This window comes from Lampetra fluviatilis, chromosome 54, assembly GCF_964198595.1.
Source record: "Lampetra fluviatilis chromosome 54, kcLamFluv1.1, whole genome shotgun sequence".
NCBI classification, from domain to species: Eukaryota; Metazoa; Chordata; class Hyperoartia; order Petromyzontiformes; family Petromyzontidae; genus Lampetra; species Lampetra fluviatilis.
The window spans coordinates 7,998,433-8,063,615 of NC_136328.1; the positions used below are offsets into that span (position 1 = coordinate 7,998,433).

At 48.1% G+C, this 65,183-nt stretch overlaps 3 protein-coding genes across 7 annotated transcripts; 1 reads left to right on the plus strand and 2 right to left on the minus strand.

Moving 5' to 3' along the window:
- Nucleotides 1-5,622: 5,622 nt before the first annotated feature.
- On the minus strand, nucleotides 5,623-16,573 carry LOC144949683 (uncharacterized). Its single transcript, XM_078879692.1, has 3 exons — nucleotides 16,179-16,573; nucleotides 10,550-11,317; nucleotides 5,623-9,295 (listed from the first exon to the last, which is right to left on the minus strand). The coding sequence occupies exons 2-3, from the start codon at nucleotides 11,243-11,245 to the stop codon at nucleotides 6,605-6,607; spliced, it is 3,387 nt and encodes a 1,128-aa protein (XP_078735818.1). The 5' UTR covers nucleotides 11,246-11,317; nucleotides 16,179-16,573; the 3' UTR covers nucleotides 5,623-6,604.
- On the plus strand, nucleotides 15,656-51,413 carry PCIF1 (phosphorylated CTD interacting factor 1). Of its 4 annotated transcripts, none has more exons than XM_078879693.1 (16): nucleotides 15,656-15,771; nucleotides 23,702-23,904; nucleotides 26,067-26,191; nucleotides 28,294-28,464; nucleotides 30,068-30,180; nucleotides 32,029-32,183; nucleotides 32,994-33,141; nucleotides 33,650-33,733; nucleotides 34,218-34,317; nucleotides 35,511-35,679; nucleotides 38,311-38,498; nucleotides 39,596-39,682; nucleotides 41,534-41,721; nucleotides 42,043-42,136; nucleotides 43,107-43,282; nucleotides 43,888-51,413. In XM_078879693.1, exons 1-16 carry the CDS (start codon nucleotides 15,764-15,766, stop codon nucleotides 44,321-44,323), a joined length of 2,445 nt encoding a protein of 814 aa, XP_078735819.1. In that variant the 5' UTR covers nucleotides 15,656-15,763; the 3' UTR covers nucleotides 44,324-51,413. The 4 variants fall into 4 exon arrangements, with proteins under 4 accessions (XP_078735819.1, XP_078735820.1, XP_078735821.1 ...); XM_078879694.1 differs by having other exon boundaries at nucleotides 41,537-41,721; XM_078879695.1 differs by having other exon boundaries at nucleotides 38,314-38,498.
- A 3,258-nt stretch (nucleotides 51,414-54,671) lies between these two features.
- On the minus strand, nucleotides 54,672-63,028 carry RMP24 (ribonuclease MRP subunit p24). Of its 2 annotated transcripts, none has more exons than XM_078879425.1 (6): nucleotides 62,953-63,028; nucleotides 60,605-60,715; nucleotides 59,118-59,170; nucleotides 58,484-58,701; nucleotides 57,117-57,451; nucleotides 54,672-55,502 (listed from the first exon to the last, which is right to left on the minus strand). In XM_078879425.1, the coding sequence occupies exons 2-6, from the start codon at nucleotides 60,712-60,714 to the stop codon at nucleotides 55,364-55,366; spliced, it is 855 nt and encodes a 284-aa protein (XP_078735551.1). In that variant the 5' UTR covers nucleotide 60,715; nucleotides 62,953-63,028; the 3' UTR covers nucleotides 54,672-55,363. The 2 variants fall into 2 exon arrangements, with proteins under 2 accessions (XP_078735551.1, XP_078735550.1); XM_078879424.1 differs by having other exon boundaries at nucleotides 54,672-55,505.
- Between the last annotated feature and the right edge of the window lie 2,155 nt (nucleotides 63,029-65,183).

Genomic DNA, 65,183 nt, shown 5'->3' on the forward strand with positions numbered 1-65,183 from the left:
GTGCGGCCCTGAAGAAAGATCTGGAGCGCTTTGGGACAGTGGTGTCCAACGTTACGATGGTGCCACTGCGGACGAAGAACCCGCGGCTGGCGCACGTCAAATCCCTGCAGCGCCAGGTGTACGTAATTCCAAAAGATGGCAAGTCAGAAATAGAACTAACGATGAAGTACGCTATCGACGGGCACACCTATATAGTTTTTGCCTCGTCGGTAGCCCTGAGATGTTTCGGGTGCGGTGGAGCGGGGCACACCCGCGAAAACTGCCCGAAGGAAAAAAAGCAGCAGCAAACGCAACAACAACAGCAACAACGGCCACCACAGCAACAGCAGCAGCAGCAGCAGCAGCCGCCACAGCAGCAGCCAAAGCAACAGGAGCAGCAGACACCGCGGCAACAGCAGCACCAACAACAACAACAGGACAAACGAGAACAGCAGCAACAGCAGGTACAGCGAGAGCAGATGCCGCCGCCGCCGCCGCTGCCATCGCCGACGCAGCGGCAGCGACAACGGCAGCAACAGCAGCAACAGCAACAACCGCAACAGTAGCAGCAGCAACAACAGCAACAGCAGCGGATCCACCTGCCTGGAGACGCCACGAGCAGCACGCATGGAATAGATGGTGAGGACGACGGTGAAATGGATTTCACCGTCGTGGTAAGCAGGAAAAGGAGGAGGGCCATGCGGAATGCTGCGGCCCAAGAAGGAGGTGGTGGCACCCGCCCGAAGCGGGCAGCAGCAGCAGCAGGGGCAACACTCACGACCACGGAAGAGGAAAGTGGCAGTGCCACCGTCAACGCCAGCAGTTGTGACGAAAGTGACAGCTGCGATGAGGTAGTAACGCAAGGCGGTCGTGAGCCTGATGCGCAGACATCGAAGGAGGAGAGCAGAGGGAGCGCTGTCTCGCACGGGGAAGACGCGACTCCCCCCCCCCCCCCACCTAGTGGAGTACAGGTGGAAGACGGGGAGGACACTCTACCTACACCTGAGAGTGTCGCGGGGCAACCCACCACGGCCGGACCCCACACGGTCGCGGAGGGGGCCGTGATCGGTGAGGGAAAGGACCGCGATGATGATGACACGGCGAGTGAAAGAAGTTATTCCGAAGTGGTGGCGGAGCGGGTGTATGCCCCCCAGGACATCCTCCTCTACCTCAGGGAAAACTTCAGGCAATGGAACCAGTGCCCTGAACTGGCCTTCCCCGACCTGGAGGGTTTTAGGAAGGCTACCCGCCAGATACTGAAGAAACCGTCGCTTCACGGCTTTAACTCCGGTGAGGTACATCGGCTGCGGGCACTGCGGACGAAACTGGGGAAGCAGCGCTCCCTCTCCCAGGAGCGGACTCCCGTGACGCCGCAAGAAGAAGGGAATGAAGAAAACCAATGATGGCCTCCAGCATTAAAATTAACGGCAACGGAGTGAGGGACAGAGAAAGATGGCATCGCGTTTGTCTACTGCTAGAGGAAAACAAAGCAGACATCGCGATGATACAAGAAACGCATCTTGACGCCACCCTATGTGCCCGACGGCAGCCCCTGATAAGTGCCCCTTCCTTCTTCAGCAATGGGGACGGGAATCGGGCAGGGGTAGCCTTCTTGTTCGGAAGAAGATTCACTCCGGAGAAGGTAGTCTTCAGGGAGATTCTTAAGGCGCACCTGATCTCGGTGGACTTTGTAGTAAATGACACCAGATTCAGATGCTTCAATGTCTACGCCCCATGTAAGAGCAAAGAGAGGAAGGTTTTCTTCACTGACACGCTGCACACCGCGTTGGAGGCGAGCAGGGCTGACGGGGTCGTTGCGGTCGCGGGCGGAGATTGGAACTGCACCCTGGATCCGGCGCTCGACCGCAGCGGCCCCGAGCCGCACCCCGAATCGGCGAGACCACTCGCGAGGACGCTACAACAATTCCGCCTCGCCGACGCGTGGAGGCTGCAACATCCGACGAAACGGCAATATACGTGGTGCCGCGGCTCTCCTCAAGGCAGGGTGAGCCTCGCTAGGCTGGATCGCATCTACATGAATAAGGAAAACACGACTCTCCTCGGTGAATGCCGGATAAGACCGACAGGCATATCGGATCACCACCTGATTACAGCTTTATTACGGGTGCCCGGGGAGCGCCGTCGCTGCCCTTATTGGCGGATGGATGTGACCCAGCTGGACGAGCAAGAGTTCAAGACGGCGATCAGGGCGTGTTGGTCGCATTTGAAAAAGGATGAGGACCCCTCCATCCCCGCCCCACAGCGGTGGGAAGCCGTCAAGGCGCAGGTGAGGGCTCTCTCTGTACAGCTTGCGGGCCATCGCGCTTTTGCAAGGCACGATGCACTGCGACGCCTGGAAGAGGAACTGCTCCAGCTGGAAACGGATACAGGGTCCAGCGGGGTAGCGCAGAGAGACGAGGATCCGGCGCCGCTGCTGCTCGAAAGACAGAAACTTTTTAGGGCTGTGACCGACCAGCGGATGCACGCATCCTATGTGGAAAAGAGGATGCGGCATCTAGAACAGATGGACTCGCCCTCCAAATATTTCTTTCGCCTTCAGAACAACAACAGCAACAAGAACAGCAGCAACAATACAATCACAAGTCTGCTGACTGAAGAGGGCAAAACAACAACCTCCGAGGAGGAAATCAGGCTGACGGCCACAGGGTTCTTCTCACGCTTGCTGAAAAGCGGAACCACACAACCAGGAGCAGCCGATCTCCTCCTAGAAGGAAGTCCCACCCTGGAGGAGGAGAGAGAAAAACTGGAAGGCCCCATAACCATGGAGGAGCTGCGGGCTGCGATGGCAGGGCTCCCCAGGGGGAAATCTCCAGGCATCGATGGTCTTCCAGTAGAGTTCTACGAGGCCTTTTGGGATCTAATCGGCCCCTGCCTGCTGGAGGTGCTGGCGGCGAGCCTGCGGGAAGGACGGCTGCCAGTCAGCTGCAGGCGGGCAGTGGTAGTACTGCTACCAAAGAAAGGAGACCCGCGCAAGATAGAGAACTGGCGGCCGGTGTCCCTCCTGTGCACGGACTATAAAATAATCGCTAAGGCGATAGCCAACCGTCTAAAGACCGTGGCAGGCCGCGTCATCGGCAAGGACCAGACTTACTGCATTCCCGGCTGCACCATTCATGACAGCATTGGTGCGGTCCGTGATGCCATATCCTTGGCCGAAATACACCGTATGAACGCCGGAATGGTCTTCATGGATCAAGAAAAGGCCTTCGATAGGGTGGAACACGGCTACCTCAAAAAACTCTTATCCGCCTTCGGCTTCGGACCTCTGTTTACGGCACAAGTCCAATTACTGTACGCCGACATACAAAGCACAATTAAAATCAATCAACGCTTGGGTCCCCCCTTCCCGGTAACGAGGGAGGTGCGGCAGGGATGCCCCCTCTCAGGGTTGCTATATGCGCTGTCACTGGAGCCGTTCCTGAGGAGGTTGAGAACCACCCTGCCTGGACTATCCTTCCCGGGTCCTGACGGAGCGAACCTGAAGCTCTCGGCATACGCCGACGATGTCTGCGTGGTGGTGAACGACAGTGAAGACGTCGTCGCGCTGCGCAGTGCGGTCAAGGATTATGAGAACGCCGCCGGCGCCAAGGTCAATTGGAAGAAAAGCACGGCACTGTGGATGGGGCTACACAGCGCCACGCAACCCGTATCCCTCCCGGGCGGAGTGCAGTGGCGGGATGACGGGATCTTGTACCTCGGAGTGCACCTGGGGAGCGACTCGACGACCCGAAAAAACTGGGAGGAGTTGCGTGCAAAACTTGAGGACAAGTTGGAATCGTGGAAACACCTCCGTGCACACCTCTCCTTTAAGGGCAGGACACTGATCGCCAACAACCTGGCTGCTGCTGTACTCTGGCATAGAATGAAGGCCCTCTCCCCTCCAGAATGGTTGGTGGCCAGAGTCAACAAAGCGCTTGTCGCCTTCGTTTGGGCCGGGAAACACTGGCTCAGGCCCGGCGTACTCCACCTGCCGAGGCACGAAGGCGGACAGGGCTTGGTGGACGTGGCAGCCAGAATAATGTGCTTTCGCATCCAGACAGCGAAGGCCATATTATACGATCAGGAGGAAGCGCCGTGGAAGACGCTGGCCCTCGCCGTGCTGAGGTGCGCCGAGGGACAGATGGGCTACGGGAGAGAGCTGTTCCTTATGGACCTAAGCCTAGTGGACTGCAATGGACTGCCCGCGTATTATCAAAATCTGAGCGAGGCGTGGCGAAGCCTGGAGTGGGCGAGGAAGAGCCCCTACTGCGGCATGGCCGCCTTCCTGACGGAGCCCCTGTTCTTCAATGACCTCTTTGGAGGGGTGAAGGGTGAAAAAGCGATGGCTTTCCGCTTTATTCGAGCCGGCGTTAAAACGGTGGGAGACATAACACAGAGCCGCGACGGCTGTCAAAGGTGGAAGAGCGCGGCTGAAATAAGTCTCGACGCAGGTCTCCGTACGATGATAGCCGGAGGGAAAGTGCTACGAGCGGTGCTGGCGACGGCGAAAGATTTCCACCTGCAGCTGCGCACGCCGGACGGCACCGACTCGGCCCAATCCCCCCCCCTCACCTGCCCGGAACTACAGGCAGCCTGCATCCAACCCCCCGGGCGGAACGACGCAGGGCTGCTGTTGAAGCTGGACGAGTGCGGGGATTTTGCCCTACGGACTGCCTCCAAAGCAGCTATTTATAACTGCTGCGTAAAAACGCTGCATCGTCGAGCCCTCGAAAGTACGCCATCCACGAAATGGAAAGACTGCTTCTCCCCACTGTTAGATGTCACTCCGCAGTGGAGAGAGTTTTACAAAGCCCCGGTGGCGAAAAGAGCTGGAGACCTGCAGTGGAGGCTGGCCCACTGGGCACTGCCCTCAGCAGTGTGGGTCCGCAAGATCCAGCCAGGAGCGTCCGCGTCGTGCGCCTTCTGTGACGAAGAAGAAGATCTCGCACATATATACCTGGACTGTCGGAGGCTGGCGCCGCTCTTCACGACGCTGGGAGCCATCCTTACCAAAATCAACGTGCCTGTCTTTCGCAGCACCTTGGTGTGCGGAGTACCCCGCAGGCTGGACAAGCGCCACGTCCTGGCCAACTTTGTGTTGGCGCAGGCAAAAATGGCCATATACAAAACACGTAAAAAGAAGCTGGAAGACGCAGGAGCCACAAACGAAAGCTGCTCAGCAGTAGCGATGATGCGCGGGCTGATAGCAGCGAGGTTAAACATGGAATATGAGTATTACACGCGAATGGGAGGGGAGCACGAGTCCTTCCAGAACAAATGGGGGGCCGGCCATGCTCTCTGGTCAAGTGAGGGCGGAACCCTAAGAATACGCCTATGACAACGGCCGCGACAAGCCGCGTGTATAGCGCGGACACGGGAAGTGCATGGGTCTCTGCCCGTGCAAGCGACCGGCGACGGCACGTGCGGGGCAGCTGCGCGCGCTGGTGGTGGCGCTCCAAGCCGCGCGATGCGTGGAGCAGCGCGACGCGTGGAGCAGCGGCCCCCCCCACCACCCCCCCCTCCCCCCCCCCCCGTCCCTTCCCCCCCCCCCTGCCCCCCCCCCCTCCCCTGTCCCCTCCCCCCACCCCCCCCCTCCCCTGTCCCCTCCCCCCACCCCCCCCCCACCCCCCCCCCCCCCCAGGGGAGAGCCGGCGTGCACGCGCGTCCATGGCAGTCTGGTGCGCCCGATGGAGAGCCGTTCCTGGGAGGACCCCTACGGACGGCGAGCACGGGCGGGGCAAGAAGTGGACGAACTGAAACACGGCGCGAACGGCGCTCCAGCAGCCCGGATGGGCAATTTGTGCGCGCCGTTGCGTGGCACCGGCGACTGATTTACGGCGCGATGCTGGGAGAGTCGGCGTGCACGCGCGTCCGTGGCGGTCTGGCGCGGCCGTTGGTGAGCCTTTCCTGAGAGGACCCCCTATGGACGGCGAGCACGGGCGGAGCAAGAAGTGGACGAACTGAGACACGGCGCGAACGGCGCTCCAGCGGCCCGGAAGGGCAACTTGTGCGCGCCGTCGCGAAGCACGGGCGATTTGATTTACGGCGCGATGCGCTGTACGCGACACCACGCATGACACTGACGAATGAAAAACAGTAGACTTGGCGGCATGACGCGCGTGAGGGACGAGAATGGCGCGCGCGCGGGACGGGGGTTCTTCCCGATCGTTGTCTCTCTTCCGAAGCCGGACTCAGAATCCAAACCGGCGCGCGGTGGTACATTCAAAATAAGACCGCCAGTCATGGCAAAATCAGCGACGCGAGATGCGCGGATGACGTAATGCGCGCGCGAGACGAGGTTTTTACCCCGGGATGCTCCAGTTTTCCTCGAAGTGTTGTTTGTTTGTTTTGTTTGTTTGTTGTTTGTTAGCTCGGGCCGAATGTGGCAGAGCGACACCTGACACGCAACAGCTGTGGCAGCTTTTTGCTGTCACGGTAATAAAGACGCTTTAAAAGTCAAAAAGTCTGTCTTTGTCTCTCTCTCTCTCTGTCTCTCTCTCTCTCTCTCTCGTTGTCTCTCTCTCTCTCTCTCTTGCTCTCTGTCTCTCTCTCTCTGTCTCTCTCGCTGTCTCTCTCTGTCTCTCTCTCTCTGTCTCTCTCGCTGTCGCCCGCCCACTTCCTCCCGCTAGGACAGCAGCGTCCAGAGCTGGCGCGGCTCCAGCCAGGGCCCGCCGCTCTCCACTGGCCGGTCCCTGCGCGCTTCCGCGTTCTGCTGCTTCAGCAGCCACGAGCGCACCAGCGGCCTGGCGTCGAACCACTCCAGCGGGGGGCCATTGCACTTGATCCAGAGCAGGTTGGCCAGGTGCTCGTCGCCATCCTCATCCAGGTCATCCTCGTCCTCGTCGACGTCATCGTCGTCGTCGACCTTTTCTTCTTTGATGCCATAAATCCGGTGGTTCTGCTTGCGGTTCCAGCGGCGCTGCTGCTGCTGCTGGTGACGGTCGAGGAGAGAGTCCGCGCGCTGGCGCGACGCGGCCACGTCGGCGAGCGCGGCGGTGACGCGTGCGCACTCGGCACTGCACGTGGGCAGCGTGGCGATCGCCACCTCCAGCCTGCTCAGTGCGCCGCCCTCCGGCACGGCCGCGCCGCGCTGCCGGCTCCGGAACTGCGAGGCGCAGTCGAGCGGCGGCAGGCGCAGCCGCCGGGCGAGGCGCGCCACCTCGTCCTCCTCGAAGGAGGGCGGCCGCTTCCCATCCCCCGCGTTGTCCTCCCCCTGCCGCCGCTTCCACAGCTTGGGGTCGAGCACGGAGACGAGCTCGAACGCGTCGACGGGGAAGCGCGCCATGAGGACGTTGGCGAGAGTCTGGTAGAACCGCGCCGTGTCCAGCCCGCCGCCGCCGTCGTCGTCGTCGTCCACCACCACACCCTTGAAGAGGCCGTCGGCCAGCCGCTGCTCGGCCCTGTTCAAAGACTTGCCGCCACCATCCCGCAGGGACGCGACGGCGGCGATGGCGCGACGCACGGCCCAGAGCGCGTCGCACGCGGTGGCGCGCGCGTCCTGCAGCGTGCCGGCCAGCGTGCGCAGCTCGCGCAGCGCGTCCTTCGCGGCCGCCAGGTGCCGCACGAACGCGGCGCTCTCGAGGCGGGCGCGCAGACGCCGGTACGCCTCCCGCTCGTCGGGCGCGCGCGACGGGTCGGCGGAGGCGCGGGCGAAGTGCGTGTGCAGCGCCGTGTAGCCGCGCCACGCGGCGCGGGCGCACGCGAACGTCGACGCCGCGTGGCGCCCGTCGGCCGGCGTCACGGCGGCGACGCGCGCCACTTCCGCGCCGAAGTCCGGCGCCGCCGCCGCCAGCTCGCCGGCATTCCTCGGCGAGCGCGCGCACAGCTCGGCGGACGCCGTCACCAGCGAGCCGAGCCGGTCGGCGGCGCCGCTCGCCAGCAGGCAGCGCGACGCGTCCCGCTCCAGCCTGTGCGCCACGCAGCCCAGCCACAGCAGGAGGCGCGGGAACGCCTTCTGGAAGTGCGCGCCGATGCCGCGCAGGGCGGGGATGTCGGCCGACGGGCCCTCGCTGGCGCCGGCCAGCAGCCTGTCGTCGAGCGCGGCGCGGCCCAGCTTGTCCTCGAGGCGGCGCACCACGGCGCGCGCCGCCTCCTCGGCGCTCGTGCCGTCGGGGAGGCGCACGAGGTCGAGCAGCGCGTTGTCCACGGACGCCGCGGCGCCGACGCGCGCCCGCACCAGCACGGCGGCGAAGCGGCGGCGCGCGAACGAGCAGCCGTCGACGAGCACCGAGAAGCAGTCGGCGCCGCCCACCAGGTGCGCCGTCAGCTTGGCCTCCATCTCCGCGCGGACGTGCGCGATGATGCGCAGGCAGCCGTGCGCGCCGCCCGCCCGCCCGAGCCGCGCGCCGCCGAGCTCCTGCAGCGCGCACAGGGAATCGTGCCGGCAGGCGCGCAGGTCTTCCTTGGCCACGAGGTACGCCGTGCGGAAGGCGCGCTCCGTCTCCGAGAACAGCCTGCTTTTGGAGTCCACCACGTGCCTAGGCGGTGGCGGTGTCGGTGCGCGAGGGGCCGGTCGCGTCGTCTCGTGGACGGCGCTGATATAACTCGCCTGGCGGTGCGCCTTGGTGTCGCGGTGCTCGTACACTTTCTTGCGCAGCTTCTTCTTGTCCTTGGCCCACACCATGCCGGCGCGCCACTCCTTAGCGAGGAAGACCCCCTGCCGCTTGTAGACCACCACGCTCGCCTCCCTGCAGATGGCGCAGCCGATGCCCTCCTGGCTGCGGAACAGCCACTTGGCGCGGCCCTGCCACGCGCGGAACTCGTCGTCCGACCACGGGAAGCACCGCTTCACTGTTGCGCCAGCCTGCTGCTGCTGTGGCTGTTGCTGCTGGTGTTTCTGCTGCTGGTAGTGTTGTTGCTGGTGCTGCTGTAGCCGCCGCTGTTGCGATAACGACGCCGATTTTGCCACTGCTGTCGCTGCGGCCGTCCTGCTGCTCCTCCGCATGGGCTCACGGCCGACCGCTCCCGGTTTGACATCAGACGCCGACCACGAACTCTGGGTGCCTTCGTTCGCCATCAGCTCCGCGCCGCCGATGCCGCCACCGACGCCGCCGCTATCCGGCACGAGTTCGAGTTTGACGTCGGCAGGCTCCGGCACGAACTCGAGCTTGACGACCGGCGACAGGGGGCTCGGTGAGAGGCCGTATGGTGGCGCGGCGAGGTCGGGCGTCCGTTCGGCTTCGCGACATCTCCCCGAGGACGGGTTCCTGCCGCTGAAGGCGCCTTGAACGTCGCAGATGGACATGTCCAGAGAGGCCGGGCCTGCGGCAGCGTTCAAAGGGCGGCGGACGACTCTGTCCAGTGGCCCCCGGCTGGCCTGTGTGTGTGGAATAAATGTGGGAACACGAGGAGGCGATGGGATGGGAAGGAAAGGGAAGAATGCAACATGGCCTGGCGGTAGCAAGTTCGCTGCTTAGTGCAGCGGTTGGAATCCCGCAGGACGCCCTGGTTATTACTGTGGATGTATTAACCATAAAAATCGCGTGGATTTTTCTCTGGGTCTTTCCGTTTCCCCCCCCCCCACATTTATAATCAACGTGCGTTTAAAGTATTTGGCTGCTGCTATAAAATTTCACGTAACGATAAGCCACTTCGTTGAGCTATCATTTGTGGCCAGGTCGCATCTGAAAAAGAGCTATACAGCTCAGTAAGCCTTACCTGGCAAAATAAAAACTAAAATTTGTTTAGTTTAGTTTTTGGTCTGATTTCTATTTACTTTACTGCTGTTTGATTATGTTTAGATTTTTTTCCTTTTGGTGACCCAGGTCACTCTTGCAAATGAAACTCCTTGGTCTCTTGAGTTCTTCCCCTGGTTAAACATAATAAACTCATTGACCAGTGTTCCTTGGGTCATTCGGTAAAGTCACGTAGATAGGTTCAAGGAAAATAACAAAAAACGTTTCGATCGCAACACAAGCGGTCGTCATCATCCCTTTTCCTGATGATGACCGCTTGTGTTGCGATCGAATTTTTTGTAATTTTGTTATTTTCTTTGAACCTATCTACGTGACTTTAACGAAAGACCCAAAGAATATTAATTCCTGCAGTGTAGAGTGTTTTGATTTTATTAGTCAAATACTGCCATCTGTGCCTCGAAACGACGATGGCTGTCTCAGAAATTTGGGAGTTAGCGATGTATTTTATCCTGCTGTTATACACAAATTTGGCTGTCCGCCTGATGATGCGAGTTGTAATTACTGGCTAAATGTCGTACTCAGATTGTAAATGTTGTGGATTTGCTCTCCATCACACCGGTGTGCTGTACCCGTAACGAATTGGCACGTTTAGTTTACGTGAGAAACCTTACTCATTGGCTGTGTCGGGTGGTGGCGGGTTTAACGACACATTTATATTTACGCGCTCTAACCCAAAAAAAACTATATTATGGATTCATACTCTTAGGCTTTTTCGGTAAAGTCACGTAGGTAAAAAAAAATTTTAATAGAAGTAATAATAGAAATAAAATAATAAATCACGACGTTTCGGAGGCAACACAAGCTTCCGTCTTCAGGTGGAACCGTCAGCACAATTGCTGTATCAAGGTCTCGTGGACGGCGCTGATATAACTCGCCTGGCGGTGCGCCTTGGTGTCGCGGTGCTCGTACACTTTCTTGCGCAGCTTCTTCTTGTCCTTGGCCCACACCATGCCGGCGCGCCACTCCTTAGCGAGGAAGACCCCCTGCCGCTTGTAGACCACCACGCTCGCCTCCCTGCAGATGGCGCAGCCGATGCCCTCCTGGCTGCGGAACAGCCACTTGGCGCGGCCCTGCCACGCGCGGAACTCGTCGTCCGACCACGGGAAGCACCGCTTCACTGTTGCGCCAGCCTGCTGCTGCTGTGGCTGTTGCTGCTGGTGTTTCTGCTGCTGGTAGTGTTGTTGCTGGTGCTGCTGTAGCCGCCGCTGTTGCGATAACGACGCCGATTTTGCCACTGCTGTCGCTGCGGCCGTCCTGCTGCTCCTCCGCATGGGCTCACGGCCGACCGCTCCCGGTTTGACATCAGACGCCGACCACGAACTCTGGGTGCCTTCGTTCGCCATCAGCTCCGCGCCGCCGATGCCGCCACCGACGCCGCCGCTATCCGGCACGAGTTCGAGTTTGACGTCGGCAGGCTCCGGCACGAACTCGAGCTTGACGACCGGCGACAGGGGGCTCGGTGAGAGGCCGTATGGTGGCGCGGCGAGGTCGGGCGTCCGTTCGGCTTCGCGACATCTCCCCGAGGACGGGTTCCTGCCGCTGAAGGCGCCTTGAACGTCGCAGATGGACATGTCCAGAGAGGCCGGGCCTGCGGCAGCGTTCAAAGGGCGGCGGACGACTCTGTCCAGTGGCCCCCGGCTGGCCTGTGTGTGTGGAATAAATGTGGGAACACGAGGAGGCGATGGGATGGGAAGGAAAGGGAAGAATGCAACATGGCCTGGCGGTAGCAAGTTCGCTGCTTAGTGCAGCGGTTGGAATCCCGCAGGACGCCCTGGTTATTACTGTGGATGTATTAACCATAAAAATCGCGTGGATTTTTCTCTGGGTCTTTCCGTTTCCCCCCCCCCACATTTATAATCAACGTGCGTTTAAAGTATTTGGCTGCTGCTATAAAATTTCACGTAACGATAAGCCACTTCGTTGAGCTATCATTTGTGGCCAGGTCGCATCTGAAAAAGAGCTATACAGCTCAGTAAGCCTTACCTGGCAAAATAAAAACTAAAATTTGTTTAGTTTAGTTTTTGGTCTGATTTCTATTTACTTTACTGCTGTTTGATTATGTTTAGATTTTTTTCCTTTTGGTGACCCAGGTCACTCTTGCAAATGAAACTCCTTGGTCTCTTGAGTTCTTCCCCTGGTTAAACATAATAAACTCATTGACCAGTGTTCCTTGGGTCATTCGGTAAAGTCACGTAGATAGGTTCAAGGAAAATAACAAAAAACGTTTCGATCGCAACACAAGCGGTCGTCATCATCCCTTTTCCTGATGATGACCGCTTGTGTTGCGATCGAATTTTTTGTAATTTTGTTATTTTCTTTGAACCTATCTACGTGACTTTAACGAAAGACCCAAAGAATATTAATTCCTGCAGTGTAGAGTGTTTTGATTTTATTAGTCAAATACTGCCATCTGTGCCTCGAAACGACGATGGCTGTCTCAGAAATTTGGGAGTTAGCGATGTATTTTATCCTGCTGTTATACACAAATTTGGCTGTCCGCCTGATGATGCGAGTTGTAATTACTGGCTAAATGTCGTACTCAGATTGTAAATGTTGTGGATTTGCTCTCCATCACACCGGTGTGCTGTACTCGTAACGAATTGGCACGTTTAGTTTACGTGAGAAACCTTACTCATTGGCTGTGTCGGGTGGTGGCGGGTTTAACGACACATTTATATTTACGCGCTCTAACCCAAAAAAAACTATATTATGGATTCATACTCTTAGGCTTTTTCGGTAAAGTCACGTAGGTAAAAAAAAATTTTAATAGAAGTAATAATAGAAATAAAATAATAAATCACGACGTTTCGGAGGCAACACAAGCTTCCGTCTTCAGGTGGAACCGTCAGCACAATTGCTGTATCAAGGTCTCTTGGGACTTCTCTCTTTACTTGATACAGCAATTGTGCTGTGACGGTTCCACCTGAAGAAGGAAGCTTGTGTTGCCTCCGGAATGTCGTGATTTAGTATTTTATTTATATTATTACTTCTATTAATTTTATTTTTATTTTTTACCTACGTGACTTTACCGAAAAAGCCTAAGAGTATGAATCCTTGCAGTCACGAAAGCTTCAAATCTAGAATATATTATGGATGTTGTACCAGTTAAAAGGGTAAAAACCTACTACTATATTTTGCCACTGGTAAAAGAGATCTCATAGTGTAAATGCTTACCCCGAGCTCTCAAGACTCTGATATTGCACTGTGTTTGAGTTGTACGCCTTCTGGTGTCATCTGGTCCAACACCAATGGGGACTAGGCTCTAAAGAAAGCCATCTCGGGTGTGGACCAATCAACTTCAAGGACAGTGCATATTATTATCATTATCAGAGTTGCTTCTTTTTGTTTGCTTTTTTGACTACTTGTGTTGTGGTTATTGCAAACATGATGCCTTGAATAAAGGTGTCAGTTTTGTACCAGTTTAAAAGGGTAAAAACCTACTACTATATTTTGCCACTGGTAAAAGAGATCTCATAGTGGATGTTATCCTGTTTATTGTTTTTAAACATACGGTCTTTTTTCGTATGCAGGAGGTTTCATGGCTAAAAGGACCAATCTGGCTGTGACACGGATCCTTGCTCAGTGATTGTAGGGATGTGTGGACACGTTGTTCTGTGTCCCAGTTTGACAGCAGAGGTCTCACTCCGAATCAGTCGAGTGGAATTATCTTTTCATCGGCTGCTTAACGCTGTGTGGAAGCTACCTGGTCCGTCGCTTCACACAAAGCTTCGGGGCTTCTCATTCCCTCCCTTCTCTACGCTTGCGAAACGTGGATCTCCCTAATGGAGCATCTTCACCAGTTAGAAATATTTAGCTTGTCCTGCCTACGATCCCTCCTGGGTTTAACCAGGCTGAATTGTGTAAGGAGCTCAGAAATCCTTGAAAGAAATGGACAATCGGTGAGCTTCTCTGGCAGGCAAGGCTGCAGTTGGCTGGGTCATGTAGCCCGCATGCCCAGCCACCGCATGGCCAAGCAGCTTTTGTTCGGCCGGAGAGAGGAGGATAAATGGTACGAGAGGATATGGAGCTGAGTGGATTTGCCAATGACTGGTACCAGTGGTGGCAAGATCGGCCTCTGTGGAGGAGGCTCGTGAAAAGACGCCACTGGGCAGGTGGAGTCAGTCGCCCTCTAATAACAACAGAGAGGAGAGGAGCGATGCTCACAACAATGAACGGAATGCCAGGCGGCTAAAACACATCAAGTTGGCACAGTAGGAGCACAAGTGGTGCATCGGCCAGTCATCTCAGTCAGTCAACTCATGGCACCTGGTTCAGTCCAGTGACCCCCTGTCAGCGAGTCTTCGACACTTCACGTGGCCTTAAAGTGCATATAGCCTGGGATAAGTGCTGTGGAGATGTCACTGCCACTTAGTGGCGAATGGCAGTTGTTGTTGTATCCCTAGCAGCAGAGCTTTCTCGTCTCTGTAGGGCGCTATGCAGGCACAGATCCCCATTATCCAGCTGTCCAAGCCCCTTGTGCAACGCTTCTCTCCAGTTGGCCCTCTCCTGGGCCATTTCCCGCCAACCAGGGATAGGAAGGCCACAGTACATTAGCGTAAGGCGCCCACGGTGGCGAGATGTTAACTACCTCACCTGGTATACAGGTGGTTGTGGGTTACACCCCGACGCTTGCTACACATTTGGAGTTTGCATGTCTCGCTCTCTAACCCCGTGGTCGCGTGGTTTTTCTCTAGGTCCTATATACATTTCCACTTGATAAGCCGTTTCGTTGACCTATCATATGTGGCCAGGTCACTTCTGAAAAAAGAGCTATATAGCTCAGTGGGGACTTAACCAGTTAAATAAATAAAATAGTTTAGTATATATTTTTTAGGGTATCTCATACCTGTCAACCCATAAGGTTTACCTGTATTCTTGTACAGGGAAATTGAGTTTTCACGTCCACACGGCGTACAGCCGTTTCAATATGGGCAACATTTTTTTTGTCTATTTGTTTGTGTTTTTCCCTTGTGATGGGACTTTGTAGGATGAATGTTGAGATTGATAAGGGCACGACGTGACCAATGAGGTCTGAATTGGTCTGTAATAAGATAGGCACTGATAAGGGGTTGACAGGTATAGACTATCTTTTGAACTCAGGAGGGGGTGGTATTTTGACCGGCTGCCCTGGTCGAGTTCGACAGTCCCAAGCTGCTTTGCAATGATGCGGTAAGTCTCTGAAATCCTCATTGCAAGTCCGGCCCATCACAACTGAATTTCAATGTCCAGTGACCTCATCGTTGTCGTCACCTAAATTAGCATACAACCGCGTGACACGAAGTCACACCCCCCCCGCCCAGACATAAATTAACATAAATTATGTGACGGGGAGAAACAAATTCGGGCTAAACGATTAATTGATTTTAAATCAAAATTTGAAACAATGCGATTAGCAAATCACAAAGGCTGCGATTTTTTGCGATATGAAAAGTCCTCTTACTTTATTACTGGAATTGCTTTATTTTATTATAACTTTTTTATTTAACTTAACAATTGTTCTATGTTCGATTGTTCTATTTCAATTATTTTTTTTAAAGAAATACATGTTGGAAGCAATTCACATCTTTTAAGTTCTCATCCTTGCATTCGAATATCTAGAGCAGTTCATATTTTGATGGTATCATGTGGTAATGCTCCATCACGTGTTTTAAATCTATTACGCAGTGAATATTGAACTGAAGTTTGATCGCAAATCAATTCGCAATATCTGTCAGTAAAATCGCAGATATTTTCCCCAAATCGTTCAGCCCGAGAAAAAAAACCCCACCTCCAATATAATTAGCATAATAGCAGTCACGCGACACCCAGCGACGTCATCCGAGCCCCGCCCCCCCCGCATATGATTAGCATAATCCAAACCACGCGACCCTCACCACTAATAAACATGACGTCACCCCCAAAAGAAACGGGGAGGGCGGCGACGTTTACGGGGAGCAGCCAATGGGAGCTCGACCCGGGGGCGGGGCCCGCGCGTGCGCACTCGCGCGCCCCCCTCAAAATGGTGACGAGACGGCGCAGCGCGGAGCGGGGAGGACGCGGCGCGGACGAGCGCTAGGAGCGGCGCGCAGCGGGCAGCTGCCTCCCCCCTAATGCTGAGGTAAAAATGAGCGAAAACGAAAAGGAAAGAAGAGAGAAAACCCGTGGGGAGACCGTCCGTTGCGTTAAAGCGTGCTTATGTTAATTGTTTATTTTACATTTTTTCGCGCGCGTGGGGGGGTGGTTCTGGCGCCAAAAAAACCGCCGTCTCCGAGCGGCGCGCGCACGGCCGCCATTTTTCTCCTCCCCGTTGCGTTTTCGCGCCTTTTTTGCGTCGCCTCAGCCACGACCAAAATGCAACGAGGGCTAAGATAAAACATCGACGACGATAATAAAGAATAACACGGAAACGGGAACCCCCCCCTCCCCCCAGACGAACGATCACGAAGCCTCCCCTCAAAATAAAAACAATGTCGCCAAACGTCACGCGTCGTGTTGTGCGCGATGTGGGGCCGTGACGCTCCTCACCCTCCTCCTCGGCGCGGCCGCGTCTGCGTCATGGCCGCCTCCCTCCTCCTCACAACGCCTCCCCCCACCACCACCACTTCCTCCGTCTTCTCCTCTTCCTCCCGCACGCGATTAATCTCCTCCGCTTCTCGTGGCGATGGCTGCTGCGTCCGTTCGCTTAGCGTCGGGCGGCCGAGAGAGCGCGGGGAGGAGCCGGCGCCGCCGCTGTCGCCTTCGGTTGTTGACGACGCGAATGGGCGCCGTGTCGTCGTCGTCAACGCAGCGGCGCCAGGGGGAACTAACCCTCGTGCCGCTCGACAAAGCCTCCCGTGCGATGTGTGTGGGAATGTGGGAATATGTGGGGATGTTTGTGGGTAAGGGAGAGTGTAATTCCTTACCAGAGTCGTGTGCTCCCCACCCACCACCACCAACCGACTCGCATCATAATTTGTGTTATGGATGATGATGATAAATATAACTCGCCTCAATGTGGGTGTAGTTTCTCACCATTACGGTGTGCCAGTTTCTCTTTATGACACTAATACTGTAGTAAGCTGTTTATAAAGTAATTCCAACACCCCAACCCCACGTGCATGGGAACAGATGAGTTGTGTTTGCCGGCCTTGTCGCCATGCAAACAACAACAACATTGTAACCGATGACGTTCACATATCACGTTTAAATGTATAGATTTTAATTTAACATTGTTTTGGAAATGAGGGGCGCCTTTTAGGACGGTACTGTTAGGGTTAAAGTGTTAGTAGTATTCCCTTATATCACCAGATAATACAGGTCAATTGTAATATGACATTACAAAATTAGTATTGTTGTTCTTGCAAAGTACTCCATGAAGATTTACACGCATCAGAGTTGTAAATGAGTAGGTCTGTTCAACAGGGTTGTAGCCAAGAACGCCAACTTATGCCCTCTTAAGTTGGTAAATGTAACTAGGCAACGATAAGTCTCGGCTCTTTTCCAATAAACGGAAGTATAAAATGTGCAGTCACCTGGGTGATGTATGAGATTTGGTGCACACAAAGTGCTTATTATGAAGTTAATTCCTTTATTGTTAATCGTAACCGTCAATACTTGTAGATTAAGACGTTTTCCTTACTAAATTTAGTGTAAAGCGTTTATTTCTGGGTCTCTGAACAAGTGGAAATTTCACGTTTCTAAGTGACCTTAGGACACTTTCTGAATTTGGAATTATTGTTGTGGTAAGGTGCGAAAGTTTGTAACTTGCACAAACGACGAGTGATTTGCAAGGTATTGTGTGGATTTAAGCTATAATTTTAAGATAAATTAAATACATTGATCTGCAATTTAGGCAGATAACGAGGAATTTGTGTGGATTTTCTAGAATACTCGCAATCCCACAGCGTAAAAACCTGCAGGCTTTTATACAAGTTATGCAGTAATATTGGAGTATCATTTGACAACCTTGTCTGTTAAATATCAACTGTTATTGTATAAATATTGTTTTCAGACAGGCTACGCTTTGCGTGCGTTTTATTGACTTGAGTTTGTTTATTATTTGTTTAAGAGCCTGAGCGCTGGCAGGTAAATAAAGATGTAACATGCTAAAACGTAAATACTGTAAGCTTAACTTAAAATCTAATATATAAAATTCTTCAAACCCACTAAGCAGCTGCGTATTTTGAGATGGTGATGAGGAAATCGCAGAGCCTGTAGAGTTTCTAGATTATTCTTATAACACCTTAAGCTTATTTAGCATTGCACACAAACGAGTCTTCTTACACAATATTTGGTTATGGACTAAATGATAATCTTAACATCCTCGTTCAAATATTGTTGTCAGAAAATATACAATTATGTTGCTAGTTATTTATTTTTGACTGAAGAATTATTATTAGTTAGATATAATGAGCGTTGAACTGGGTTATAGGTGAAAGTTCACTACTGATATGTGGAGTCCAGCCCACATTAAACTTTATTTTAATGAATCGGGGTGTACGGTACTGTATAAGCTAACTTTTGCTTTGAAATGTCTTTTTAGGGTGTATTGGTAGCTTGTGAGCACATTCTCCACTACTACAGCAGTCAGAACCAGGTCGAAGGTTTGCTTTGTGTAATCACCCGGTACATTAATTGTTATTGGGCATCGCCAGTGGACCTATCTGCTGAAGAGTGGGTAGGTACTATTATAATTTACTACTATAATGAGACAAGAATGTCTGTGTGTCCCGCGCATGACGTCACTCCACTTCGGCCAGCCCCCATTAATAATCATGAACAGGTGACATCTTCCAAATCGACACCCCCCTCCATTAATAATAATTAGCGGGTGACGTCACTCCACATGGGGGGCCTAGGCCCCTCCTCCCCCCTCCTCACCGCCAACTTAAAACCCTCACGATGAAGGCAGAACCCTCACGTCACGCGATCTCCATAACGCTGTTGAGACGTAGAAGTAAAAAGGACGTCATGATGAACAAGGGATTATAACCTTTAAATGAAATAAATCTGTCACCGCGGCCTTACAAATCTCACATTAATTGATACAGTGAATATCACGTCGCGGTCTGCTTTTTGCTTTCAAGTTTCAGATTTACTGAAATACACCCGTCCTTGGACGGCCAAAAGGCTATTCTTTAAATAGTCTTCCAAGGAAATCCTCGACAGCAAAACCATTTTAGTAAGGGCGGTGCTTGGGAATTTCCTAAATTTCAGCAATTTTTTTTTCTTGAGCTATCATATGCAAAAATATCCTACTGCTGTGCCAGTATCATACTCCGAATTATAGCGTTTGCTAAAAACCAATACCGAGTTAAAAAATTGGCACCACTGCTTCTTGAGAAACAGCATTTACACATTTGGAAATTCGACAGGCCATGATTTATATATGCCATTAAATGGCATATATAAATGGCATATATCATTACAGTATTTGTATGCCATTTTGGAAAGGATGCATATCGAGTACATTATTAAATATATAAGGTTTCTCACACAGTTCACGGATATTCAGGGTGACTTCAAACATAGTCGTGTGTGTGACATTTTTGGTATAATATGACCAACATTTGTATGTGTATACATTTCATAGTTTACAATGAGTTCTCTGTGAAATCCCCCTTACTATTTCTCTATGTTTATTTAGGATATTATAGCAATTCTAAGCGATATGGGACTCATTTTTAACTGTGCTGTTATTATTTTTTAACAATTTTGTGGTGATGTTTTGAAGTATTGATACATGGAGGTTTCTGAAAGGAGACATTTACTTGGAGTTTAAAGGTTTTCTCCATCATTTCTCATTTGTCAAGAGTATGTTTTATAGTAAAGTAGAAAATTAATAAGCCATAATTTATTTACAACCGCTTTTTGTGTTTAGTTGCCCTTCGTCCGCACCTCCAATTAACACGGTTAGATACATACGGTGCGAAAGAAGTTCTACATTCATACATCTGCTGTATGGGATCAAGGAGATGACAAAATAACTGGCTTCAGCCAAAAGTATGACATCTGTGAATGGCGATGTTTTGTTTACATTTTCTGATATAATGTCGGCTGTTATCAGTGGCCCATGCACCCAATGTTAAGGGCTGAACAGCTTGGGTTCAGTGAGGACTTTTTGTTGACATTATTTATTCTTTATGTTTTCCCTCATGGTCAGGTGGGTGGTGGGTTGCCCAGGGGGTCATCCACGTGCTTGTCATGCCATCAAGTTTGCTGATGACTTCTGATGCAATACATATAGTTGTGGTTTCAAAGGTTTACCATTTATCGGAAGATATGGTTCGTAAAAGATCTGGCGAATTCTAAAACGAAGCTGTTGTGTGCTTATGTTAACCCCAATCGCGTCCTTTCAGATGCACTTTCTGCGGCCGTCTGGAACACTCTTCCGATATTAGGAAGCCACTGGAGCTGTGCACTTTTTAATCTAGATTGAAAGCTCATTTCTTTAGAAATTATTTTAGTGTTTAGTTTGTTGTCCTTCCCCCGCACCTCCGATTAGCACGGTTGGCTACATGAGGTGCAAAATAAGTTCTAGATACATATCCTAGAGTTGGAAATTACCAAAGACTCGCCGAATGGCTGGGAAGTTTTGTAGTGCTATAATTGAAGCATTAACAATGCCACTCGTTCAAATCCCTGTTGGAGATTGTTGGATTATGGTTAGGGTTCAATAAAATAAGAACAGTGAAGCCGTATTTTTACCCTCCGATGTCTTTAATTATCCCCCTATTTCTAATTTTCTACATCCCAGATAATCGCACAGCGAATCTTAATGACCTGGCACCTCGTATATAAAATTACGGTACTCTGTAAGGCTAATGTTTACCTGCAGGGATTGAATGAGCAATGGAGGGGGCTTCTTTTTTAGACTGATTAGACGTTTTTTTGTCTGAGAATTATGTATTTAACCGATTGACGTTGATGCTCAAGTAATGATGTGCTTCATTGGAAAGCTTGTGATGTAAATGTCGCATTTTATTAAATTTCATGGATTTTACGGTGTGGTGTCATTCAAGTAAAGGTAGCCTAATTTTTTTTATTTCTGTCCAAGCTTTCATACCATTATTGGCTTGTTTTGATACTTAGCCAGACATTTCTGTCGGCAGATGATTTAACAGGTGCTCCGATGTCAGTGTTGACGAACGATGATTTATCATGCTCTTTTTAACTTAACGGCGACCATGCCAACATTGGATTCATTACTTGCTTTCTTGAAGCACAGAATTACACATTTAATTTACATCTGCTGTTTTCACAATTGCAGGATGCTTTTTCTTTTTTAACACCAAAAATATTAGGCTCGTGACCATATCGGGCTGAATCTGTGTATTGTCCTCGGCTGGACTGGTGCAGTGTTTCAGTTTATTCCCCAAAAAACTTCAAAGTGTAAATATATTTAACATTACACAAGCAATGACAGGGAAGACAGTGGGGTTAATGACTTGTATCCACACATCGCCACCCAATGCTAAATTGGTGCACTATAGAATTAATCAAGAGATGCTCGATAAAGAAAATGCCAGTGGAAATGAAGGCCGTTTTGGATTCTGCTGTGAATTATTGTTAATGACCTATGAATTCTCGATTTTTTTCTGGACTGCAATGAAATGGGTAGTGCCCCATGTCCAACTTCTTCAAACAGAAGCACGGTGGTTGTCAAGAGGCAGAGTATTTACTCGCTTGTTCGAGCTACGTTTATAAGTACAGCTATTTCTAAGACACCATTCCAATTCGCAAGCAGTTTTGAAGAGTCATCCTTGCTCTCGTGATTGGCCTACCACTGATATAATCACACACCTTAATGGGCTGAACATGAGGCTGCAGGAAGTTTCGGTGACTCTTGGAAATGCGAGACAAAATCAAGAAACTGGACTTGTTTGCATGTCGCGTACAGAATGATCATTTCTGCGCATATCCAACATTGTAAGGGTTTCTGTCTGAGAATGACCTGGTTCTTGACAACAAAATAAAAGATGCGGTTGAAGAAAATCTTATTGCTCCCAAGAAACCGTTTGAAGATTACTTTCCAGTGGAACTTGCAGACATAGCAGTATCTTCTTAGGTTTTTTCGGTAAAGTCACGTAGAAAGTAAAATAAAATAAAAACAAAAATCACGACGTTTCGGAGGCAACACAAGTCTCCGTCATCAGGTGGGACCGTCACAGCCAGATTAGCTGTATCAAGTGAGGCAATGATTCAAGATGTAATCCCTTAAAAGCGAGTTGAGGGGGGAGGGAGAGGGAGGGGGGAGCTCATCAGACTATGGTAGCCAATGAAAGGAACGTATCGGGAGGGAGGGGGGGCGAGGCCAAAAGGGTGGGCGATGGACGTGGAAGCGCTTGTGCGCAAGCGGCCAATTACTGCACACGCCAACACAATGGAGCGATTGTGCGCAAGCGGCCAGCCACTGCACCCGCCAACACAATGGGCAGAGAGGAGGAGGGGAGGTCTAATACACATGATAGACAAAAGAACGAAAATGATGATGGGCACAAACTTAGGGGGAGCTCATCAGACTATGGTAGCCAATGAATGGAACGTATCGGGAGGGAGGGGGGGCGGGGGGGGGGGCGAGGCCAAAAGGGTGGGCGAGGCCAAAAGGGTGGGCGATGGACGTGGAAGCGCTTGTGCGCAAGCGGCCAATTACTGCACACGCCAACACAATGGAGAGAGAGGGGGAGGGGGTGTCTGATACACATGATAGACAAAAGAACGAAAATGCCCATGTTTATACCAATGCTGGCTGAACAATGAAGAGAGTACTGTTAAAATAACTGGGGATGTTAACACTCGGTAAAGTACAGTAAAATAGTGCCTGTCAGATAAGATGGTCCAAAAAATTTGTGATTAAGTCTTTACTAAGTTTGTACCCATCATCACGGTTGAAATTATGTCTGTGTTTGTATATTTGTATGGCTTCGTGTACAAACCTTTGATGGTAGCCGAAGCCATACAAATATACAAACACAGACATAATTTCAACCGTGATGATGGGTACAAACTTAGTAATCATTGGAAAGATGTTATCAACCACGCAAAAAAGACTTAATCACAAATTTTTTGGACCATCTTATCTGACAGGCACTATTTTACTATACTTTACCGAGTGTTAACATCCCATTGTGTTGGCGTGTGCAGTAATTGGCTGCTTGCGCACAAGCGCTTCCACGTCCATCGCCCACCCTTTTGGCCTCGCCCCCCCTCCCTCCCGATACGTTCCTTTCATTGGCTACCATAGTCTGATGAGCTCCCCCCTCCCTCTCCCTCCCCCCTCAACTCGCTTTTAAGGGATTACATCTTGAATCATTGCCTCACTTGATACAGCTAATCTGGCTGTGACGGTCCCACCTGATGACGGAGACTTGTGTTGCCTCCGAAACGTCGTGATTTTTGTTTTTATTTTATTTTACTTTCTACGTGACTTTACCGAAAAAACCTAAGAAGATGATTCCTTGCAGTCACGAAAGCTTCAAATCTAGAAGACATAGCAGTATTTTATTATGCTCTTTTCTAACTACATACCTGTTTGGAGCAGGACTTTTTCATCACTTGCCACCCTCAAAATCCAAATACAGAAGTAGGATGAATGCTGAATTTCACCCGAGGCTAAAGCTGCCAAACGTTGCACTCGACTTCACAGAACTTTGCTCGCAGAAACAGGCACATACATCACATTGGAAATGTAAGACTGTGGTTATAAATGTGAGTAACTTGCGTTGATTTGCAAAAGAAAAAAAGTTAACCAAGTCGTTTTCCGGAGATCTCCCCGCAATTTTGAAGTAGTTCGCCAAAATAAAGTTTGAGGACCACTGGTCTCAAGGCGTACGAGGCGTCTGCAGAATTTTTGTTTAGCCCTGAGAGTTAATTGAATGTTTTGGATACAAGGGCCTAGAATTTCTGGGTGTGGTGAACCAAGAAAAGGTAGCTTTCAGGGTTGAGAGGGCATCAGGGGAGAGACCAAATAGGCGCCACTCTAGCTTGAGGGGGAGCAGCTGTCTGACAACTAATAAAGCATTGTGTGTATGTATGTATGTACGCGTGTTGTGCGTGCTTACTCGAGGCAGCAAGGCCGTGAGGCCGGATGCGGAGCCGGCAATGTCTGCCGAGCAGCACAACTCTGCCCGCAACAACCATGCGGCGGCGACGGCGGTGGCGGTGGTGGCAGCGGTGCCAGCCCTCGCTCCTGGAGCCAGTCCGGCACATCCCCAGCCCGTGCCGGTGGCGCACGCTCAGCCGCTGTCGCCCCCACTGGTGCAAGACTTGCCCGGTCAGCACACAGAGCCCAAGCGGCGTTATTCATTCGTTGGGTCATTGAATGTGCCCCATTTGTACATGTCATATGTTTCAGTAAGCGCTGCCATTGTTAAGGAGCCATTTCTTTCATTAAAGGAAGCTGTATAATCCAAATTACAAAATAAACTTGTCTTGTAGATGAATATGATGATTTTGTGGTCTTGGTTGTTCAACGTGTGTGCTAAAAGTTATCCAAAAAGGTTCTGGTCAGACACATCATTATAGCAGAAAAGAGACATCACTGCCATGAGGTAATATGACGTCAATCCAATAATGGCATAAGGGAGAGCTCTGGACATGCAACCTCGCTATTCAAATACCAGATCAGAGCTTTGTTTTTTACACTTTAAATTTATAAGCATTTTGTTAGATATAAAAAAAATATGGCAGTGCGACAGTTAAAATTTGCTTCTTTGAAGAAAATAACAATGCGATTCACCACTTAAATCCTAAGCTTCCATTTTCAACAATGGTGTGCCGGCATTAGATTTCCCACTGTACAGCATGTGCTGTGACCGATCTCGGGTCAATGGCTGCACACCTTGTGAATGTAGGTAAAAGTACAGTGGTACCTCGGTATGCGTCGTTAATTTGTTCCAGAAGATAGGACTTGTACCGAAAATGACGTATACCAAACGAATTTTTCCCATAAGAAATAAAGGGAAAGGAACATAATCCGTTCCAGAGTATAAGAAATTATATTTTATATGGCATATACATTAATGGAGTTGTATAAAATAATTTACACACTACTTATTACTAAAATGCATACATTAATTAAAATAAATGCATAAATAAATTGAAATAAAAAATAAAGTTTAACACCACTTTACCTTGCTGAGAGGAGTTGATAGCCTACGAGGATGGTGGTGAGGAAGGGGAGAAGATGTTATTTTTTGGAAGGAGAGTCCCCTTCCACTAAAACTTCAGGAAGCTGAAATTCTGGGGTTTTTTTCTTTCTTTTTTCTGTCTTTTTTTCTTGACTTGGACCTGGTTGAGGCTCCCCAGGCTTGTCAGAGCCGTAACAGTATTGTGTACGCGGTGACTCATCCCGACCCATACAAGTTCTAGCAAGCGCGTCGTATCCCAAGCAAGACGTCGTATCCCAAGACATTTTTTCTCTCGTCAAAACACGACATATACCACAATGTCGCTAATTGTTTCCAAAGCGGTCGTATCCCGAGGTATGACTGTACTCTAGTATGCGCTGTGGATTACTGAGGCTGTGGGTTAATGTCGAGTGAGTAGTGCAGTAATGGTATATAAACAAAGCATGGTAATCTTGGTGTCATCTGTCCACTTTGACATTCCCTGTTTCCATTGTAGAGTCGTAATTATATTAATAGTGTACAGGAAAACCTCGCCGAACACGGGTTACGTTCCTGGAAAATGCTATGTTGGTCAAGACCGCGTTCGACGATTAATTGACCTCATGGGAAATAGGGTTAGTTCCTGGGTCCGTAATTATAACCCACGTTCTTCTTTGAACTAATTCTTCATAATTTCCGCCCCTTATTGTAAATAAAGGATGCGGAGTCGCTCTCCATTTCTTGTGTGGGTGTACACTCTTTAATTTTCACCTCAACACAAGACCCCACCGTCTCCATTGCTCTTCCCACAGCATGGCACTCCCGCCCGATGCTTGCACCCTGGCACTGATTTTTGCCAGCCCAATGTTTGCCCTTGAACACTCAATTTAACATTAATGATTTGCCATCTAGGCGTCCGTGTGACCAACGAGTGGACGGCTATATACATGCGGCAATGCGTACAGCACTCGCCTCTCTCAAGCCTATCTAATGACTATATTTGTAACAATCTGAGCAACGTCAAACCGTGTATCACCGAAACATCACCCTTGTGTAACGGAAAGCAGACCTCCTTAAGTAAACCGTGTATAGCCGAAACGTGTTCGATAAAACCACTTACGGCGAGGTTTTCCTGTATAGTACACCATGTTTGGCAGTCTTACGCTAGTAATGTCGCTAGAGTGCGCTACAGTGGTGCGCTGAATGTAAAAAAATATTCACAGTTCAATTTTACTTAGTAATGAAGCTCAACACTTGGAGTTGCACATCAGCAGTATGTGTCTACAGAATGACGTCTATTTGCGTGTGTGGAAAATTGTAATGACAGATGAACTCATCCAAGGCGGTTGGAGTAAGTGCTGGAGCCGACGGGAGAACCGGCCCTACTTTTACAACCGCTTCACCAAGCAGTCGCTGTGGGAGCTGCCTGCGTTGGGACAGCACGATGTCATTGTAAGGGCCCCTCCTCCCTACTCCAAACCTACCTGTAGCCACATGTCTCACCAATAGACACCTGCTTTTTGTTTTATTACTACTTTCTGTGTTTCGTTGCCCTTTCGAGTTAAAATCCTCATCACCTATGAGCACGCTTGGCTACGTTCGGTGCGAAAGAAGTTCATGCATACATACACCCTTTTGACCTCATAAGTACAAGCCTCAAGGGTTCACATGGGTGACTGGGTGGCTTAGTAGGTCACCGAGCTGGGCGTGGTGGTGCATGCCTGTGTTACAGTGCTTTAGGGGCAAGGTTTCTATGTTTCTAGGTTTCATCATGTACAATGAATCCACCAGATTTGCCCTCTTTGGACTGCGAGGCAGACAGTCACAGTGCAAGAATTGGGGGGGGGGGGGTTCCTGAACCTGTCTGTGTGGCCTTTGACTATCATCCTCACGTAGGTGTGGGGTTTCTCTGTGTATTCGTTTTTTTTTTAAATCCTTTATATTAAGTTCGCTTGCTTGCGTGCTTGCTTACTTGCTTGCTTGCGTGCTTGCTTGCTTGCTTACGACCGTGCAAATCTTTCGGTCGTTTTTTAACCCACTTCCCGTGATCCAATCGAGCTGACATTTTCCACACAGACTCGTTGCGCGAGACAATTAATGTTCGTGAAAAAAAATTCCCAAAATTTTACACTTTTTAGGCAAAAAAAAATTATTTTACATATATTCAAATAAAACTCATTCATGGCTTTGGCTGAACGTGACAGTGTAAGAGCCCAGAGCGTAACCCCTCCACAGGCCGTGGCGGAGTAGCGCAGTTGGTAGCGCCCTCGCTTTCCATGCCAAAGGTCGCGGGATCGATCCCCACATCCTCCACAGGCGAATATATTTTTAAATCCTTTATATTAAGTTCGCTTGCTTGCTTAGGACCGTGCAAAATTTTGCACTGTTTAGGGAAAACAAATTAAATATTTAATTGCCAATTGCTTAATACTTGCAGACAATCATCTGACCCATAGGTGGCAGCCATCTCAAGCCAGAGGACGAGAAGACTCTAGCCGCCACGCATATAAAGGATTTATAGTGAAAAACTTTGTTTTTACGGGTTTACTTGTTTCCAAATGCAAAGCAATACTTACAAAGGAAGAGGATAAACATGTCAACGTATGATTCTTGATGATTAATAAAGCATTGTTGATCAAAGAATGTCTTTCCCCGGCACCTCCGATTAGCACGGTTGGCTACGCATGGTGCGAAAGAAGTTCAGCATACATACAATGTCGCTAATTGTTTCTGTCGCAGTGGAGCCAGCGCTGGAATGATGTTGGTTTGAAGGCTAGCAGTTTAATTAGCATAGGATTTGGTTCTCGTTCATGCACTTCCGCTTTTGCTGAAATGTGCCTGTGTTAATACGCGTGTTACCACTGTTACCGAAGAGTTTCAGTACGTCACAGGAGAGTCCCGTGTTTTACCTTTTGCCGACGGTGATAATTAGTTTTAAAAGTCTGGCTAATTGACACTTGGGCAGGAACTACAAACTTAGCATTGGAATGTTGTGAGTTAAGGTCACCTTTGGGCATTGACTTGGTGCACAATTCTTCTATGGTCTATACAGTGGGCTGCACATTTGTAGGGCACCGCAGTGGCGAGATGTTAACTACCTTGCCTCATGTTCAGGAGGCCATGGGTTCGATCCTGACCCTGACGCCTGTATATTTGGAGTTTGCGTGTTCTCCCCGTAGTCGTGTTGATTATTCTTCAGGTCCTCCAGTTTTTCTCTCTACGTTTAGACACATGCATTTACAGTATTTGGCTGCTATAAATTTCCACGCGATAAACCACTTTGTTGAGCTATAATTTGAGGCCAGGTCATTTCTGTAAAATATATAATAGCTCAGTAGGTCCTACCTGGTAAAATACAAATTTAGTTTACTTTTTTATATGAGTTATCCCCCCCCAAACCTTGAGATGTAGCTCCATTTGGATGTGATATAAATCCACAGTGCAAATCGTATTACTCCTGCTAAGTAGTTGTAGTGCATCACAAGAGATGGTCCCTACAGCTGTGTTACCAACCATTGTTACTGATGCTGTGGTGTGGTGCTTTTGTCGTGCAGTCAGATCCGCTGGGTCTGAATGCGGCCCCTGTTGGCGGGGCGCCGGGCGCACCTGCGGCGGGCGCCACCGGAGCCTCCGTCGAGGATGCTGCTCTCAGGAAGCGCCGGCTGTCGGAGGAGATCGGGGCCGGCGTCGCAGGGGCAGCGAGTGCCGTGTCCAAGCGGACCAAGGTGTGCATGGCAGGAGCTTTGAAAGAAAAGATAGTGTGTAATTAAACCCTTTTTCGTTACGAGACGTCCGCAAGTTGCAGGGTGGGTGTCCCGTTCACCGTCGGATCTTGGAGCGCGTAAGCGGTTCAGCATTATTTTTATTTAGAGGCGTAGCGCCGCTGTTTTTAAAGATATTGTACTTACCGCAGTGAACTGTCACGACACAAACGTGTACTCTATGATAGCTGCCGTTAAACTGTGCCACATGCCATCCCGCATGGCCTTGTGGGAGTTCCAGTACGTGTTCCGACTTGAAGACATGCCGATATTTCTTTCTTCCGATTCCATTCCGATGACGTGCACGTATGTGATCGGAACAGAATCGGAAGAAAAGGTGATGTACATGTACACATTCGTCATCAGTTTTGTTTTATGTTGTTTTGCGCATACACCATCGGAATTGTAAAGGATTAAAATGTAGTAATAGCTCTGTGTAATAAAATAACAGTGCTGCTTAGGTTTTCACGGTTGCGCTGTTTAGCTCTCCAATCGATGTGTTTTTAAGTTTTGCCGTGCGTTTTCGTGATGTCTGACAGTTTCGCTTCACGCACTGGGTGGAAGCTTCACTTTGTGAAGAAGTTTCAGTTGCGGAAGAAGCTTCCACAGCATGTGGAGTGAAACGTCAAACGTTGCTGCAATATAATTATAAATCAACAACAGACACGAATCCGTTTCATTGCACAAATAAAATGTTGGCCTGTCAACCTCTGGACCCTTTCAACCAGTGTTTTGCAGTTAGCATTTCCTTAAACTATCGATTTTAACTCGACTCTGAATCATCATCAGACTGTATGTAGCCTGTTAAACAAAAGCCCCTGGCTTGCCTGGTGTTACAAGGAAAAGCCATTTATGAAATTTGGGACCTCATCGGTTATGGATTTATTTCTTACGCAGGATGGCTTTCGTAACACAGCACCACTTTAATATGGGACCTTTCTTGTAGCACAACTTACGTTTGAGGAGATTGGGTTATCTGAAGGGAAACTGTTGGCTCCATATCAGATTAAAGCAGTATTCTTTTTGTCGTAGGTGCCCACGTAGCCAATTATGTTATCAGTGTTGGCTTATAATGCAGGTAATAACGACTTAATAATGTTACATATATAACTGATTGGTATTTCAATTACCCAGGATCTGATTTGGTGTCGGTGGGCTCTGAAATGCTCCTTTGCTTTTTAGCCGTCACTCCCAATGCATTCCATAAATGTTAAATTGTTTGTGTACCTGAGTAAAACCTTTTTCCATCAGCCTAACAAGAAACACAAGCAATCAATGCTTTACTATTCTTTGACTTAACTGCCAGTTGCTTTGCTCTTTCCGAGTTGAAATTTAAAGTTCTTGATTGGCAAAAGTGCTCTCTATCTCGTCTCTTAGAACCGATTCTCACCCACTAAAAGTATTGGCTTGTATTGCGTTAGTTTAGCGTGACTTTTTTTCACTGAGTTAGGCTACAAAATATTGTTATTATCAACCCTTGCGATGAGTTGATGTTTTGTTTGCTATTGATTGTCCATACCACTGTCTTCTGCCTCCAAACCCCCTTGTCTTTTTCCCCACCACTCAGTCGGAGGACGTGATGCCGGTGACTCCAGTGACGCCTGTTCCCAAGGGCTGGAAGGCGGAGGCTGGATTTGCTAGTCCCACACAGAAGCCCAAGCCTCCCACCCTGCCCTTCCCGTACGCCTTGCCAGCATGTCCCCTGCTTCCACTCCCAAGCACTGCATTGTTCTTCAGTGCTTTTGTTAAAATTTGATGTAATTATTTTGCGTTCTCTTAAGTTTGTATTCATGGCTAGCTGGTCTGGCCAGGTGGCTCACCGGAAGAGTGATTGGTTCGCAATTGGAAGGTTGCAAGTTAGAATCCTTACTTGTTTGGTGTTGATTCAGCCCACTGACCCTCCTATGTCAGTTTTTATTTTAACAACAATCTTGTTTTTTTTATGAACATTTTTTTCCCCGGCATATTTTTCAGTTTAAGTTGTTTAGTTGTGGTGTTGTACGAGGCATAAATTCAATGAGAGTGGTTGTAAGTTCTGATTTTATATGGCGTTGAGCTCATCCCATGATTTATATGGGGGTGTATGAATTGCATACCACTGAGAAGTCAACTCTCATCAGCCTAGAAGGGAGAGACTGACTTTGGCGTCAGGCTAAAGTTGAACAGTGCGACTAATGCTGTTGCTGCTGCTTTGCACAACGTTTCTTATGAGCGACCCATTTTAGTCAATCACGGCACATTTGTTTAATTGTTTATACAATACACGTTCATTAAGCTTGTTCGCCAGGAAAACGTTTTCAATAAATATAAGAATTCAACTGATGAGTTTTTATAATTTTTTTCGACGATCAAACACTAACTACTCCAAAATGTGTATTTTTCCGCAAAAAATCATCAAATTGTTGACTTCATTCAATTTATATTTAAAGACGTACCCATTGGAAACCGCTCAATTTTAAGATTTGTTTTTTTATGAGAAAGCACAATCATTTGTGAACTTAATACTCTGAGGGGAAGCTGCTATCTTTTACCATTTTCTAATTATTCAGATTTGAACATCAAAATGCGTATTCTGTAGTTCAAACCTGCTTGAATCCGAAATATCTCAAAAATAATAAAAGCTAGAACAATGGTTCTCGCTTTGATTTTTTTTGCTGTTTAAACGAAAAAACTGCAATCTTAAATTTTGAATGGTTTCTGAATGACATGCACAAACATGTTTATGGGGCACTTTAAATCGAGATTTGAGGCCTTAAAATGAAAAAATCTCGGATTTTCAGATTTTTCATGTTCTTGTTCTAAAAGCTACATGTGTACCAAGTTTCAGCTTTCTACCTTGTCGGGAAGTACACTCGAGGTTTTTAAGACATACAACAGATTAAGGTCTTTATTTATATAGAAGAGAGAGATGGGCTTGGAAACCCAACCCCCCTCCCGCTCCTATCACCACCGGGCCTTTTTGCCTCGGGAGTTCGGCAAGAGATGGCGAAGGGAAAGTGCCTGACTTGCCCACGAATTGAACAAAAATATCTGGGCATTTTATAAAAAAACATTCGTGAAACAACAACTTTACTTTTTCATGTTGAATCGTGTTTTTTCTTTATGCTCCACACTGGTATGCCTAACAATATACATCCATTTTTGTAGGGATGAGTGTAGTGTTTCATTGCAATTGGGATCATGTGGTCTGTTCTAGCCACTTACAGTGTAGCTTGTGCAACAACAAATTTCAAAAGGTGTTCAGATAAAGTTACTGCGCTGCAGAGACACAGCAAAGGTTTGGCACAACACAATCATTCAAATTCTACTGTTTTATCTTCAGCTTTAAGAATTCAGAATTTCTACCACTGGTCACGAACAGAGAAGAACACTTCGCCGTGATAATTTTAGTAACCTAGTGGCCAACTGGGTAGCACACTCACTAGTTGACCGATTCCCACTGTTTGAACATTTTAGACCCTCACCCTTCCTGTTACTTCATCTGCAACGCCACATCCTCCTCTCCTGCCCTTTTCACCATCCCTACAGAATTTACTGGAACCTGGAGGTGCCGACGAACGCGGTGATCAAAGAGCGGGGCCTGTTCGACACGTTCCACCCTCACCCCGAGGTGGAGTTGTTCCGTGCGCAGCTCACGGTGCGCCTGCGGCATCAGTACCAGGAGTTGTGCCAGCAGAGAGAGGGTGCGTGCGCCACATCTGCCCCCCTGGTCCCATCTTGCTCTATAGTAGTTTCTCCCGCAGGAAGATTATTTATTATTTTAACCAGAATTGGTCCTTGAAAACTCATTATGAGCATCCATTTCTCAGACAACCGCTTAGGTGCCTCTGGTAGATCGACTTGCTCGCTATTTGGATGTTTTTAAGATTAAATGTTTGTGGCTTTGACTCAGCCAATCGCTTTGCAGGGAAGTCAACAGTACTTGTCCTATGGATAAATTCAGCCCAGTAATAGAAAATGTGCATTTCAATCGCTACGCATTTTTTGAAAATACGAGGTGTTAAGTGGGAGATTCTTGCTATTAGAATTTATCTGTGGCTTCCATGAATCACTGACATGGATTTATGATTAATTGATTAATGATGATGGAGCATTCATGATGGTGATTATTAATCGATGATATAACGATAACGTTGTGTTTCGAGACATATTGTCTAATAAAGTGTTCTTCATTGCAAGGCCTGTGGGCCACTGGCGGCCCCTGGTCACCTTCCGTGTGGCTCCTGATGTCCGTCCCTCGACATTACACTAATGTAAAAAGACTCCATCGTGCTGTCAAACTCAATGTTTGAAAATGTGTGGTAGCCCTCACACCGATGTCTTATCGGCGAAAGTGACCCCCCCCCCCCCCCTGAAAATAAGTGATAAACACTGGTCTAATATATGGCATTAGGTACACACAGAGATGAAACCTTTTGAAGCTGGGCAGGCCATTCGTAATTAAAATATCAGAATCCATACAAATGGCCTCTCCGTTGCTGCGCCGTGGACAGGGGTGGACGCACCACGCGAGTCATTCAACCGCTGGCTGCTGGAGCGCAAAGTGATCGACAAAGGTCGCGACCCCATGCTGCCCAGCGACTGCGAGCCCGTCGTGTCGGTGTCCATGTTCCGCGAAATCCTCAATGACATCCCCATACGGTAACGCTCGCCAGCCCACGCTGTGTCAATTCCAGGTTACTCGCCATTATTGTGCTGTATTCATACGTGTCTACGTGTATGCTGCCTGCCTTAATCTGCTCTGAGCAGTGTGGTGAAGTATGTTGATCCCCATGAACAGCACTGCAGGTGCAAATCCTATTATCCAGCAGTGGGCTCAATAACAGGCACTGTTGAGAATGGGAACAATGACAAGGTTTCACTATTTAATTGGTGTTTATTGAATAGTGGCTAGAACTTGATGTTACTATCCATGCAACCCAGGATTAGATTCTCACACTGTACTTAATGAGACTGTGGTTTATCTAGCAGTGGCTTTTGTTTGTTGAATGTGGCAATAGAAGGGTTGCCTCTGATCTGATGTATCTTGACGTTCGTGTTGTGGATTATGGTGGGTAGATTCAACAATACTAGCCTTAATGCTTATACTATAAATGCTCTGTAATGATGTTTTTTTACAGCAGTTTCTGTGTGTGTGTGCGCGCTTAAGGCTGTCACGCATCAAGTATCGCGATGATGCGAAGAAGCAGCTGTTTAAATATGCCGAGGCAGCAAAACGCATGATCGACAACAGGCAAGTGGTTGTCGACTCTGGAGAGAAAAAACGTCGTGCTTCATACATAATTGCTCATTTGACCCTTTTCCGTTTGGAGATGACTTGAAACTGCAGGGTGGGTCCCGTTCTCGGAACGTGCAAACGGTTCAGTGTTCATTTTAATTAGACTGGCATAGCGCCGTTGTTTTTTGGTACTCGCCGCAGAGAACTGGAGCGACATGACCGCACTCTATGATAGCCGGCGCCAAACTCTGCCACACGCCCTCCCGGCATGGCCTTGTGGGAGCCTCGCTACTGATAAAGTTACGATGTACATGTAGGTCATTGGAACGGGACAGTGTTAAATAGCTTTAGCTTACAACATTTTGCTTGTAATTACCAGTTTTAATCCGTAAAAATGAATATAACATCAGGTGGTGCAGCTGCATACCACTGGAACCCAGCGAGTTCGATTCAGGTTCCCAGCTAACTTACCGGGGAACATGTGTCCTTGTGTCGCCAGGAACGCGTCCCCAGACAGCCGCAAGATTGTCAAGTGGAACGTGGAGGAAACGTTCAACTGGCTGCGGAAGGAGCCATCGCCCTCCAAGGAGGACTACCTGGTGCGTGACCTTCGGGGGTGCTCCTTTTAAATCTTTAGTCCTCTGCCCAATGGCTAGTCTTTGACCCAATATCCTCCATCCTGTCCGATCTTGAGCTTAATTTCACTTGATGGACCCCATTCATTCAAGTCATCAAGAAGCATCTTTTTCTGCCTTTTGGACTCTTTCCCAAAATCACTTCCCCCACACCTCCGATTAGCACGGTTGGCTGTGTACGATGTTGAAAGAAGTTCAACGTATATTAATCTTTCCAGAATTTCCTTCATCAACCTTTCACCTCCTGAGAATGTACCCAATCCACATGTTGTACCTTTTTGTTTTTCTTTATGGTTCTTTCGGTATAGTCACGTAAAGAACCAAGAAGATGAATCCCTGCAGTCACGAAAGCTTTAAATCGAAACTTTTTGTTTTTGTTCTCGGAGGTAATAATACATGAGTTTTTTTTTTAAATCATCACTGAGATGATAAGGATCTATTTTCGGAGGGTTCTGCATTGGAATGTTTGGGCAGTTATATTTAAGGCACGTGAGAGGAACCAGATGCCTTAGGGAAAACCAAAAATGAGGAGGTGACGCTTAAAAAGAGCTCTGCACAGATGGTTGTTCATGTGTTGGTGCATGCCTGTAATCTAGGACTATAAAAATAGTTCATAGAGCTGGCAGGTAGCCGAGTCATAGAGATAGTGGGTTCGTGAACCATTATGTTATCTTTGTTATCTTCTTTATGTGCTTTTGTCTGGGTACTGTGGTTTCCTCGCGCATGCAGACAACTCCGTTAATATGAGTGACAAAACCTTCCAAGTGCAATGGCCTTTCTGAAAAAGTGTCTTGAAGTCTCAGACTTTTCTGGACAAATGAATAACCTTGCTAGTTTATCTTCTTGGTTTTTTCGGTAAAGTCACGTAGAAGGGAAGTAATAAAATAATAAAAATAAAACAATAAAATAATTATCACGACGTTTCGGCTACAACGCAAGCAGCCGTCTTCAGGTGTTGTAGCCGAAACGTCGTGAGAATTATTTTATTATGTTTTATTTTTATTATTTTATTACTTCCCTTCTACGTGACTTTACCGAAAAAACCAAGAAGATGAATCCCTGCAGTCACGAAAGCTTTAAATCGAAATCTTGCTAGTTTAATTACAACGTATAAGATGTCTCTCTCTCTCTGTACATGTTTTGTGTGCGGTTTGAAGGACCGCCTGGACCACCTGCGTCGTCAGTGTGGCCCCCATCTGGCTGAGGTGGCCAAGGAGTCGGTTGAGGGGATCTGCGCCAAGATCTTCACGCTGTCCTGCGACTATGTCAAGCGCATCCGAGACAAGAACCTGGACATGCTCAAGGAGAACAAGCTCGCCCTGCCAGGTGCTGAGACCAACAACTGGCTGGGTCTGCAAGGGTTTACCTGGGTTTGGTTCAAATGTGGAACTCAATGTGAGAGTAAATTCTTATTATCTCAAACGTAGTTGTGATATCACCTTCCAGAGGCTATTTTTTCGTGTATTTTTGCTCCAGGTCCACTGTTATTTTTGCTGCACATTGAGGAAAATGCGTTTAGAGCCGTGTTCTTCATACATTTTCAAAGGGGGGCCATTTTTGCCAATAAGACAGTGTGAGGGCTGCCACACATTTGAAAACATTGTGTTTTGGACAGCACGATGGGATGTTTTCACATTTGTGTATTGGTGGGGGCCGCACGTCAGGGGCCGCACTAAAGGCGACCAGGGGCTGCAAGTGGCCAGCGGGCCTTGCAATTAAGAAAACTGGTTTAGGCTGCTATACATTTCCGCAAGATAAGCCTTTTTGTGGAGCTATCATTTGTGGAGAGGTCGCTTCTGAAAAATCGATATACAGCTCAGTGGGCCTTACCTGTTCAAAGAAAAATAGTTAATAGGTTTTTTTTTCATGTGATGTAATGTTAGAGATCATTAGGGAGTCAAAAAATTACGTAAGTTAGATATCGTCTTCTCTATGCGAACTTGAGTGTGTGACAGCGCATATCTCCATTGATTGCACCGAGAAATTCTAAATGTAGTGAGAGCCAGCCTCTCCATTTGACAGCAGCTCGTGTTGCTTTCTCAACAGTGGTAATCATGTGATAGTACCAGGAAGGATCATTGGCTTAATTGAAACCCAACTGGCGTTTCACTTTATTAGCTTTATTCAAGTGCTCTAACCAATAGAGCTAACTTGTATAAATGTTAAACAAGGTATACAAATCCCTTGGAAGTAGGGCTTTGATTTATTTAACCCCATACTTTTAAATAATTATTGTTACATAATGTTTGTAAAACGATTACATTGCAGGATATAAAAATAGCAACTGCCTGGCATAGCCGAACCCAATGAGTCATACAAACAACCCTCGAGTCTTGCCTTGTAAGTCCACGCATCTTTAACTGCAGAGGAACCCTGATTATCTTTGGTAATTAGCACACAGCCATTCACAGCAAGTGAGCACCCAGATAAAGAGAAGAAAGCCATTTATGGGCCTGTAGAGCACTGCACAGCCAAACTTGGCAGTGGATTTCAAAACAAGGAACATATCGCACAGTGCATACATATTTAAATAAAAAGATAAGTGTTCTGTCGGGGACACTTGTGAAGAGGAGTCGGAGAATAGTTGAAGCACTTCTTTAATTCACCAACGCACAGCAACACTCGTTCCAAAACCCACCCCGAACACACGTCCCACATAATCTTAGGTTTTTTCTGTAAAGTCATGTAGGTAAAAAATTTAAATTAATAAAAGTTAAATAAAAATAAAATAAAAATCACGACGTTTTGGAAGCAACACAAGCCTCCGTCTTAGCTGTATCAGCTATCGTGCTGTGACTGTTCCACCTGAAGACGGAGGCTTGTGTTGCTTCCGAAACGTTGTGATTTTTTTTTTACCTACGTGACTTTACCGAAAAAAACCTAAGAATATGGATCCTTGCAGTCACGAAAGCTTCAAATCTACACGTCCCACAGCCCCTTTTAACCTCTCCGCCCTTGCTCCCAATACACATCCAAGTCTGGTACGCCTCTGGATCGGGTGACGTCATTTGCCCTTTAACTCCTGACCCCCGTCCAGCGTATTCCCGCGCGTGTGATTGGTGCGTGTTCGTGAGAGCGGAGATGTCGTGTCTGCGTGGTTCGTGTGCGTGAGGGTGGCTCGCAGATCCCTTACACTTGTATCGTGTCTGAGTGGTGCGTGTGCGTGAGGGTGGCTCGCAGATCCCTTACACTTGTATCGTGTCTGGCCAGGTGACTCGGCGGTAGAGTGAGCGGCTCTCAATCGGAGGTGTTGTGCGGTGAAATACTCGGTTGGTGGTTGACTTGGCCCATTGTCCTTCGGACATCTTAAAATGAGTACCGCACCCTGTGGGGAAGTCAACTACAGTGGTTATCATATGTAGAGACACTTAGCCCCGCCATAGAAATGTGAAATTTCCACCTGGGCAGGCACTACGCTCGTGTACTGTAGAGCACACTCTATGGTATTTATATCGATTTATTTAGGTTCAACGTACATGCGTAACATTTATGAGCACCGTCTTCGACTATTTTAGCAGGAATGGTTTTATGGTAATTAATGATACTCGGAGAAATGGCATTCCACAAGACTTGACAAATACGGCCGCTAATCTTACTCTTGATGTAATTGTCCAGCTGTATCTCTACCAGCTATCTGCCTCTCTTTGTCTACCTCTGACTGATTGTCTCTGTTTAGCTACACAGAGATTAGCACGGTGGGCTACGTACGGTTCGAAAAAAGTTCAATATTTATACATCTACCTCTTTTCCTGCATCCTCTCTTTCAGCTTATTTTCTTTATCTAAATCATTGCTTGGCAGTTTCACTGTGTACCTATCTATTATCTGCCTACCGCAATCTCCATCTATTTCACTTACTCCATTGCCTAACTCTGTCCCTGCCTACCTACCCCCAGTGCTCAGCTCACCGCGTTTGCACCCTCCCCCACCCTCCCCCCGTGTCTCTCTTTCGGTGCAGAAGAGGCTGCTGCGGTGGCGGTGGCAGTCCCTCCAGCTGTTGATCGGCTGGTTTACTGCTTCCCAGCGCGCCTGTCCATACCCCCCTGGCCCCTGCCGCGTGTGGAGATGCACACAGAGAATGACATGACCTGCCTCCGCTACCGTGGGGAGATGGTCAAAATCAACCAAAACTACTTCAACAAGCTGGTACGGGTGTGTGTGTGTCAGTGACGCTGTTACCTACATGATTTATGACATTAAGTGGTATTTTTGTTGTTGTTACATTTTGTCGTTTAAATGCCTGCTGCGGTGTTGGCATCATATCATGAGATGAAGAAATTGTAATTTGGAACTTTTACTGGAAAGCGTTGTATTACGTCGTGTTAGAGAATGACCTCTGGAAGATGACATGGATCTATTTCTGAGATCCCTACAGTTGCTTCCTCCATACGTGCACATTATTACATGCCCTGCTATTAAGGTGTTCAGCGTACAAAAAAAAGCTAATTTGTGTGATTTATCCATAGTTGCATGTTAGTTGAATTAAGTGGACATGTTAATTAAGTTATATATTTTTGCATAGTCACAGATATGACTTGGCTGAAACCATCAACCCCCTCTAGACTTGAGAACATTGTTCATCAGCTCTCCGCATCAACATTAAATATTTAGCATTGCATGAGTTTCCTGCTTTTTGAACTTAGCCAGGAGCGTTCAGATGTACAGGTGACCCCCGCTTTTACGACCTTACTTATTGTAAATTAGACCCCCACAATAACGACCAAAACTCGTATCTATGACCCCCTAACGACTGTTACTGAAGCCGAGTCGCCTGATGGCGCTGGTTTGTTCTTCCGCTGTATGCGTAGAGCGAAAGCGGTGTCTGTTTCGCAACGCTCTTCACTTTCTTTGTAAATTTTGAAAAATTTTCGTCTTTCGCGATGTCTGAGAAAAGGAAATGTGATGCACGTGCAGATAAATACTTAAGATGTAAATTTTTGTTTTTACTTGAGAATTGTTTGTAAAAGTTATGTTAAGTTTCAATAAATGTTTGTTAGGGTTATTGACGTACATTTTTGTCGTCAGTTGTGGTATTTTATTGATATGTGATCGGTTTCCAGGAACAGAACCCCAATTTATAACATTGTGCCTATGGGAAATAAGGATTCGACTTACGACGCCTCGACTTGCGACCATTGTCGCAGGTGCGGGGGTCGCCTGTGCACATGCGCCAGTCGTCCTGCCGACACGGTCACCGTTCCACTGCTGTAACGAGACCTCGTCTTCGCTGTTGTGTGCGGCAGGAGCACCTATACAGGCTGGGCTCCACGGACGACCCCCGCTTTGAGAAGTTCCTGGCGCGTGTCTGGTGCCTACTGCGGCGATACCGGGTAAGGGAGGAGTTGGAAGTAATTGAGCGAATCAGGTGCTGTCGGGGTGTTGCTCTCTACCCAGAATCAGAATATTTATTTGTACTGGAGGAATCTGATGAGCTATAAAGCTCTTTCACAAGTGCCCAGTAGTGGCAGGTCAGAACGTTACAACAACAAACAATACAAAACACGATAGGAGTGCAAAGTATAGGAAAGGTAAACAAATTGATAAAAAAAATAAGTAAAAATAAAAGTAAACTATCCATAATACGGATTTTTTTTGCGTTATATTGCGTAAATATAAATGTGTCGTTAAAGCCGCCACCTCCTGACACTGCCAATTAGTAAGGTTTGCCATGTAAACAGAACATGCAAATGCGTTACTGGTACTGGACACCGATGTGATGGAGAGCAAATCCACAACATTTACAATCTGAGTGATTTTTCGCCAGTAATTACAACTCGCATCAGCAGGCGGCAGCCAGATTTATTGAGAAATCCTCCTGTTTCGTACCTTAAATAGACTAAGCTAAACAATATTTATCTCCCCCTCCTGGCCACGTATATTTTTGTCTTGTCGGCACGGCTTGCCTCTTCTGAACTCGCACACAATGTCTCTGGTCACATCAGCAAAGTAGCAGCTGATGTGAATTGGGTTGTCATAGGTAATTTGCTAAAGAGCGTCATACAATGTTACGTCGCATACACACGAGGAAGTACAGGGATTACTCGCTTAATCTCGTAGTTGCATTCCGGAAGAGTGCAACTTGAAGTGGAACGATGTTAAGTGAACCTATTTTCCTCCTAAGAAATACAGTAAAGTCGGAGGTTACATTCCAGTGTACGTTCTTTTTTACCGGACAAAAACACCGTTATAAGTTGAAACACAGCAACACAATATAAAATAAATCTTGACCTAAAGCTTTCGTGACTGCAGGAATTCATATTCTTTGGGTCTTTCGGTAAAGCCACATAGATAGAAAAAATAATAACAATATCACGACGTTTCGTTCGCAACACAAGCAATCGTCATCAGGTGAAAACATTTAGCGGGAGAGCTGCTGAGGCAGGAAAAATATATGGTGGGAGAGCTGCTGAGGCAGGATGTTATAAAGATTTGAGATGGGTGTAGTCCAAGGGTAAATGGGTGGAGCTAGAGATGAAATTTGCATGTAAATGTAAGATCAGAGAGCTGAGCCATACCCACGATGATATTGTTATTATTTGTATTATCTTTTCTATCTACGTGGCTTTACCGAAAGACCCAAATAATGTAATATAAAATAAATACGATATAAATCCTAATCAAGAAATGTAAATTCTAATACGTTATCATTCGCCAATGATGTGAAGCGGGCGTATGGTAGTCGATGGTGGGTGGTAGTGGATGTTACTGGCAGTAGGAGGGGGGCGGAATCGTCTGCTGCCTCGCCTTCATCTGAGTGCGCCGGTGACGTAGCTTCAGCTACGCCAATAATATGGCGTAGCGGAACAAACACTGAGATAGGATGCAAGGGATGCTTGGACAGCGCCCCGTTATTGCTACACGCGATGGCGCTCTCCAGCTCGCAAAGTAGTTCCCATTGCTAGCAAGGACGATGTAAAAGGAAACGTCTTGACATTATTAGGGAATTTACTTCCTATTGCATTGGCGACGGTATAAAGAAACAACGTCAATTGAGTCGACATTAATCGAGGGGTCCCCTGTATGCTCATCCATTGCGTTTGCTGCGAGAGGCACGGCTCGAGTTTTGCGGCGGGAAAGCAATCCGGCGTCTGCTGAACTGTGCCGGGCTGGCTCGCCGCGGCTCGGTTGTTGTACGGTAGAAAGAGGTATCATTGTCTGCTCTCTTCATTTGTCCGTGCCAGCAGACCATGTTCGGTGTGGGCGGCAGCGAGGGCGCAGGACTGCACGGCGCACTGCCGGTGCCCGTGTTCGAGGCACTGCATCGACACTTTGGCGTCACCTTCGAGTGCTTCGCGTCGCCCCTCAACTGCTACTTCCGGCAGTACTGCTCCGCCTTCGCCGACACGGACGGATACTTTGGCTCTCGAGGGTGAGAGTCGTGTGCACGAGCGGCGTAGGCGCGAGGGTCTTGGTTAAGGGGTTATCACGGCCACTGCTGTATTTTTGTCACCTTACCTTGCTGTCACTTCCTTCAGACGGATTCTGCGACGATTGCATAGTCATATCATGACCTTTGAATTCTCTGCCTAACGTCTCTCTGTAGGTCTTCCCGTGGGTAAACAACTTGACAGTTGCACCCATCACACCCTCAATTTTTTTGGATTGTTTGATAACAGAGGAAGACATTCACTCTCCCGTTGTTAAAGCACTGGCCCGTTGTGCTGTGTGACCCTGCGCTTGCTCACCACAGGCCCATACTGGACTTCAATCCAGTAAGCGGCTCCTTTGAAGCCAACCCCCCCTTCGGAGAAGAACTCATGAATGCCATGGTGGATCACTTTGAGGTAAGGCGGTGTTTTGCTTTTCTCGTCTTGCTTGCTTTACTTTTCTCTGATTAATTATAAGGGGAATTGTCAGTCGGCTGGCTTTTAATGATTCCCCTCCACCGCCGTGAAATTTGAAGTCATTGAGGGATATGCCACGTGCTTCTTGCAAGAGCCAGTCTGTCCACAGGACGACCAATTTGGCTATGATTTAATTGTAATAATTGGCTCAATTGACGACACCACATTTATCCCCCCTCTAAGACTGAAACCGGAGGATTTCTGCACAATGTTGGCTGTCGCCTGATGTTGCTGCCTGTTGTAATCAGCGGTGAAATGTCACCGTACTTGAATGGAAAATGTTGTGGCTTTACTCTACAACACACCGGTGTGCTAAACTAGTAACTAATTGGCATGTTTTGTTTATGTGATAAACCTTATTAATTGGCTGTGGTGGGCTTAACGACACATTTATATTTACACGAACTAACCCAAAAAACCTCTGTTTAATTAAAAACCTCAATACATATGAGATCTGCATATTGATTCAGGAATCCACTTACTGTCCTGCCAACCCTCATCTCTAAAGCATATTACAGGCATGCACCACCAACACTCATAAGCAAGCAAATCATCTTATCATGGGTGAAATGTGCTCTGCATGCAGTTGTCCCAGTGTCTGAGCCACGGTGGAATAGTGGTGCAGCGTTTAGTGCACTTCGCAATGAACCCCAGTGACGTGATTCAGATTCCTGGTCACGAGGAACAGCAGTCAAGAGTGATATCTGGACCAGTCCTGAGCTTTGCCTAGATGGACTCGGTCATCTACAGTACATGTACTTGGTGCAAAGTATCAACATCGGCACTGGAGAGAAGACAGCACCTGACCCAACAACCTTGAAAAGGCTTCATGGGGGGGGAGAGATCTTTGCGCACGTGGTAGTGTGTCTGTGAGCCTCACACTGTGTCTGCCCTTACCCTACACTGGCAGAATCTGATGTCGAGCTCGACAGAGCCGTTGTCGTTCATCGTGTTTGTGCCCGAGTGGCGCGAGCCTGTCACGCCGGCGCTGCTGCGCATGGAGGAGAGCCGCTTCAAGCGGCGCCAGGTTCTGGTGCCGGCCTTCGAGCACGAGTACCGCAACGGCGCGCAGCACGTGTGCAAGGGGTGCGTGCTTCCACGAACGCACACACAAGCAGACAAACGCATGCACACAAACACACTTCCGCACACGCACAGACATGCTTACTCACAAACACATGTGTACATACAAATACATGCACTCAAAGGTTCCCCATTTAGCCATAGAGACTGCTGCATCAAGCGCTGCTTGTGAGCATCGATAAGGTTGGCACACCTTAGTGTGGTTTGGCCAGCACCATGCCTGGCCACCTTTGTTTCCCCAGTGCTGATTTTTTCCCTACACTGTCAGGTACTTATGTAGGGCTGAATCAACCTAGGGAAGGCCATGATAGGTTTAGATGCTTCTATAGCAGGAGAGCATTGGAGACATAATAAGGAAAAGAAGGTCGCTACAGGTGGGCTGTGCAGGTAGAGGAGCGCTGCTTAGACTCACATTGGAGTGGCACCCAGACATTGCAGCAAAGGCGTAAGACAGTTTACGATGGTGGGATGTCGTAGGTGTAGACCTTTTCGGTAATTTGTCAACTGAAACGTTTGCAGGACCAAGCAGAATGCAGAGTGAATTGTTGAGGTGTGTTGGCATCATAGTCATTAGTTGTGATGACCTATTGGTGCTGTTGAATCTGTAGGGAGGACCTACACATCCGCGCGGTGCACGGCACGGCCATCATCTTTCTGCAGAACGACGCCGGCTTCGCCAGGTGGGAGCCCACGGCCGACCGTTTGCGCTTGCTGCTCGAAGCTTACCGCGTGCAGGGGCGGCAGCAGCAGCAGGCCCAGCAGCAGGCGACACCCTCAACGCCCTCGACCACAGCCCCGAGCAGCACCCCTTCGCACACCGCCTCCACCTCCACTTCATCACCGGCTGTCGAGTCTTCGGCAGGGGGGTCGGCAGTGGTGTCCCCCACGACCTCATCTGCGGGACAGGGTGAGGGAAGTGGAACAACAACAGCTGCAGCAGCAGGGCAGACTGAGAACCACGATGAGACGAAACAGGCCGTGCCTGCCGAGGAGCCCAAGAAGGAGGAGGATAAGATTCTGGAAAGTATTGAGGAGTGGATCTGAACTTGCGGGGCACGGGTGCTCGTGGGAGACCGCGCTTGTCTGGGAGCCCCACCCCCCCCGCTCACCGGTGTCGTGGGGTATTGCCGTCGCCGGGATGGTAACAACAAGCTGGCGGCCTTGCTGCCGCCACGATGAGTCTCGCCGTGATTGCATCCGAGGATCGACTTCCAAAAACATGAAAGACATGGAAACTGTTGCTTTAGGCGTGCCACTTTGTGATTTTATTGTCTCCCCTTACCATGTACCCTTTGCGCTGAGAAGTTTAGGGACCTATTTTAGCGGCAACAAGACACCGGAAGCAACATTGGCTGGAACGTTTGCACCACAACCTGAAGGTTTGCCTCGCTGTGTGTAATTTGTCTTAAGGATAAAAAACAACCACCCACGTTAGGGAGAGGGCCGACTGCCCCCCGCTGCGTGGCTGTCTTCACGTCAGGGAACGTGTTTGTTAAGTTGCTTGCATGCACTGTTGATGCACTTGCACATTCATCCTTGTTCATTTTACAACCCAGGGTTTTGATGGACAATTTTTTTTTTCAAATGCTCAAGACACGTCAAATTATATCCAGTTGAGTTTTTTTTGTTTGGAGCAGTCCGTCCCATTTTTCACCTGACACTGGTTTCCCTTCAAGCACTACCTCTTGAGTTTCTGCACTTAACCGCCGAAGAGCTTTTAAACATCTTTTGCCGTTTTTTTTATGTTTATGCTAGTTGAGAATAGTCTGAAAAAAACTAAATCTTATACAGTTTCATGGAAGCGTTGTTTTAACAAAGTCTTTTCTGAAAATGTACAAATATTGGTGTGTTTTTTGTCATCCAGCAAATAGACTAACATAAAAAAAAAACAATGTTCTGCTTGGGCTACACCTGTTAATTTGCAGCTTGAGCTTGGATATTGCTTGAGCTAGAAAATGCCTGCATAAGAAAAAATACCTGGCATCTGTTAAATTCTGGAGTTGCTTGCATTATTTTTTGTGTTTAAAAAATGTAATTTAAAAAATGGTGTAAGACCGACCTGGGTATGAAAGGCCGTTAAACCACTTGATGTACGACATGTGCATCTGCTTGGGTTGTTGCTCTTGGCAAACTTTTTACCTCCCTACGAATGGGGGAACCCGACAAGAGGAGTCATGAAGCACTGAAAGCAAATGTTTGGCCTCTGCAACACTCGGTCAGAGACGAAAGATGCCCCTTGGATTGCAACCTCCCCACCTCACCCCCAAGATATACTGACTTTAAAAACAAAAGTACATTTTAAGTAAATGGTGAACGTAAATATTTTTGAAAGCTGCCTTTTGGCACTTTTGTTTTAAAAACATTTTTACCGGTGTAATCTCTAAAATATTGAATTGCATCCGCTCACGTTAAGGCCAAACCGTAATATTATTTTCTTTGAGGTGCTCGTTTTCTCCGTGAAATGTTAGCTCTCCCATCCCCAGGACAACGGAGAGGAAGCGTCGGGTGACGAGTGCGCAGTCATCAAGTATCGTTGCTTTGGCCCAACATCTTTTAAGTCCAGCCGGATTTTTTCCCCTGGCTTCACCGGACTGGAGTTGACTAGGATACTCGGGTCATGGGTCATGTTTTCTCTCCCCCCCCCACCCTCCTCACCATTTATATAACCCACAGCGGCTTGTGAGTTTTAGAACATTGTGCTTGTTGTGAATAAGTCCACGATTATTGTTGTGCGTGCATTTCGCAAGGTCAGCTGCAGTAGTTAAGCCTGTTTTTTTCAGGGGTGACGCATTTCCTGGTAGATCTTTGCAACTTGTGCTTGTTGTTTGATCGTCCGCTTTTGGCACAGGTTCGTGGTGGTGGTGTTCGTGGCTTTTTTTGCTTAACTTTTAATGACCGTTAATGCTCCAACATACATAATTAAAACACCTTAGCATTATCTAAATCTCATTAACAGTAATGTTGATATTGTTATTTTTGTAAGTAATATTTTTTTGTAAATAGACCTTGTGTACAGTCATTTGCGTAAAGAAATTCATACAAACTAGAGACTGACAATTATACCCCCAAGGCTTCGTGAAACGGACGTTACGGTAGTTGCGTTTGCACTCCGCTAAGGTTAAACTTCTCTGTTCCTTGTAAGTGTCGGTCATGGCGCGCCATGCACGCTCTCTCCTCCTCGCTGTCGTGAATCGAGACACATGGTGTTTTCAGGTTCAGCGTTTCTGCCAACTTGAGTAAAAAAATGCAGTACATAACGTTGTACGCCAGCAACTATCGCGCTGTTTTCTCTCCAGAGTTGCGTGGATGTGTTTTGGTCATCGAATCGCTGGGGTTGCCGGATAGGTCCATTTGTACACACCTGCTCGCAGTTTCCACTCAAAAGCCACATCGGTTAACAATGACAATTGTTACCTTTTTAAATCTTCGTTAAGGAAGGGGCCCCACTTAAATCTTGAAGGGGTCTTTCAGGATAGGGCTGTTTTGTGTCGGCCAACTCCGTTTTGAGATTTTTAGTCCTGTTGGAAAACTCGAGTGCCAAGCAAAGATAATTACTTATGTGTGGAACACTCAAAGCACAGATATGTGAAAAGCGTGTTGGCTGTATTTATTTCTACAACCAGATAGCTCTCATGCATACGGTAGATCTAACTGTAAATGTTATCGATCTTATCCCCCCCCCCCCACTGCATGATCCACCAACCTGATTTTGAAAGTCTGTGCCACCACACCGATCAGTATTTAGTATTGCCACCTGGTAATACCGTAGTGTGTGCACTTGCAGGCGTGTTTGGCAGCATTTGTGCTCTTGCCACAGCTCCTTGGTATCGCTACACATTACTCACAAGAGAGCATTCCTTCACCTTCTGTCATTAACACTGGCTTAGGCGTACTTTTTGCCATTGTTATGGCAGATGCAGAGGGCAACCAGAATGACTTTGTTGGATACCGCATGTCGTTGTGAGCAGCACGTGGTGATTCGGAAACGCTGGAGAAAATTAAGAAAAATGTTTTTCATGAACAGTTAAAAATGCACCGCTCGGTGTCTGCGAAATTGAAAAACTGAAAAGCAAGTACAGGACTAGATTTACTTGTTGACCCAAGACATATCATTGCCTGAGGTTATAAAAAATTGTATCCTTAAAATAATGACATTACTTGTTATCTTTTGGAACCGTCGAGTCAATGCCCAATAGGTTAGCCTGCTATGCGCATTTTAAGGCTAGTCATGATCAAGATTGTGCAGCATTCACTCTGCTTGTGTGAAGCAGTTCTATTCCTAATTTGTAACTCCGCTGTAACATTTGCACAGTACGTACAGTGATATTAGAAAATCATTTATTCCGTGGGTGGTGATGCAGTCCTGCCTTGTGGATAACGACAACTGAAATTTGCATGTTTTTTTCGTCGTGGGAGAGGGAGATGTCTCAACTCCACCGTGTCGGTATGGGTGGTTTAGGCATCGTCTCAGTGACCTCTTCAAACTCATGCAACTTCAGTCCCCAGAGCATTGGCCTGCAATTGCATCTGGAAGCGTGTATTTTTCCCATTAAATAGACGTGCGTGCCAGGATTCTCAGGTCCATTTCTTGGACCCTTGAGACAATTGTTTTTAAGACAGATTATTGGGTTTTGGTGGATTTTAAGATTCTACACCTCAACTTGCAGCAGGGCACAGGCTAACATAGCCCTTTACTACGTACATTAAGTCAACAATGCTAATGTTTCCTGATTCATTTGGTGATGCTGCCTGCGTTGGCAGTGGCACACAAGTACAAATAACAAGACTCAATGACACTAGCCTTCATGCAATAAACCTTCAGAGCACAGAGTGGCCCAGAGGGATGTAGAGTGGACCCGAGTTGGAGACCACTCCTTGTATTCCACGGGACATGGTCATATTAAAATAAAAAAATATTTATTGATACCAGCTTTTGCATGATCCCACACTCATTGATGCATTCCTCGGCTCAATTGTCATTTAAATCGGATTGGAGCTCCTATGGACTGTGGGTCAAAGATACCAAAGGGGTTTTCCAATTATTTGTAATTCCTGAACTTTGCAAGCAGGATGAAGCAACTTTAATTATTGCCCTCGCTGGCCTTTTCTAAACTGAGAAATGTGTTTACACACATGTTCCAATAGGTGGTTGGTACACTATTAGATCCTGAACAAGTGTAAAGTTTTCTCGTTTAATTGTCCAACTGTTTTAAACGCAGGCAAGAGGCGTCATTTGATTTAAGTTGGCTTCTGTTGACTTTGTGCGTAGTAGCCCCTATGCTGCGTTGTGTGCATCTCGCTCTGCAGTCGGGGGAAAAACACGCTTCCTGGTTGAAACGTAGTCCCAACTCCTCGATGTATAAATGTGCGACTTTAACCTGAACACGGGCAGTGCATAACCCTATACGAATACATTGCCTGCCTGCATTATGTAAATCGGGTGGCGCTGCGGTAAAGGAGAGTTTCCTGTAGATGCGTTAGGTGTCAAGTTATGTCATAGTGATACGTAATTATTACACAATGAGCGCCCTCCCCGAACCCTGTAGGAATTAGACCCGATTGTTTATCTACAGTAAGCTCACAGGCCCATGTTATGCGGCTCACGGGTGTGCGTCCGTCGTGTATTTATGCGGGTGGCAATGTGCGCGCGCACGTGTTGTAACGACCAATGGCAGTCTAGAGAAGTTGGCGAACGAAGAGACCCAAAAATAATGCCCAGGGTCTGGCCTCGGGGTGCGGTCTTGTGACTTTAGTGATATTAGTGAAGGTGCTTACCTTTGTTGCATATAGGGGGGGGGGGGGGTATGGGGGAGGAATAGCCTCCTGCCCAGTGTTACTTGGCAAACGATGAAACTTGTCTCCGTTTCTTCTAGAACTGGAGACTACAAACGTCCTATTTTGGAGAGTACCACGTTGCATTTCCACCCGTGTTGTTTAACGTCACATTAGCCTTGTGTTGAAGGAAATACATCAGCTGTGTGTGGATATAATATATGGAACTGTGGCCCATGGTATACTATACCTTTATTTCCCCCCCACTCCTCAACTTTTACTGCGGCCACTGATCCACGTGTCGATTCAAGATGGGTTTGTGCACTAGTTGCTCCCAACAAAAATGCTCCGAATGAGTGTTTTGTTTAAAAATGTCATTGGGGAGAACGGCTTTGCTCACGATTGTAGACCCCATCCACAATTTAAGACGCTCCTTCTCGTAGACGTGGGTTTTATGAGGATGGAGCGCATCAAGATAATACGTACGGCTGCGTTAAATATCCATCAGTAAATACATCTACATTCCTATCATAAGAGTAAATATTCCTGATCAAACAATGGGGTGGGTGACAAATCTATAGTGATCCTCAAGTGGTTGGAAGTTCCACATTCCCATGGAAAGTGTCTACGATTAATCCACTATTCATTTTTAAATACTAACTTTATCGACCTAAAGATGGACATTTCCACTGGACTTCCGACTCTATTTGGGCTGTTTGCCATGGTACAGCCACCTACTGTTGCCATTTTGCGCGCGCACATTTTAAATTATACAAAAAAGGCCAAATAGTGCACGCAAAAATCCCCTGATAACAGCAAAAAAAAACCTATTTTAACGTTTGCTGGTCAAACGATAACGTTGAAGCTTACGCGATGTTGCGTACGACGTGCGCGCAGTGTGACCCCAAACACAAAGTCAAGATTGCTGCACCCAGGATTTTTCGTGCAACCTGACATGCGTTCTAACTTAACTCCACTAAACTACTGCGTATCCTTCGCACTAAATGGGCCTGATTATCAGATTGTACTCGGACTGCATTTGGTTGTCGTGTACACAAACGCATCAAAAACATAACTTTGCCATGCACGGGTACCCTTAATAACAAAGGTATTGAGGATTTATGATTAAATCATAAGCGTTTCCATTGCATTGTTGTCAATCTGTTTGCTAAGCTGTAGAATGATGTCCATATCCATGGTTGGGGGCCAGTTTTCTAACAGGAAAACCACCCTTGGTTTCTAAAAAGCATTAGTTGCCTATGTTTGTTTTCCTGGAGGGATGATGGACTTTTTAACGACTCCGGTTTAAAGAAAACACGCTTCCTGCTGTGAATGCTTAGGATGTATCCCGGTGTTTCAAGTAATACGTATTTTTTTGTCGCATTTGGTCACACGCTTGCCACCAAAAGTAGAATTACGGTATTCCCTCGCTATTCGCGACGAGGGATAAGTTCCGGAGATGCTCGTGAGTAACAAATTTCGCGGATAATGATATTGGCTGACGAATTTCCTTGAATCAATAAATAAGCTTCATATACATGGAAATGATAACACAAAAATTGTTATCGTGTAAATGTTACTTTAAAATATGATGCACAGTAGCATCATCACTTTCTCGCATCACATTCTCTCTCACCACTTAACTCTCTCGATGCAGTCGTCGTGTTGGATTCCAGATGAGATTCACGGATAGCAAAGTCCGCGAATAACGAGGGAATACTGCGATCCACTTTTGAGCTAAGCATTTTTATCTGATCTTGTTTAAAAAAAAAGCAAGAGGTCATGAATGGACATTTTTCTTTTTAGAATACAATTGGTCGTTGTAAGAGGGCGAGAGAAGAAATCATATAAACAATGATTGAGGGGAGGAAATCCTCATCGTGTCTCCTGCAGATTTTGACGGTGGGGCGTGCAACTGCCGTGTGTGCAGAATTGCCCCGTTAACATTTGTAGCCCAACAGTTTTACGCGGTCAGGAGAAAAAGAAATAAACTCAGTTGTGGATTACGTCACATTTTATTGTATACATAACACCAGCGTGGTTTAACAATTGATTTTCTTGGGCATTTTAACTGTTTCTGCTCTTTTGGACTTGCTGGGTTTCACGAAAATGTGTTGTTTTTCCCCCCTTCCCATTTTAGAGGGGTTCCGTTTAAAATGTTCTAAAGTTCGGGCATGCCTTGGACTGGTACCTATTGTTTCAACAACATTTGTTGTCAAGTGTTTTTATTTTAACTTTTTATACGAGTAACGGTCGCGTACACACACACACGAGTGTTTTGAAGGCAACTGCAGTAATTGCTCATAACCAGGTGTTGCCCATTGGAAGGTGATGTAAATATGTTGTGCTGATTAAACAAATCTTACCCCTTTACCAGCCATCCTTTATCTCTTCCTGACAGCGCATTGCATTGCTCCATCAGGCTGCATTGGATGGGGCGCCCAAGGTTGAATCGACGTGGTCCTAAATCTTGGGTGACATTTGCACGCACTGGCAGATCAGAAACGTCCAACCATCGAAACCTCATTTTGCCGATGTACACATTGTGCAATTTTCAGATGCCAGTGGATGTTCACATTTTTGTTGGTTCACTGTTTGTTTCCTTTAGTGAGTATTAACTTAATCGGCATGTTTTTAAACGACGCAGAGCATCCTCTATGTTGAGATGTCGAGACGGCACGTGGGTGCAACACTGGGTCAGAGTACAACTGGCAAGATTCGAATATGGGCAGCTGTCCTCGATTTATTTGACTGGGTTCTCGAGTGCACTGGTTTATCGCCGACGACTGCACACAAAATAAAACCCCCATCCACATTTTTTTCCCCTCTGCTGGTGCTTTCCATGGCTGACATGAAACATTTTAATGTCACATGCCTTGACCACTACTTGTGAGACTTTTAATGTCTTCGCGAGTAGTGGTCTTGTCCTCCGGGGCCGTTCTGTCACGGCGATGTCCTGCTTACCAGGTGCTCAATGGAAATGTCTCTGCCTCATGACATTGCTCAAAGCACAATCGGAATTTAAAATCCCCCTTTTGATATTTTAGCATTAGCCTTCTCCCTCCTAGCCTAATTGGTTTGTACGCGTCATAAATGTTAATCCACTTAAATCAGTTTGAAGTGTGGAACATTTGTTGAGTTTTATAAGGACACCACGGGGTGACCAGCCCCTCCCCACCCAGCCCCACCCCTCCCACTCTCCACCCAGCCCCTCCCCACCCAGCCCCTCCCCACCCTTCCCTCTCCACCCAGCCCCACCCCTCCCATTTTTGGATTCACGACGGACGGACGGACACAATAATCCCCTGTGGGCTGGTGTGACCAGGAGGTTCCAACCAGTATAACGTTACGAATCGGTCCTTAGCCACCACATGCAGCTTTAGAGCCCACAGGTCGATGGCAAGGGGTGATTCTTAGGTGAATCGTTTGCCTGTGGAGCTTTGAATGGTATTCGCACGTTTTGTCTCACAAACCAGTAATGTACATTCGCTAACCATCCCTGTGCAGCACCCTTCTGAACATCTTGGGGCTCTGTATAGCCTTTGTTGGGTAACAAAATAATTAATATTCATTCAAATATTTATTTGTTATCTGCCGACACTTTCTGCACGCTCCTGATTGCAAATTGGGGGCCCTCATGGTGTTTTTGGAGAGTTCTTACAACACTTAAGAGCCTCACAGAAGTCAAAACCGGTCCGATGTTTACCTTTGTTTAAAATAACCCGAATATAAAAAAAAAACATTTAGTCTAGAGCAGAAGTGGGTGAGCCTTTCCCAGGACAAAACAAGGACTTTCAAATATTTTGGTGGGGCAACACGTTGACACCGCCTTGGTTTCGTCCAACAATAACGCAAAAATTGAACCTCCACGTCCATTGCACGTAAAGAGGCCCTTGCAGTCATTGTACCGAGCGTGTCAACTTATTATTTTACCAGGGAAGACCCACTATGCTGTGTATAGCTGTTTTTCAAAAGCGACCTGGCCACACATGATAGCTCGAAGAAGTTGCGTATCATGTGGAAATTTATAGCCACCAAATACTATATCATTAGACCACCTTTGCCAGTACCAAAATATAATACGGGTTTCCCCTTTTTTCTGGCAACAAAACTGAAACCTGTTGGCGTCCTCTGGTCTAGCACCAATTGAGACGAGGCTCAAAAGAAAGCTGTCTCTGGTGTGGACCAATCAGATTCAAGGACAATGCACACATTATCAGTGTTTTTTGTTTGCATTTTGACCACAAGAACTGTATTGTGGTTAATGCACACATTATTCCTTGTAAAAGGTTTCAGTTTTGTTGTCAGAAAATAAAGGGGAAAACCCCTATTATCACCAAATACTCTTAAAGGCGTCACGATTCTAAATGAGGGAAAACCCAGAGGACTCTGTGAAAAATCCACGCGACCACGGGGAGAACCCACAAACTCCAAATATCTCGGTGCCAGGGTCGGGATCGAACCTACGACCTGCAAACCAGGCGAGGTAGTTAACATCTCGCCACCTTGACGCCCAGTACAAAAATAACCCCCTTCTGGTATCCGATTTGTGTGGCTAAGATGCTTGCAGCAACAAATAAATGTGAGCAGTTTACAAGTGGCCTCATGTTGCCACGGGTCATGTTCCCCACCCCTGGTCTAGAAGGTCCATTGGTCACCAGACTTCCAACAATTGTTGGCAATTCAATAGTCTCTGATTGCGCGTTAATTTCTAAAGACTGCACAAGGAGGGACATGTCCATTGGCATGCAGATACTGAACCGGATCCCGTATTGGAGATTGTGCCAAGACAGGGCAGAAAAGCTCCGAATTAAGTTCGTCTCTTTCAGGACACGCCGTCGCTCAGCTGGCCTGGGAATGCCTGGGAATTACCCAGGAAGAGCTAGAGGCTGTGTATAGTAGTGTATAGTAGTGTAGTGTATAGTAGTGCAGTGTACAATGTATAGTAATTTATAGTAGTGTGTAGTAGTGTCGTGCTGCAGTCTGTCGCCAGGGACAGGCAGGTCTGGACCGCCCCCTACTCAATATGCTGCCACGGCGACCCTCACCAGGACAAGTGGATTGAGAAACGAACCAACTTTCAGGACGTTACTTTTGAATGTAACTATAATTTTTGTGTACCTTTAACCTCACTGGTAGTTTCACGTTCGTAAAAACAAAACAAAATCAGACGCGTGCAACAGACCGTTTTTTTTATTCATCACAGCCACCGATTTGTAAAGGAATACAGCAAAGTCGGTTTATCCATGCTCAAATGCTCAAACAAGCACGGGCCGGTGGATATTAATACTGGCCACCCTGAGCCAGTGGTGGAAATTCCACATTCCTATGGAGGGAGGCCTGTCTACCCACAGGATGACTCTGAGTAGCTAATAGCAGTGGTACTCTTTTTGATTTAAAGCTTTCGTGACTGCAGGGATTCATATTCTTGGTTCTTTCGGTAAAGTCACGTAGAAGGGAAATAATAAAATAATACAAATATAAAAACGACGTTTCGACTGCAACACAAGCAATCATCATCAGGTGTGAAATCCACAGCAAGAAAATTTGATTTTTTTTTGGGAAAAACCGCCACTTTTTTTAATTTTTCTTGCTGTGGATTTCACACCTGATGATGATTGCTTGTGTTGCAGTCGAAACGTCGTGAGAATTTTTATTGTTTTATATTTGTATTATTTTATTATTTCCCTTCTACGTGACTTACCGAAAGAACCAAGAATATGGTACTCATTTTATCAACCCCAAATGGAATGGTGGGCCGAGTTGACTTGGCCTTCTCACGTCTTTGCCTCGACCCAAACTTCAAAAGGGTGAAGCCCAATTGCGGAAACAAAAACCCCCGCCGAGAAAACCGCGTCGCACGATAACATTTTTAAAAGCGTGGCCCTCCCCAACAGTACGGTCTGCTCTCCTATAACGCCTCGGTAGTTGTCGCGTTCCTGAAGAACTCCGCGGTATGGAAAAACCGTGGGATAATAAATAATATAAGGTAAAGCACAGTCCGCGATAACACGCGAAATGCGTACGCAGGCTGAGCCAAGACTGAGGCGCGTGGGTAGCATCTAGATTCTAGAAGCATCCAGCAGCATCCCTCTGCCTTGTGTGATGCTACGCCGAGGCAGCCGTACAACCACTTATTCCTCGTCGCGCGACGTCGCTCCGTTCACTCAATCGTGTTATATATCCAATTCGTATCCGCGTTAAAAAAATAAAAAAACATTCCCAAACACATTCATCGCATTATAGCCAATTCGTGTTATGAAAACAACACGCGGCGTTGTAGGAGGAACAGACCGAGCAAGTTGGGTTGGCTTATATGGAGGACAGGAAGTCTTTGAGGCTGCCCTTCTGCTGCTGCCTCTGCTGCTCCATCTGCAGCAGCTGCTTGAGCTGAGCGAAGGGTTTCCGCTTGGCGCTGCCGGGCGTACTGGCAGCGGGAGACTGCGTTGACCTGCTGGTGGGACGGGGGGTGGAGGGGGGGACAAAGAAAAGGTTTCGGTTTTCATTTATTAGGATTTACCCTGTGAGCCATTCGGCTCTTGATTTGGGTTCAACCGCAACAAGCAATACAATTACAAGATACACCTAAAATTCATTGCACACAAATCTAAACATCCCATATGTAAACAATAAAATCCTACAGAAAAAGCACAACCCGTCCATGCTGCGTACAGAAAGTGCAAAACATTCTATTTCGATGTTTGATCCCAATAACAATCATAATACAATACAGATCAAAATTTTAAGTATAAATCTATACTAAGTAAAAAAAATCGGGCGAAACAAAGCCCCTCTAAAACGTACTAAGACAATGCTGTATAAACAACGTAACAGGGGGGCGGCTCTCATTGTTGGGGCTCGTCGTAACGATGATGACGACAATTTGTGCGATTCGTGCCGTGACACGGCAAGCCCGGTGATAGCAGGGGGCGCCGAGACCGTGCGTCGACAAGGAGTCGTGATATAAAATCGGAAATCTTTATTTCGACTGTCTGCTGCTGCTGCAGGAAGAGGAGAAATCCGATGAGTTGTGAAGCTCTTTGTTCACACACGTCCAGTCGGGTTCAGCGAGTTAAAACAGAGCAGCAAACAATACAAAAAACATGACTGGAGTGAACATTTTTGAAAATGGTTAAGCTAGTCACAAAATATAAATATACAAGTTTGATTTATCAAGACTGGGCAAAGCAACAAAAAACAATAACGTCAGTCCCAGACCACACCAAGATAACACCACACAGTCGTCCATTTATAAAGTGGCACACGAACACGTTGACAGTTCCCGTGAAATGTCTACTCCCACCACCCAGGTGATTAGGTTGGAGTGGTGAGATTCGGGGTCACGATCCTGTTACGAAGAATCGATTATTTCTGTTCACGTTGAGGTGACCGCTGTACGGGGGCGAGCAATTGAATATACGCACCCACCCGTGAGCTTGAACGTCGATATTAATCGATGCGTTGTTCCACCCTTAAAGTCAGTTAAGGCCATGGCCTTGGGCAAACGTGGATGGCAACCTTCACCAGCAACACGTTTGCTACAAACAGCTGTCCCTCCCCCACCCCGCGCACCTCCGACTAGCACGGTCGGCTACGTACGGTTTCGAAAGAAGTTCAACACACGCACATACATGCAATTAACATCGCAACACTGCTATACGAAGAAGGCCCATTACCCCAAGTGTCTCCTCTAACAGTTCCCTTTAAGGGCCACAGCGTTAGTCGCTAACGTTGAGTTTTTTAGCTCGGCGTTCATGTGCTCGTTGAGGGCCGCGCCCTGTGTCGCCTGCCGCGTTGCCACTGGGAGTCTCGAGGGTGGGGGCGGAGATCGGATTGTGCAACCCCCACCGACTGCGTCGACATTGCTCTCCTGCCGTGCTTTATTCTTAACGCTCCAAGTCAAACTTCCTCGCGTCATCCGCATGCATCCAAGCACACGTCACCCATCGGTTATCCGAGCTCTCCTCTCGATATTCCCCTCCACGGCAACAGAAGCGACCCAATGGCAGCGCTCACTCGGACGCAAGCGCAGGAGGGGACATCTTTTGTGGGGGAGATTTGGCACCTGGGCGTGGTGGCTGCCGGGCTGGCGCGCGGTGTTGCCCTGCCCCTCGGCGTGGTCGGCGTCCAGTTGCCCGGTGTCCGTGACGCCGCTGGCGTCGTTCTGCCGGACGCCGCCGGCGTCGTTTTGCCGGATGGTGTCGACTCGCCGGACGCCGGCGTTGCGCGTCGCCTGCGGCGCCGGGCCGTGCCCCCCTCGACGGTGGCGCCACCCTCCGTCGCGCCGGCGTCGTGGCGGCGGCGGCGGCCGTGACGCCGGTGGCTCAGGGTCGCGGCGATCTCGGCTCGCGAGCCGCCACGGACACGGGACGTCCTCTTGCAGGTGAAGCACGCTATGGCCTTCCGGGGGAAGTGGGACGGGGGGTGGGGCGGGTGGAGGGGGCGGGTGGGGAGGTGGCGGGGGGGGTGAGAAGAATGATTGGGTATTATTGGGTAGAGCTTAACAAAGCAGCGGTGAAAAGAAGTCGAGCACGCGAGAATGCGGCCATTCACAAATGGGGTTGGTGGATCACGGAGAAGACTGTGGTCGTGTGTCGAGACCCAGAGAGCTTGCGGGCTGCAAGCGTGGACACAGGCGTGGCAGCACCGCCAGCGAGCTCACGAGTTGTCCCCTCGCTCGCACGCTGCGTGTTCCGTCCGGGGAGCCGGGCTTCCCCTCGCGTGTAAACCGAGCGGCCACGCCACGCTGTGCCAGTCGTGGCGGTTGTTTTGACCGTACTTGACCCATACTCGTGAGCGGAGGTTCAAGGTAACTTTGTTCACCCAGGTGAGAATGCAGGTGGAGACCAGGACGAGTCTCGTTTGGGAGAGTAACCCATAAACTATGAAGCTTTTTTATTTTAGCAGGTAAGGCCCACAATATTTTTCAGAAGCGACCTGGCCACAAATGACAGCTGTATGTGTGTGCGTGAGCAGGGTGTTGACGGTATGTGTATGCAGTTTGGGCGGTATGCCATGTGTGCAGTGTGTGAATGAGTGGTGTATATTGTATATTGCATGTGTGCGGTGTGTTGGCGGTGCGTGTGTGGTGTGCGGTATATGCGGTGTATATGGTGTGTACGGCGTGTACGTGCGTGGTATGTGTTTGTGGTGTGTGTGGTGTGTGGTGCGTGTGAGGTGTACGTGCGTGGTGTGTTCGTGCGGTGTCTGCAGTGCGTGTGCCGCGCAGCATTTGCAAGATGTGTTTGCGGTGTGTGTGCGTGCGGTATATGCGGTGCACGTGGTGCGTGTGTGGTGTGTGTGTGGTGCGTGTGTGGTGTGTGTGTGGTGTGTGTGTGGTGTGTGTGTGATGTGGTGTGTGGGCGTGTAAGCGGCGCGCGTTTGCGGTGAGCGATGGTGACTTCGCGTGGCCGTCCGCGCGGCGCGACTCACGATGGTGCCGGCGGCGTTGCGGTGGCGACGCAGGCGCCGCGCGGCGCCCCGCTCCAGACGCTCTTTGCGGTCTTCCCGCGCCGCCGCATCGCGCAGTAGCGCGGAGACGCGCGGAGACGCGGGGGGGCGCGCGCGTGGATGCACGCGCACGCGGCACGAGCCGGCGCCCAGCTCGGCGCCGCACAGCGCGCAGAAGCCCGTCAGGTGCCGCCGCCGGTCTGCAGAGGGTCGCCGGAGGTCGGTGAAAGTTAGCGTCGGTGCACAAAGGGGTCTGGGTTCAATACCCGGTTCAGGTTCCTTTTCTATGCGGAGTTTGTGTGTTCCCCTCCTGTTCCACGTGGGTTTCCTCCAGGTTCCCCATTGTCCGATTCCCGAGTTCGATTCCAACACCGGTGACGATTATCTGAACCGGTTCTGGGCCTCCTCTAGGTTGATCCTGCCTCAAATGACTACCTGATGCGGTGTGTAAACAAGGCGGCCGGACGTGGTGCTCGCCACCCACCCCCTCGTGTGCCACAGTGCTAGCCTTCATAGGTGCTACTCGCTAACAGCACTTGCCTTAACAGTCTGATCAGGCTATAGGGGGGACCTTTGTCTTTGTGTGTGTGTGTGTGTGGTGGCACTGAGGACTGACCGACGGTGACTTTATGAGCAGCTGCCCATGTGGCCCGCTCCTTGTAGATGCACCTGAAGGCACACAGCACGGACCCACACATCAGCGCGGAAACGATGAATCGATCACAACCGATACACAAACTGGTCAGGTGATACAGCGAGCAGTTCGGCAACTAGAAAAGCGAGAGTTGAAATCCAGGTGCGGGCGGGGGGGGGTTGACTCAGCCCATCATCCCTCCGGGGTTAAAAATAAAGAGTCACTTTGTTGGGACGTCAATAATCCTCGTCCTATGAAAAAACTCGTCCCTGCCATGGGAATTTGCTATTTGAGCAAAACAAATATTTTAACTTTAAAGTTTCCTTAAATGCATCCCACTGGGCATGTCAAAATCAATTATTCTTCATTCATTCAACATATACTTTTTAAGGCCAATGGTCGGACCAAATGAGATTAATCAAACGAGACAGAAGAAGTACAGACAGTACAAGACCTCCGATGAGCACGGTTGGATACGTACGGTGCGAAAGAAGTTCAACATAAATACATAAATAACAGAGGTTTTTGGCTCGCAACAGCTTTTGGCGAGCCATTGAACAAAGACGATCACTGCATTGCACACTTTCAGATGCGCTTCTGGAACGCTCTTCCCTGCAATATTAGGAAGCGACTGGAACTATGCACTTTTAAATCATCTCGATTGACAACTCATCTCTATAGAACTGCTTTCTGTGTTCAGTTTGTTGTCCTTCCGCCGTACCTCCGATTAGCACGGTTGGCTACGTACGGTGCGAAAGAAGTTCAACGTACAAAGTAGAATGAGAGTTCAAAGGAGACAGAACGGACAACGCAAACAAAGCAAAACACAACACGGAAGAGATGGCGTCAGATGATGTCAAGGGATCTGTAAGTTCCACGGCGAAGCAGACGGGGGCGCAGTGCCATACAGTTACTACACCCGCAACAGTAATAACCAGGGTGGCCTACTGCATTCGAACCACGAACCTCTGCAACAACCCAGTAGACGTGCCAACGCTGGGCTCAACGTTGGCACGTGCTTGGAACCGTTGGACTAACATTGAAATTGGTGTGAAGCAGCAGCTGTAATTTGACATCGAGGTGGTTAATGAGCCAGATGATTGTGGCAGGAGTAGCAGAGTGCATCACTGTGATGATGCCTCCAATGCGAGCTCATGGGTCTGTGTGAATCTATGGATGTTTGCGTGAGTCTATGGCTCTCTGTGTGAATCTTTTTATTTCTGTGCGAGCCTATGGGTCTCAGTGTGAATCTATGGATCGTTGCATGAGTCTATGGCTCTCTGTGTGAATCTTTTTATTTCTGTGCGAGCCTATGGGTCTCATCGTGAATCTATGGATCTTTGCGTGAGCCTATGGGTCTCTGTGTGAATCTATGGATCTTTGCGTGAGTCTATGGCTCTGTGTATGAATCTGGGCTCCGCAGTAAACCGCAGGGCCCGGGTCACCGGGGTCACCGCCGTCTCGCTCACCGCAGGTACCGTGCCTGCTCGGGGCACGCGGTCGCCAAGCTCCCCGCCGCTGTCCACAGGAAGTTCAGGTGGCTGGTCACCATGCGCGTCTTCTCTGTCAGGTCGTGCATCCTGCAGAAAAAACGATCGCGCGGCGAGCCGCAGCGCAGCTGTTGATACGCCGCCGTACCGCCCCGCCGCCCCGGCGTTGACGGTTTGCAACAACCGGAGCGGCATGTGCTATCTCCCGGCGCGGCGGCTGAAACGATGGGCGGGTTTCTCAGAGCCACCACCGAGCGCCTCTCTGTCCCCAAGTGGGGAGGGGGGGGCGAGCGTCCGCCCTGGGGCCCACTTGGTTCACGCGCAATCACAACAAAGATAAAGATCCCCCTCCGAATATAGCCTTCAACTGATGGGGCAAGTGCTGTTAGCGCGTAGCACCTATGAAGGCCGGCACGGCACACGAGCGGGGTGGGTGGCCAGCACCACGCCCAACCGCCTTTGTCTCCCCAGTGGCGATGTTTACACACCGCGCCAGGTACTAATTTGAGGCTGAGTCGACCTAGGGGAGGCCCAGGACCGGTTCAGATAATCGTCACTCGGTGTTGGCCGTGAGCGGGAATCGAGCCCGGGTCGCCAGGTTCGTAGCGCAGCGTAGTGCTAACCACTACGTGTAACAATATCAATGTAGTTTTACAGCGTCGGCTTTCGCGACCAATATCATCCATAATAGAGGTTGTTTTTGTGTGTTAGATCGCGTAAATATATAAATGTGTCGTTAAACCCGCCACCACCCGACACAGCCAACTAGTGAGGTTTGTCACGTAAACAGAACGTGGCCAATTCTTCACTACAGCACACCGCTTGTGTTGGTACTCAGATTGTAAATGTTGTGGCTTGGCTCTCCAACACACCGGTGTGCTGTATTAGTACACTACAGTATACACTACACTATATACTACACTATATACTACACTATACACTACACTATGCACTACTACAGTATACACTACACTATATACTACTACAGTATACACTACACTATACACTACACACTACACTATACTATAGACTATACTATATACTACTGCACTATACACTACACTACTACACTACACTATATACTACTACACTATACACTACTACAGTATACACTACACTATACACTATATACTACTGCAGTATACACTACACTATATACTACACTATACTATAGACTACACTATATACTACTACACTATACACTACTATACACTACTATACACTACACTACTATACACTACACTACTACAATATACACTACACTACTACACACTACACTACTACACTATACACTACACTATACTATAGACTACACTATATACTACTACACTATACACTACACTATACACTACTACAATATACACTACACTACTACACACTACACTACTATACACTACACTATATACTACTACAGTATACACTACACTATATACTATACTATACACTATACTATAGACTACACTATATACTACTATACTATACACGACTATACACTACACTACACTATAAACTACACTAGACACTACACTACTATACACTACCCTATACACTACACGCTAGTGCTGTACTAGTGACGAATTGGCCACGTTGTTTACGTGACAACCCTCACTAGTTGGCTGTGTCGGTTGGTGGCGGGTTTAACGACACATTTATATATTTACGCGATCTAACCCAAAAAACTACATTAATGTATTTAGTTAACACATCCCATCAGTTATGTGACAGCATGCGACCCTGTCTGCTTATTCACCCTGCTGCTTTCTACCCTCCACAACGACCCGATCACGAATCCTTACAACATTAAAGTGTCGGGCCCGCTGCACCGTCCAGTACTCGCAAAGCCTCCCAGACACGACTGTTAGAAAGCGTTCTATTGTATACAAGAACAATCACAATACATCGGCTCTTACAATTTTCTGGCAATAAACAGAACAACTTTTGCAAGGAATCAATTATACTGCATTAGCCACACCGCAGGACGTGTTACGAACACGCTCCGATTGAACGCGTGCATTGCCTTTGAAAGCCACTCGGCCTTCCAGACACGACTGTTGCGCCTTCTCTTGTAACCAATCATTTAAAAAACATTCGCCCACGGACTCTTCAACTCCGTTAAAGTCGAGATTTGTATCGTGACGACGATCATGAAATAAACGGGCTTTGTATTCTTGGTTCTTTCGGTAAAGTCACGTAGAAGGGAAATAATACACTATTTTATTGTTTTATATTTTTATTATTTTATTTCCCTTCTACGTGACTTTACCGAAAGAACCAAGAATATTAATCCCTGCAGTCACGAAAGCTTTAAATCAAGATTTAAACTTCACCTGCTCGCTGCTTGCTATTGATGATGATGCCGGTTACCAGCCCGCAACGACGACACGTGCGTGTGTACAGTGCAAAGCAGGAAACACGTGCGCATGTACAGTGCAAAGCAGGAAATACGTGGTCCGGTCAGTTTGCACTCCGGCTTACGGACCGGTAGATGGCGCCTGTAATCTATTCGATATTCTTTGGTTGTTTCGGTAAAGTCACGTAGTTATTCTAACTTATTCTAACTACGCGACTTTGCCGAAAGAAACAACGAGTGTGGATTCCTGCAGTCACGAAAACTTCAAATCAAGATTTATTCGATATTCAATAAAAACCTTACCGTCTGTAGGTCTCAAATAAAAACATCGAGGGGTACTTGCCCGACACGGACGGCAGCTGAGATTTGGTACGGAGCTCGCTTTTAAGCGCCCCATAAACATTTGTGAGTGTCATTCAGAAAACGTTCATAATATCACATTTCAGTTTTTTTCGTTTGATAGAGCATTAAACAGCAATAGAGTTAAAGCGAGAACCATTGTTCGATATATTGTTTTTTTTGTATTCAAATGGGTTTGAACGAAAAAAAAATCTGCATTTTATGATGTTCAAATCTGAATAATTCTAAATCGGGAAAAGATAGGAGCTTCCCCTCGTGAACACGTGGCATTGTTAATTCATTTTTGTTCTTTATAATAAAATAAGTAATATTTTTAAAAAAACTTTCTTTAAACACGCTTTTATGAAGTGTACGAGTAATGGAAGAACTCCACGACTCCAGGAAGTGGCCCTGAAGCTTGCCATAACGTAAGGGGCTGTGGCCAATTACAGCCAACGTCAGTTGAGCGTGGACAATTAGACCCAAGCCGAAACATAACATATAACAAAGAATGTTTAAAAATATATATTTTAATTTTTTATGATAGAATATAGTATTGTCAACAGTATGACATAAGTATACCAAGTTTGCAGTCGATACCACATTGGGAAGTGGGTAAACATTGAGTTACAAGATTTGAGGATACGACAACAACAGAGTGAGTTAAATAAAAGCGTGTAAACAAAAACAGGACCCTGCGGGGTGGGCTGGTAGGAATAATACTAATACCGGTACAGGGATATGACCGCACACACACGCGCACACACACACACGCACGCGCACACACGTACATACACACACACGCACACACACCGCACGCACACACACACACACACACGTACACACACGTACACACACATGCACGCACGCACACGTAATTAAGTTGTGTTGCTACGCTTCCAGTTCGCCGTGAATAACGATCCGAAGCCCAATAGCGCCCATTCATCACGCCGCTCGAGTGGGCCGGACACGCACACACACACGCACACAGTCACACATATACACACACGCACGCACACACGCACACACAGACACGCACACACACGCGCATACACACGCACACGCACGCACGCACGCAAACACACACGCACACACACACGCGCATACACACACACGCACCTCTCACCTGCAAGGCAGCGGTCGCCGCTTCTCCTCCCACATCTCTCGTCGCGGCAGCTGTAACGATGGTGCAAGTTTGTTTTTATCATCAATTCCTCCTCCACCCCTCCCCGCCACTGTTCACCCACCAGAATAAATGAGTTCGCCCATAGTCAGTCGATCAAAAAGTTTCGCCGTGAGGCGCCGGAAGCCACGGCCATCTTGTTTAATTCACAAATCGCAGGGGGAGCGGGCGGCCATCTTGTCGGACAGGGTCATGCCAAGTGTTTGCAGTAGGGGGCGATGTTGATACACGGACGGACGGACGGACGGACGGACGGACGGACGGACGGACGGACGGACGGACGGACGGACGGACGGACGGACGGACGGACGGACGGACGGACGGACGGACGGACGGACGGACGGACGGACGGACGGACGGACGGACGGACGGACGGACGGACGGACGGACGGTATAATCTATTGGTGGTCTGGTCCACTTCGTTCCTACCAGTATAACGGAATGTTTACATGTTATTTGGGTCTTTCGGTAAAGCCACGTAGATAGAAACCCCCCCCCCCCGCCCACCTCCTACGCATTTACCATGAATATGCTAAATTCCTCTTCATATGCACATTCTTTTTGTTAAGGCGCTCTTCTTCCACCTCCAACCCAGTTTATATATAAGCTCCTAGCTTGGTAGTGTCTCATTCTTCACCTGAAGACGGCTGCTTGCGTTGTAGCCGAAACGTCGTGAGAATTATTTT

Excerpts from the sequence above, each read along its gene's own strand:
- LOC144949683 (XM_078879692.1), bottom strand. The coding sequence starts at position 11,245 with ATGTCCATCTGCGACGTTCAAGGCGCCTTCAGCGGCAGGAACCCGTCC. Across the intron at positions 9,296-10,549 it reads ACACCAAGGCGCACCGCCAG|GCCAGCCGGGGGCCACTGGA; the intron begins GCGAGTTATATC and ends CCACACACACAG.
- PCIF1 (XM_078879693.1), top strand. Across the intron at positions 33,142-33,649 it reads CTCAATGACATCCCCATACG|GCTGTCACGCATCAAGTATC; the intron begins GTAACGCTCGCC and ends TGCGCGCTTAAG. Across the intron at positions 38,499-39,595 it reads AAAACTACTTCAACAAGCTG|GAGCACCTATACAGGCTGGG; the intron begins GTACGGGTGTGT and ends TGTGTGCGGCAG.
- RMP24 (XM_078879424.1), bottom strand. The coding sequence starts at position 60,714 with ATGCACGACCTGACAGAGAAGACGCGCATGGTGACCAGCCACCTGAAC. Across the intron at positions 58,702-59,117 it reads TGCTCATAAAGTCACCGTCG|ACCGGCGGCGGCACCTGACG; the intron begins GTCAGTCCTCAG and ends GACCCTCTGCAG. Across the intron at positions 57,452-58,483 it reads GCAACGCCGCCGGCACCATC|GCCATAGCGTGCTTCACCTG; the intron begins GTGAGTCGCGCC and ends TTCCCCCGGAAG.